We start from the raw sequence: 72,089 nt of genomic DNA on the forward strand, positions 1-72,089 counted from the left end.
ATTGAAGTCAAAGGTGGTATATGAAGATATTCACATTGAAGACTATGACAAGAGAAGACACCACATGAAGCCTATGGAGCTCGAAGACTTAGATCTTTCGTAGTTCTTTTTCTTTTGTGTTGAGTCATAGGAACCACCGTACTGTTAAGTGGGGTCCAAGAGAACCAGTCAGAATGACTGAAGTGATGCCTAACCAAAACCTATGTCTTCGAGTGAAGACTATGAGAGCAAATCTTGTCTAGAGTCGGATAAGTCAGCTTTGCTTGTAGCCCAACTAAAGTTGCCATGTGAGTTTGAAATCTGACCGTTGGAACACGTGTCAGTTCCTTAGTGACCCAGGGTCATTTCGGACAAATCAGGTCGGGTTGCCAAGTGGCTATAAATTGCCCACCCCCACAACCATAAACGGTTGGCTGCTCAGATTAAGAGTACGGCTTTTGTCGTTTGAGAGCAACCCACCTCGAAGCCTTTGAGAGAGAATTCCTTGCGAGGATAAAGCCCTAACCACCCAGAGCCAAAGAGAATTGGGCATCACTTAAGTCTTCTTGTCTGTGTGATCCGAAGACTTATTACACTTGAGGACTATGCATCCTCCAGCCGGTTAGGCGTCGCGTTCTGAGCATCCAAGAGACATTGTGGATTGCCGGTGAACAAAGTCTGTGAAGGTTTGGGAGTCTACCTTGAAGACTTACCAGAGTGATTGGGCGAGGTCTGTGTAACCTTAGCTCAAGGGGAATACGGTGAGGACTGGGTGTCCTGAGCTGTGTGTTCAGGACTGGGTGTCCGGGACTGTGTGTCCTAAGGTTTAAATACCTAGCCGCCCCAACCAGACGTACAGTTGTCACAGCAACTGGAACTGGTCCAACAAATCATTGTCTTCAACGAGTCACTGGTTTCATCTTCCCTTCCCTTTACTTACTGTTGCTCCTTGTGAAGTCATTGTATGTTTACACTATCTTTTGTCTTCACTGAGTGACTGCATGTTCTGTATGGCTTCATAATATCTTCCTACCTGATCCTTACCACATTGCTGCTATTAAGTCATTGTGCTTTCACTTTATTGAATACTTGACTATGGCTTGCCTAGTGTAGTCTACCTTCCGCTGCATGGTAATAGGTTTATTTCTATCGTTTGTCTTCATAACTTCCACATTTTGAAGACTTTCATAAAAATCGCCTATTCACCCCCCCCTCTAGTCGATATAACGCACTTTCAGATAGTAATAGCAACGGGAAAATAAATAAGCGAAGAACAATATGTGGAAAGCTCGTAGGCAATGGATCGGTGATAGAGAATTATGCCGGATGCGATTCATCATGTAACAGTCATAACCTAGGGTGACACAGAACTAGCTCCAGTTCATTGATATAATGTAGGCATGTATTCCGAACATAGTCATACGTGCTTATGGAAAAAAAACTTGCATGACATCTTTTGTCCTAGCCTCCCGTGGCAGCGGGGTCCTTACGGAAACTAAGGGATATTAAGGTCTCCTTTTAATAGAGACCGGAACAAAGCATTAACACATAGTGAATACATGAACTCCTCAAACTACGGTCATCACCGGTAAGTATCCCGATTATTGTCACTTCGGGGTTAACGGATCGTAACACATAATAGGTGACTATAGACTTGCAAGATAGGATCAAGAACACTCATATATTGATTAAAACATAATAGGTTCAGATCTGAAATCATGGCACTCAGGCCCTAGTGACAAGCATTAAGCATAGCAAAGTCATAGCAACATCAATCTCAGAACATAGTGGACACTAGGGATCAAAGCCTAACAAAACTAACTCGATTACATGATAGATCCCACCCAACCCATCACCATCCAGCAAGCCTATGATGGAATTACTCACGCACGGTGGTGAGCATCATGAAATTGGTGATGGAGGATGGTTGATGATGACGATGGTGACGGATTCCCCTCTCCAGAGCCCCGAACAGACTCCAGATCAGCCATCCCGAGAGGTTTTAGGGCTTGGCGGCGGCTTCGTATCGTAAAACATGATGATTTCTTCTCTTTGATTTTTCCTCCACGAAACTCAATATATGGAGGTGGAGTTGGAGTCGAAGAGGCAACAGGGGGCCCATGAGGTAGGGGGGCGCGCCCTAGGGGGCAGGCGCGCCCCCCACCCTCGTGGCAAGGTGGTGGCCCCCCTGGTCTTCATCTTTGGCAGGTATTTTTCTTATTTTCTGAAAAGTGTCTCCGTGAAGTTTCAGGTCATTCCGAGAACGTTTGCTCCTGCACATAAATAACACCATGGTAATTCTGCTGAAAACAGCTTCAGCCCGGGTTAGTTCCATTCAAATCATGCAAGTTAGAGTCCAAAACAAGGGCAAAAGTGTTTGGAAAAGTAGATACGTTGGAGACGTATCAAGAGGCACGGTTGTGCTTCAGCGAGAGTCACGTCCGTGCCTTTCGAAAACGGAAAAGAAACTTATTTTCTGTTTTTTTTCCGCGAGAGTCACGGTTTTGCTTTCGCGAGAGGCACGGTTGTGCTTTCGTGAGAGTCATGGCCGTGCCTCTCGGAAAGTGATGAGGACATGACTACCTTGGATATGACCAAAAATATTGCATACATGCATATTTGTCAGGTGATTTCTAGTGCAAACTATTCAATAATCTATTTATGTTATACAGAACAAAAATACTTCACACACTTTTGTGTTTTGTCTAATTGCAGGTGTATGAGACATTTGTACAATCCACATATGAAGATAAGGGAAAAGGATAAGTTTAGGTTCTATTCAAAAAGTCCTCTCATGTCACTTTTGAGCCAAGAGAAGATAGAGTCCAAGTCTCTCACGTTCTGGATTCAGATTCGGACTGCAAAGACATACCTGACTCTAAACATCAACAAATTTTTCATACGGACTCCGAATTGGGTGATTCTTTTTTTGTTGGTAAGTAGATTTCGTGCTCTTTCCAACCCAATTGGAATCACCGTCAAATTCGTCCGGAGCATTGAGATATCGACGAAATAATCTGACGCTGCAGCAGAATCCGAGTCAAACAACAAGTCCAAACCACCTCCACTTGGGCCCATGAGCCTTGTACGAACTAGTGTTAGTTTTAGGTTGCCTTGGGACGTCCTTCCACCTCCTTGGCCGCCACACCTTGCTCCTATATAAGTAGATCCATCTATTAGCTTTTTCCTTGGGATTTGTTTAATTAAAAGTTAGCCATTGCAACTTCGTGTACTTCGTTTGTGTCCAACGACTAGACAAAGACCGCTTACGGATCCCCACCATTATCAATGCTTCATATATATTCGCAATATTTAGATTGCTTTATCATATTTTGCTCGTTCTTCGATTGCTTGCAGGAATAGACCTTCGTGGTCAGGCTGACCGTGCTTCCGGCATCGTTAGTAACCTCAGGAGATTGGTTTAGCGATTGCTAAGGCGCAACGTCGTGCACGTTTGTAGTCGGATCGTCAAAGTCGACTCCACCAAGTCGATAGTTATCATCTCATCGAAAGATCAGGACACCCCCGCCTCTATCAAGTGGTATCAGTTTTCAGATTGCTCGGTGAGAATTTCCAGTTTTTCCTAGATTAGATTTATGTTCTTACCTATTATCCAAGAAAAAGCCACAAAAAGTTAGATCTATTCATCCTTTGTCCAAGACAGTCTGAGCCTTTGCAATTTTATTTTCATTGCTTGCATAGTTGAATTATAGGTTGCATCGTCGTGTCGAGTTGCTGGTCTTAGTGTCTAGTTCGTTTAGAGTTTCAAGTTCTGTTCACATTAGTCATGTCGCCGCTGCATCGTTATCCCTTCCGTTGTCCACCACACCATCCATCAATTTCCAGCACGTGCTACCCATAGTTCATTGTCACAATCATAGTTGAGGTCTTTCACATCTTCACTTGATCCAATCTGCATCTTATCTAGTTTGTCTTGGAAAGAGGGAGAGAAAAAAAGACAGAGAAAGAAAAGAGAGAAAAAAAGAGAGAAAAAAGAAAAAAAGTCAGAAAAAAAAGAGAGAAAGAAAAGAAAAAAAGTGTGAGGAAAAAAAGAGAGAAGAAAAAAAATTGGATCTGTCTAGACTCAATCTCGTAGTTAAATTTGGATTGGAATCTGTTTTGTGCACTGTTTAGTAAAACATGCATAACTTTCTCATACTAAGTCCGTTTTGGCTCCGCGAGTACTCAAATGAAAGCTAGCGACGAACCGCATCTAAGTAGTTGCAGAAGCATATTCGGTATTTGGCACCTCAAAATCGGCTTCTAAATAGGTCTTTTTGCCCTCCGAAGTTCACAAACACAGCTTATTTTAGTTTTTCATGCTAGTTTTAGAATTTTTTGACTCCTCATATCAACTCGGAATTGAGTGATTCCTTTTGCGTTTGAAATCTTGAGTCAATACAATTCTTGAAAAAGAATCAAAAAATTGGCACAAACTTTTACAGAGGAAAGTTGGAGAGAAAGTTATTGATATATCCTGCTTGGCAGTTGTTTTTCATCATTATCTTTACTGCCGTTGTGATTTTCACTTATATCTTGCAGTCCAGAGCTATTTAGTATTTTTCATTGATGCTAGTTGTGCTACATCGTGACCTCATTAGTGTTCTAGGCTCACGTCTCTAGTCTAGTCTAGCCTAGGACCAGCACAGTACCGTCGTTGAGCGTTTATTCAACATTGCATCTCTGAATTGATTATTGCTAATCTTTTGCTACCACATACAGCCAACCCAGCTCCACATATTTCTACACCATGTATATGTACATTCCCCTGGCAATCGCTTTACACAATCTTCAGAGTTATTTGACACTGCTGGTTGCCTGCCATCACCTACCGCATGGTAAGAACTTGTAAGATATTGATATTTGCTTTACTGTGAGCACTTTACAACCACATCCTAGTAGTTCATAGGAACATTATTCTCGAATTTGTTTCTTGTTTCTACTAATCATGACAGATTCCGGAGATAGAAGTTCTTGAACGATGGACACATCTTCACCATCGCGAGAGTTGGGACAACACACACAAGCATATGATCAGGTTATCTCTTTACCATCATTTGAGGGTAGATTTAATCCTGCTATTTATCTAGCTTGGGAGCTTGAAGAAGAACAAGTTTTTACTCACCATGATTTTTCTGAACTTCAGAGAGTACGAGCTATCACTAGAGCATTTACTGGTTTTGCTTCTGTTTGGTGGAGTGTGCATTGTAAGCAAAAAAACATTGATAACCAACCCACAACTTGGAAAGATTTGAAATATGTAATGAGACAACAATTTTTCCCTCCTTACTATTGTCGTGAATTACTTCGCAAATTTGAACAATTTAAACAAGGCAACAACACTGTTCATGCTTACTACCAAGAGTTTAAATCTTATATGCATCATTGTGACATAGAAGAATCTGAGGATGATACAATGAAAAGATTTTTTGGTGGTTTGAACCATGATATTCAGGCAAGATTTTAGTATATTCCTTGTTGCATTACTGGTATGTATGTTCATGCTTGTACCTTTGAGAGACAGATACAGGAGGATGCATTGGGTGACTACAACAACAACTATTCCAGTTCATGCTCACCACCGCCGGTTGGTTCCTCCACCGTTGCACGTACTAGAGCAGCCCCACCTCGAATTGTGAGCGCGACATCATCTCAAGAGTATGGTACATTATCAACATTCGTACCTACATCAGCTACGTCTTTGCGACAAGGTAACAATAAAGGTATTGATGATATAACTTCACATGAGAATGATGCATGCCTAGTTAACTTGAATGCATCTTGTGTTGAGTTACCTGTTGATTTGAGCACACCACCTATTTTAGAGAATCTTGTTACTGTCATGAATGCGTCATGCGATCAAATTACTGAAATACCAACAATTTTGAGTGCACCCATTGAATTAACCGTTGATGCAAAAGAACCGGTGTTTAATCATTTTGATATGACCTCTAATCTTGGTGATGATTCTATGTCCAATGACTTATTGCATGTTTGCTTATTTAAGCATGTTGTAGCTTGTAAATTTGATGCAAGTAAGGTTTATTCACCAATGTTGGGATGGTTTAATGATGAACATTGTCAATCTTTTGAAATGAATAACAGCTTCACTTATATGTGCAAACTGAGTTGCAATATTTTCATGCCTTCTACTTCTTGTGATAATTTTTTGGCTTTAGATTTTATGAACTATGAAAGTTACTCATGTATACATGTGTCATATGTGCAAAAATCAAGGAAGTAAAAATGGATGGCATATACATATACAACATGTACACCTTGTCTCTTTTGTTAGCCACATTTCAGATTAAGCAATGCCGAGGACGGCTTTGTTTTCAAGAAGGAGGGGATGATAGACATGACTACCTTGGATATGACCAAAAATATTGCATACATGCATATTTGTCAGGTGATTACTAGTGCAAACTATTCAATAATCTATTTATGTTATCCAGAACAAAAATACTTCACACACTTTTGTGCTTTGTCTAATTGCAGGTGTATGGGACATTTGTAAAATCCACATATGAAGATAAGGGAAAAAGGATAAGTTTAGGTTCTGTTCAAAAAGTCCTCTCACGTCACTTTTGGGCTAAGAGAAGATAGAGTCCAAGTCTCTCACGTTCTGGATTCAGATTCGGACTACACAGACATACCTGACTCAAAATGTCAACAACTTTTTCATACGGACTCCGAATTGGGTGATTCTTTTTTTGTTGGAAAGTAGATTCCGTGGTCTTTCCAACCCAATTTGAATCACCTTCAAATTCGTCTTGAGCATTGAGATATCAACGAAACAATCTAACGTTGCAGCAGAATCCGAGTCAAACAACAAGTCCAAAGGTGTTGCACCACCTCCACTTGGGCCCATGAGCCTTGTACGACCTAGTGTTAGTTTTAGGTTGCCTTGGGACGTCCTTTCACCTCCTTGGCCGCCACCCCTTGCTCCTGTATAAGTAGATCCATCTAGTAGCTTTTTCCTCGGGATTTGTTTAGTTAAAAGTTAGCCATTGCAACTTCGTGTACTTTGTTTGTGTCCAATGACCAGACAAAGACCGCTTACGGATCCCCATCATTATCAATGCTTCATATATATATTCGCAATATTCAGATTGCTTTATCATATTCTTGTTCGTTCTTCGATTGATTGCAGGAATAGACCTTCGTGGTCAGGCTGACCGTGCTTCCGGCATCGTCAGTAACCTCAGAAGATTGGTTTAGCAATTGCTAAGGCGCAATGTCGTGCACGTTTGTAGTCGGATCGTTAAAGTTGACTCCATCAAATCGATAGTTATCATCTCATCGAAAGATCGGGACACCCCCGCTTCTATCAGAAAGGGAAAAACAAAACGCGTTTTCTATTTTTTTTCTTTTGCGAGAGTCATGGTTTTGCTTCCGCGAGAGCCACGATTGTGCTTTCACGAGAGTCACGGCTGTGCCTCTCAGAAAGCAAAAAAAATATGCGTTTTCTGTTTTTTTTTTCTTTCGCGAGAGTCACGGTTTTGCTTTCGCAAGAGGAACGGTTGTGCTTTCGCGAGAGTCACGGCCGTGCCTTTCAGAAACGAAAAAAACACGTTTTCTGTTTTTTTTCTTCCACGAGAGTCACGGTTTTGCTTCCATGAGAGGCACGGGTGTGATTTCGTGAGAGGCACGGGCGTGCCTCTTTCGAAAAGGGAAAAAACCGTGCTCCCGGTTCGGTTTTTTTTCGTCCGATTTTTTTCGTGAAAAAAGTTCGTCTAGACCTATCAACATGGGATCTAATTTTGAAGATTACGACGCAAGGAATTAAGTGATGAAAACGGTTCGAGATTTGGACGCATGGTTTAAAAGATAAAACATTTTGAATAAACGAATCTACAGAAAAAGGGAAAATTCCCAGGTTGCGACAAGTGGCGCGCTGCATGTGTGCCACTTGTCGTGACCTGAGAAAGTGGAGTGTTCTTTGCAACGAGTACTCCTTAATTAGTGATTTCATTTTTTTTCGCCGCATCCGTAATAGCAACCCATCCTGATTTCAAGCTCTTTCTATTTTGTTTCTTGGGCCTTTTTCAAGGCCCTGTCTCAATGCCTGTCTTTGCCTTTTTATTTTTATTTTTATTACATTTCCCTTCTTTTTTGTGATTTCCATTTAACCTTATATGTCTTTGAATTTTTTTTAAAAATCCTGCTTTTTACTTTATTATTTTTGTCCTTGTCACAATTTGTTTTCTTTGTACTTTTATAATACTTAAATTTTCATTCATTTTATTTCGAATATGCAAGTTCGCATGCTTCTAACAACATGATTGCAACAAAAAATATGTTTTTATTTTAACATCATGTGGCCATAAATAATAAGTTAAGATTGTAAAAGAAGATTCGTTTTTTTTCTTTTGAAAACTTGCCACCCAGTCACACACTCGTCTTTGACATGCAACTGCATGTGATGGAAATTGCATGTAATTTTTTGGGGCACAAGGCGCACAAAACTAGGGGTGCGGAGAAATTTTCTTTTTCGGTGGGCACAATACACATGTTGAGATTGGAAAATAGGGCCTTTTGAGTTTATTTCCAAAGTTGTCACCAATGGCATGTGGTGAGCAACTGCAAGAGGTAAAACACGCTGCCCAACATGGTGTTGTTTACTATTACTATAGTTATTACTATTGTCTTCGGGGGAAAACAATGAAAATTTGAGAATGAAGGAAAAAAATCAAAACAAGAGTTGAACCTTAAGCTCTTTTAAGTAGGTGAGATTAGGGCTGGGGCAAGCCTCATCACACCTCTTGGATGGAACTTGTAGGAGAAGCTAAAGGATACACGAGACAGGGAGGAATGTCATGGACTCAAGGGGAGGTGGAAGAGTGCCTCGGCGAGGAGGTATTTGTTGTACATTGGGCATGCCTGCAGCAGTGATACGGGGCGACCCAACATGGGGTTCATCTACTTGAAAGAGGTTGACGGTTGTAGAAGGCAACAATGGCTACACGTGTCTGCCCACTTATAGGCTGGGGCTGTCGAGTGAGAAGGAAAGATGTTTCTGTAGCGAATGGGATGCTCTAGTAGGAGAGATTGCTATTAGATGGGCTCACCTAACAGCGGCACGTCCAGTACAAAACATGCCCAAACACGATGTACTTGTGAGGCATCCACTTACAGGTGGGCCCACAAGCAGTGGCGGCCAGCAATCGAGGCCAGTGATGTCGACAGATCAAACTTATATATGTATGTAAACATATACACTTAAAACTTAATTAGGATTAGTTTGCTAAACACATTTTATGTTGTCACTTGACATCATAAAATACATATACATTCGCCACTGCCCACAAACACCACCTATAACCCAACGCAACGAGGCTTCTAGAACCTATAGGAGTGTGGTTGATCCACGGCTAAATTCAACACAACCTTTTATCACATATGTTTAACCTAACAAGAAGACGTTCACCTCAAATTATTCTAAATAGACTAGACCTCTATCGAAGGCTCCGAAAATCTATACGTGGCACAAAATTATGTATGGGCAGACTACATACGGTTGATGAGGAGGATGAGGAGGATGCGGGCGACTCGCGGGGTTCCCGTGGCGACCGTCGCCGGCCGCCGACGGGAGTCGCCGGATCTGATTGAGGCGCGCGTGAGGGGTCGATTCTGGGCGCTAGCGGACTCGGAAGATGAGGAGGACGACGACGATCCGGCGCCGGACTACTCGCCAACACCATCCGACATGATCTGCAAGGCGTTCAATATTGGATACTCGGAGGAAGATGTCGCTGCGTTGGTAGATGAAGTTGTGCCCGGAGAGGATCCGGCGCGGCTAGGTCTGCGTTCTACCGATCGAGTGGAGGTGGTTCGCCGGATTGTGCACCGGAGGACGACGGCGACGGCGATCAGACCATGGAAAGGGCCTTTGCCTAAGGTACGCATTCAACCAATTACGTTGTCTGATTATTTCCCCCAAGATGATTGGAACTTAGTCATTCGGAAGAAGAAGAAGAACGGAGGGAGGCCGGATCCAGTACCCCCGCCGCCGGCGACCGGGGTGGCCGACGGGATCAGGGCGGCCAGATCCCTTCGTTTGAATTCCCTATTTGGCTCTGAGTGGGCCGGTATGGTGTGGGCCGGTTCCCGGACCATGCATGGGCATGAGGCCCATCATGGGGGTGTAGATGCCGACCTGGATCGTGCGGGCTCCAATGGGTATGTGGCCCAGGAGAGATGCGTCTGTTCTGTTCGGCCTGTGGAGACTGCATGCACGAACGTCGATCGATGTGTGTCCTTCGTTCGCTTGCCGCAGTCTAGGGTTCGCAAAACAGGCATGAAGGGTTTCCCGTCTTGCGGGGATCGACGAGCGAGGCGCATCCAGCCCTGGCCGACCATGGCAGGTCGAGGGGAGGCTCCTCCGCCGGCAAAGTTCCTCGTCAGGCGCTGCAGGTTGGGGCGGGGCGGCTCCACCGCCGGCTTCGACCGCAAGACGGGGAGGTCAGACTCAGAACGGCCAAACACCACCGGCGGGAGGTGGCGGCTCGGCTGGTGCAGCGGGACAAGGTTTATCCCCCGGGGGTGTGCCGCCGCCGAGGCCATCCCACCCGCAGCCGGCTCTTGGGAAGGGTGGCGTCAGGCCGACGGTACCGGTCTTGGCGCCCGCAGCTAATTCTGCCGGTCGGGGGGTCGGGAGAGCAACGGCGGCGCCGCCCCTTGCTACCCAGGCTGCGGGTCGAGGCGGACCAAGACCCCCCGTGCCAGTTACTGCTGGAGATGGGCCGGCTGGCCGCGGCGCCGGACAAAGGCAGGTTGGAGGCATGCCGGCAACCACCACGGGAAAACCACCACCGCATTATGTTGCTAGGCCGGTGCAGAACAGGTCCTCTCAGCCTCAGTCAAACAATAAACAGCCTAATGTTCCTCCCCGAGGCCAGTGGGGGGACGACGGATACGATGCATACGGTGAGGGACAGCACTGCGGATCCTCGTCGACGGGAGGAGGGCATGGTTACGCTTGGCAGAGTGACGGGTCGGCCGAGAGACCATTTCTTGGGCCGGCCGGCGGTTTTGTTGAGGGGGCTTCTGGCCCGGATCATCGTCAGAGAGGAGGTTTTCATGGTAATCGAGGTGGTCGGAACTGGGGTCGTGGGAGATTTCGCCGCCCACAACCACCTAGGGTCACTGTTCATACTGATGCTACGGAGGACACTCAGCAGTCCTCAGAGTTACCTCCACAGGCGATGGAGGTGGTGAAGGAGTTGGACAATGTTGACGTTTCTGAGGCTGGGACGGTGGATGAGGCTACCGACAGGTCTGATGCAGAGAGGGCGTCCAAGTATGCCCGTAAGAAGGAGAGGATGATTTGCTATCGATGTGGTGACAAGGGCCACTTCATTGCTGAGTGTGTGGCCCAGCTGTGTCAGTCATGTGGCAAGCTTGCACATGAGTCGGGAGAGTGCCCGATTTTACGTGACTTACCTCCGACTCTGAACATCTATGGAGTCTATTGTGCTGAGTTCATGTTTTTTGAGTCCCCGGAGGCGAGAGAGGTCCCGGAGGATAACCAGAGTTCGACTACTGGGATTGTGAGAGCGACTCAGGGCGAGGTGACTGAGGCACAGATTGTGAGGAGGTTGCAGGAGTTAGCTCCCGGTGATTTTGTTTGGGAGTTGGTGCCCATTGAGGACAGAGTTTTTAAGGTTGATTTCCCATTTGTCGAGGACCTGCAGAAATTGTTAAGTTTTGGCTTGTGTAAAGTTCCCGGTACTAAGTGTATTCTGGAGTTTAACGAGTGGAAACAGGTTGAGCCTAAAGGAAAACCGCTTACACAGGTATGGCTGAGGTTTTTGGGGGCTCCATCTAAGCCTCTGCAGGACGCTCGTGTTGTGGCTAGTTTGGGCATCCTGGTTGGAAAAACAGAAAAAGTCGACATGGCTTTCACTCGTGCCAATGGGATTGCCCGGATTCTTGTGAGCATTCTGGATATTGAGTATGTGCCTGATAAGGTCAACTGGACTTATAAGGGCGAGGTGTTCCCGCTAGATATTGAGTTTGAGGACACCGACTTATTTGATGATGCGGTTAACGGCAATGATGTTGACATGCATGACCGTGAGGGTGGTGCGGGGACTAAGGGGGCACCGTCTGATGAGACCATGCGAGAGGGATCCAACGGTTCTCACGCTCAGTCGGCCAGAAATGGATTGGAGGCTGAGCCCACGGTCTTACCGGCGGTACCCATGGCTACTTTGCGTTTCGGATCTTTCGAGCCAGATTCGGCACCTCCCAGGCTTTGGAGTGACAGGGTGGAGCTGGATGATGATCTTGAGCACACGCCTCCTTCACTGGAGTTTGAGAGGGAGATTGGTGTGTCTGTTGCTCGACCGAGTTCTTTGGGAGGAGATGCGGTGTGGAGGCACGGGGATGGCCCTATTGGATTGCGGACTCCCGCGGGCGCGACTTCGGTGTTGGCGAGCGTGGGGCCGAGGGGTTGTGGGGGAGGGGGTTTGGGACCTGGAGTCCACTCTCCCCCAGTCCCGAGGACGATGCAGGTATCTTCGGTGGCGTCGGCCCCGAGGGGGTCGGCTCCAGCGGCCGGAGGGACCTCGAGGCAGGCGGCCTCGACTACTTTTGCGACAGTGGTGGCAAGCACTGTGGCTGCTGCTGCGGGAGGGGGGACGCCAGGGCAGGAGGCCCGGTCTCCACCCTCTACTCCGGTGGTCAGGAGGACCACCTCACCGATAGCTTCTCCGTCGGAGCCGCGGGTTGGGGCGGGAGGAGACAGCGGGCAGGAGGCCCCTGTCTTACACTCCTCCCCTTTGCCTGGTGTGGGGAACTCATCCAAGGGGACCGGGAGCCCGCAGACGCCTGCGCTAGTCACCTCGGCACCACCTGTCAGAGTTTTGGTGCCAGGTTATACTAGGGAGGAGGTGATCGCATTTGGTGGGATCCCGGATCCTATCTCCGAGGGGAGACGGATGAGTGCTCGCATCCTCGACATCCCGGAGGTTGATGATATGCAGCAGCGGTGCGCTATGAGGGCGGCCAAGCTTCAGGAGGCTGCTTTTTCTTCGGGTATGTCCGTTGACTTGTCTAATTCCTTATTGCATTTTTCTAATGAGGACATTATGAATAATGCAAACCAATTAGGAGTTTCACTAGGTGCTACGGATAGTGAGATTACCAAATCGGTGAATGATATATTAGACCTGGAAGCGGAACGGGCTTTAGAGGTTATTCGTAATCTTGCAACAGTTAAACCAATGAATGATGATGAAATAAATGCGTTAGGAGTTAGAGTGCTGGATAGCCTGTGTGAGGATCTCGCACCCACTAACCATGAGGCTGACGAAGAGGATGTGCCCCTACAGCATGACGCTAGCAATAGTTCAGAACCCGGTCATGAGGAACGGGGAAACGAGCTTAGTAAACCTAAGCGTAAGTGGAAACGGAAGATTTATCCCGATTCCGCAGTTCGTAGGAGTGCCAGGATTCGAAATACAAAAAAATTCCATGATGAACTATGAGAGGAATTTTTTGGAATAGCAGAGGTCTTAAGGACTTGGCTAAAAGAAGATTCCTGGCTGAGACATCTCTTGAGCAGAAGCTAGATTTTGTTGCTCTATCAGAGACGGGTAGAGATAACTTTGCACCACAGTTTCTCTCCTCACTAGTTGGTGGTATTGATTTCGATTGGCATTGCTTACCTCCGCGAGGAAGATCGGGGGGTATCTAACTAGGTGTGAGATGCGATTCACTTCAAGTCCGTAGTGTGGTGATGGGTGACTTTGCGGTAAAGTTTCGAGTTAGGTCTAAGATGGATGGCTTTAACTGGGCTTTGGTGGCGGTATATGGGGCCGCGCAGCCTGAGTTTAAAGCGGAGTTTCTAGCAGACCTCGTTCGAATTTGTGGGTCTGAACAACTACCGATTTTAGTTGGAGGTGATTTCAGTATCATCCGGAGGCGAGAGGAGAAGAACAATGACAACTTTGACGGCAGATGGTCTTTCATGTTCAACACCATTATTGAAAGCTTGGACCTGAGAGAGATAGAACTCTCGGGTCGAAAGTTTACATGGGCCAACGCGATGCCAAATCCAACATACGAAAAACTTGATCGGGTTCTTGCAAGCGTGGAATGGGAACAAAAATTCCCGTTGGTCACAGTGCAAGCCCTTTCGAGGGGAATATCTGATCATACCCCACTGTTCGTGGACTCAGGGGAGCCGAACCACGTGGGTAATAAGAACACCTTCTCATTTGAGACGTCATGGTTCGAACGTGAGGGGTTCTTAGATTTGATCGCTAGGGAATGGGTTAAAGAAGTTCGCGGTAAAACACCCATTGAGCGTTGGCAGAATAAGATTAGGAATTTGAGAAGCTTCTTGAGGGGTTGGGCTAAGCACCTTAGCGGTGTGTATAAGATTGAAAAGGATAGACTCCTTTCTCTTGTACATGACTTGGACATTAAAGCTGAGTCTAATGTTTTAGTCCATGCAGAGCTTCAGGTTAAAAATGAGGCGGAAAAGCGGTTAAAAGAACTACTACGCGAAGAAGAACTGAAGTGGGCTTTACGTGCTAAGGTACGTAGAGTGGTCCAGGGGGACGCGAATACTCAGTTCTTTCATTTAATTGCTAATGGCAAGCACAGAAAGAAGCGTATCTTTCAGCTCGAGCAGGACGAGGGTACGATTTTAGGTCAGGATAACCTAAAAATATACATCACCGAGTATTATAAGCAGTTATTTGGTCCACCGGAGGCTAATACGGTGTCCCTTGATGAGTCCAGAACTGAGGATGTACCTCAGCTTTCGGCTGCTGACAATGAGATACTGCTTGCCCCGTTCTCGGAGAAGGAGGTTTTTGAGGCAATTGCACAAATGAAAAATAATAAGGCTCCCGGTCCGGATGGTTTCCCGGCCGAGTTTTATAAGAAGTGCTGGCACATTATTAAGGGGGATTTACTACCTATGTTTCATGATCTATTCTCTAGACAGCTTCAATTATTCCACCTGAATTTTGGGACTATCACACTACTACCTAAGAAGACGGATGCGGTCAGAATTGAGCAATTCAGGCCGATCTGTCTCCTAAATGTTAGTTTCAAAATCTTCACCAAGGTCGGGACCAACATGCTCACACAGATTGCGCATTCTGTGGTGCACCAATCCCAAACCGCGTTCATGCCAGACAGAAACATCCTAGAAGGGGTGGTAGTCCTGCATGAAACGCTCCATGAAATCCACTCCAAAAAATTGGATGGAGTGATTTTTAAAGTGGATTTCGAGAAAGCGTATGATAAGGTTAAGTGGCCATTTCTCCAACAATCTTTGCGTATGAAAGGGTTTGATGAAGCCTGGCGCAGACAGGTGCAATCATATACGCAAAAAGGTAGTGTGGGAATTAAAGTTAATGATGATATAGGTCATTACTTCCAGACACATAAAGGCCTACGACAAGGAGACCCGATGTCCCCTATCTTGTTTAATATTGTGGTAGATATGTTGGCAGTTCTGATAGGACGGGCTAAGGATAATGGTCAAGTAGGTGGATTGGTGCCTCATCTTGTTGATGGAGGTATCTCTATCCTACAATACGCTGATGATACGATCATCTTTATGGAGCATGACCTGGTTAAGGCTAGAAATATGAAGCTGGTTTTATGTCTATTTGAACAATTGACCGGATTGAAGATAAACTTTCATAAGAGCGAGCTGTTCTGTTTTGGCAGGGCCAAAGATGAACAGGATGCTTATAGGCAATTGTTTGGATGTGAGTTGGGACAGTTACCTTTCTCATACTTAGGGATTCCTATCCACCATCGTAGGCTAACAAACAGAGAATGGAAGTGCATTGAGGACCGATTTGAGAAGAAACTGAGCTGCTGGAAGGGCAAGCTCTTATCATATGGAGGCCGGTTAATCCTTATTAATTCGGTACTCACAAGTTTGCCGATGTTTCTTCTTTCGTTCTTTGAGGTACCAGTTGGTGTTAGGAAGAGACTGGACTTTTATAGATCGCGGTTCTTCTGGCAGGGTGATGAGCTTAAAAGAAAATATAGGCTTGCTAAGTGGGACATTATTTGTAGACCGAAGGACCAAGGGGGTCTAGGTATTGAGAATCTCGAAATTAAGAATAAATGTCTCCTTAGCAAGTGGCTATGGAAGCTTTCGTCGGAGACGGATGCTGTGTGGGCACAGATCCTTCGCGGCAAGTACCTCCAGTCAAAAACTTTGTCACAGGTCTCTGTAAGGCCGACTGACTCGCCTTTCTGGAAGGGTCTCATGAAGGTCAAACAGGCTTTCGTTAATAGGACAAAGTTTGTTGTCTGAAACGGCACAAGTACACGTTTCTGGGAGGACACTTGGCTCGGCGACACACCCCTGGCCATCCAATACCCCTCTTTGTATCGTATTGTTCAACGAAAGGAGGTGGTTATTGCTTCGATTTTTCAATCTACCTCCCTTAATATTCAGTTCAGACGAGTGCTAGCGGGCAATCGTTGGGAACAATGGCTCCATCTAGTTAGGAGACTAATGGATATCCAGTTTTCTCAACAACCCGATGAAATGCGCTGGAAGTTGACTAAGTCTGGAGGCTTCACGGTTAAATCAATGTATATTGATGTTATTAATTCGAGCTCCATTTCTACGTCCAAACATGTTTGGGATGTAAAAGTTCCTTTAAAAATAAAAGTGTTTATGTGGTTTGTTCATAAACAAGTAATTTTAACTAAGGATAACTTGATGAAGTGCAATTGGACAGGACCTACTAGGTGTAGTTTCTGTGATCGGGATGAGACTATTCAACACCTCTTTTTTGATTGCCCGCTGGCAAAGATACTATGGCAGACGGTCCATATTGCTTTCAACATCAAACCACCGTATTCTGTTAATGCTTTATTTGGGACATGGCTTAATAGGATTGAGCCTAACTTAGTGAGACATATTCGGGTGGGGGTTTGTGCTTTGCTGTGGACTATCTGGAACTGCAGAAATGATTTGATCTTTAACAGAATATCATGTATACATTTTTTGCAGGTTTTATTCCGGACTACGGCTCTGATCCGTTCGTGGTCGCTACTCACCCAGACGGAGGCCAGGGAGCATTTGGTTACTGGGTCTATCCGTTGGGAGATGGTAGCTCGGGATATTTTCAACCGGTTTGGATGGCGGTCATGTAATAGGATAGGCATCTAGTATTCCTACCTACTCTGCCCAGCCGGTTGTGGCATATTGATGTGGCTAGTTGATGTATCTAGCTTATCCGAGCTCTGTGTGAGCTTGTTTTGCTGCTTTTTTACTTTTGAGGACCTTTGGAACCATGTTGATACTTCTTTATTTTGTTAATAAGAGGGCCGTATGCATCATGCTGATGCAGAGGCCGGGGTTTCCCCCTTTTCAAAAAAAAAGACGAATAGGTATTCAATGAGGTAGGTTTAGCATGCGGTATTTTTTAGGTTGTCACTACTCACTTATAAATGATGAAGAAGAAGGATACTAGGATAGTGCATGAATGTATCTTTGTGTCAATCTGTAACAGGAAAATTGACTAACATTTAGTTAAAAAAAGTAGTTGCAACAAACTCGACAAATCCTTTGAAATGTTGTTAATATGCATGTTCCCGCATTGCATCTCACATGTCAATCCAACGGCTTACCTCCTTGAACGCTTTAGGTGCAATGACATTAGTTGTGGCAAAAAAAGCATAAACATTACCGTTTAAGGATGTCGTAGAACACATGATGCTATCCATTGTGAAAATTGTCTGCTCTTTAATTCCTAAACTCCTATTCGTTGCCTCCAACTCCGCCCCTCCCCCTCCCACCAAGCACGCTGAGAAAACCAACCAAACCATTGTATAATCAACTGTTCATGTGATATATATAAAAAACTAATAGTATCAAGTGCTACCTCTGTACATTAATATAAGACGTTTTAGCAGTTGTAGTTCAATTTGAACTGCAAAAACTTCTTACATTAGTTACTTCTTTTGGAAAGGAGGATAAATCCCCGGCCTCTGCATTTGAACGATGCATGCAGCCATTTTATTAATTAATCACAAATATCATACAAAGTAATACATCAGCCAGCCTGAAGCCACCATCTAGGCAACACCTATTGCTAGTCCTATACCCTTGATGAGGGTGTGCCGACTATCTGGGCCAAATACCAAACGAACATCGCACTAAAACCTAACATCTATAACCAGATGCCCAGAAAATTGGGGGAGAATTTCACTTCCCCGTTCTCTGCACCAACTAGGGATGCATACGGCCTTTTAAGTATACAAAAATGTCTTACATTACTTCAAACGTCTTACATTACTTCAAACGTCTTACATTACTTTAGAGATGGGAGTAGCCAAAGTAGTCTCTAGGTAATGTGTAATTGGTACTGACTTTGCATGGTTTAAGACATTTTTTAGCTTTGTATATTAGGAGAGCTGGTGTGTAATTAAAGCCTAATACTTATGAATTTGGTCAAACTAGTAAGCGTGCACATGCAACGCACGTCTCAAACGTAAATCTGAGATTCACATAGTATAAAATAAAAATAAATGTTGCAAAAATATATATAAATCAAAGGGAAGATAATATATATAATTTTTGGTTAAGTGTACTACCAAAAATTCTAATATCTACATAGCAAAATATATTTCAGTACTAATTTAGATCAAAATTATATAAACTTTTTGTTATGTGTACTACCAAAAGTATAAAGCTATCTATATAATGGATAATAGGAAATTAATACAAGATGATATGTGACTACAGCGACTTCTATATGTGCAAAAATAGAAGACGGAAGGAAAAATATTCTAGTGTATTTGTCAAGCTTAACCTTATCAAGCTTTCAGGTATGTCAACTTCTAAATTACAAAAACATGATGAAACCTCAAATAAGAAAAGTAATGTAGACTATTCAACCTCCCCTGCATGCATCGTTATTATCTTACAAAAAACAGAAGGAAAACTAATTATACCTCCAAATGTTTACACTACATAGGAAAGGACTTGATCTCCGAGCATTGTTACTTTCACCAAGTATGTGAAACTTCTTCCAACAAACTTTGGAAGAGTTAAACCAAATAACCTTGCTTGTCAAATATGGAATTTATAGATTAGCGGTTATCACAATTTTATTTTCAAAAATTCAAAAAAAAAATTCTTCTACAATGTATCAAAAATTTTAGGAGAAGGGTCACAATGTTTACTAAGCCCAATGTTTTCCAACTACTTTTTTAATCAGCGTATCCCTCATTGAGTTCCTTTTGCTACCTCCTATAAAAAAATCTTGAAAGCATATATTGCACAACGTGGAATAATAACTAAACATACCTAGAGTCAAACCTAACAATTTAGGTGCATACATACTTCCATTTTCTTCGCCATTATCTTTTGGCGCATCTTGTGTTTGCATGAACAATCAACTTCAGTTAAAAGGTTCTTAATGAAATGCTGCAACATATTTCTTGATATTGGGATAGCTATGTAAAGCAGGAGCATAAAACAAGAAGTAAGTTCTCAATGAAATGCACATGAATAAATATAAGAACTTACATTGTCATGAAAAAAATCCGACTGAATCCAATTTATATGATTTCTCTATAACAGTATATACGGCAGTTGTATTACAATATATCCTTTGAAGGATCTATCTGTTAGAACTCAGGCTGGGCATTCGGTTAGGCCGAACCATCGGTGCTTCGGGTCATCTTAAAATTCGGTTTCCTAAATTTACTGACAATTCGGTCCTACCAAAAATCAATGACTGAGACTTCGGTGGACCGATAATTCGGTTCGTCCCTCGGTTACAACCGAAGAGCACTGAGATATTTGTTATGGATCAAGAAATCAGGATTCAATTGCTCAAAAAAGAAAATGAAATCGGGAGTCAATAGAAACAACAAACAACCAGCAAACATTGTGTTGGGAATCCTCGGTACAATTACTGGATTGGTATGCAATTATTTTAAATTGACACATGAGCACATGAAGTCTGTGTGTAAAGTTTTCTGTAAGAATGGACTATATATTCTGATTTCCAACCCCTCGTGCTAGGCTCCACCCACCTTAATTCCAGGCTAAGCGACATCATCCGTAAACAGAATCAGACCAAAATAAGGAAATTCTAATCAAGATGATGGCGTTACCTCTTGATAAGGTCCAGTTTAATGCATCTGGCGGTAGAAATAACCCTGGGAAAGAGAGACATGCATCTTCACTTCTTCAGTATCCCTCTGATCATAAGTTGTAAGCCATGAGTGCTGCACAGTTCTTATATACGTGTCATATCAAATTATACACTTACAGTACAAGCATTGGCAACCTAAGATAATCTCAAACCTAGAATTTTAGATTGCTTGAAGTCCCAAGATTCTTATTTAATTTGTAATGTACGTGCACCCACTGAACATACACTTTACGAGGGCAGACAAACTTATGCATGTAGTCAAATTCGTCCATCTTGGTCTAAATATTAACCTCATTATAACTATGTAGGTCTAAACAAATACACTCTTACAATCAGTCTCATTTCCTCCTTAATCTATATATTGGAATGATTTTCATGCCCCAGATCACATGTATTTGGAATTATGAAATGATTAATTAATAAGCGCCTGGAATAGCAATTTCTTCCTCTTCCAAAAAATGTTTCTAGTACGCATGAGAGGAGGATTGGTTGGTAGATGAAATTGCAGATCAAAAAACCCTGACGGACCACCAAGTGCCAAAGGTACAATATTAGTCATGCAGAGCCCAGAATACCACCAAATCAAATTAAATATTCACCTGATTGATTTGTGATAGACCTTTGATGCCCTCGACGGTGTACGTAGGGAGAACTGGAGGAGGTCCTCGAAGGCCCAGCAAGACAATGGCACCTCCAGCGCCACGTTCGAGGCCGGCGTCGCCCTGGGGACGATGGCGGTTGGCGGCTTGTACTTGGAGGGCGTCGGTGGTGGGTGGTTGTCGGCGTGGGTGATGCCGGCGGAAATGAAGCCGACACTGCCGGAGAGCATGCTCTGGATGTGGATGGAGTCTTCGCACTCGGATACAAGAGCGCCCTGTCCTCCAGGCAGAAGACGATGGTAGCGACAACACTACATATAATATGCCCGTGATTTAGTTTCCTAATAGGATGGATGCACCTCTGATTAGTTTCATATATAATAGGACGCGCGTGATTTGTTTCCTAATAGAATGCGCGGTGATTATATTCTCCTAATTAACCGGGCGTGTTATTTCATCTGTGATGATGTATGGTTATTCAATGTAAATTGCTAAATGCACACATAAAATAAGTTAGATTAAGGCCGGTCATTAGATTGAGTTTAGTGGGCCTAATCATGCGGTGGTAATGGGCCTGTGTTTGTTTACGTGATATGTTTAATGAAGATTATGTTTGCTTTTTTATAAGTAGTAGAGATTCGTCTAGTATTACCGTAGACCTAATTTTTTGATGAAGAATAGTAGAGTTAAATGGACAGTTCAGCCTTTTCAACTCTACAGAATTTCTACGTAAAAACAACTCCACAGAATTTCTATTGGGCACAAAATATATACGTAGAATTTTTCTTTTTGTTTCCAGTGGCGGTTTAATCCGAGACATTGAATTCTCCATCGGACCGTCGACGGACGGCGCAGTTGATCAGCCCTGCCCCTAGTATCCCCAGCCACCCAAACCCCATCATCAAACCGGCGCCAAGAAAACCAGACACCATCCGGCGACGCCATGAAGCACCTCCTCCTCCCCTCCCAGCTCCCTCTCCTCCTCCACGGCCGCGCCTCCAAGCCCCTACTCCTCCACGCCCGCCAGCGCCACCGCCACGCCCCAAGCGCGGCACCCGACGGCAACTCCGGCGACACCTCCACGGCCGCGTCCGAGCCGCCTCCCACGAACACCCAGCCCAGCCCGCCACCCTCCGCGCCTCCGTCCGCCAACTCCGGCACCACCAGCGTCAAGACCCGCCTCCGGTCGAGGAACCAGGCCCGCCGCGTCCAGGAGCCGTACCTGCCCCCGGTGGAGGTGAAGATGATGAGGGGCAAGGGCAAGGCGAACGCTTCCGCGGCGCCGAGGAGGGAGAAGGAGAAGCGGAAGAAGACGTGGGACGAGATGAGCCTCGGCGAGAAGGCCTACGAGCTGTACGTCGGGGAGAAGGGCGCCCTCTTCTGGCTCAACAAGTTCGCCTACGCCTCCATCTTCATCATGGCCGGCGCCTGGATCCTGTTCCGCTTCGTCGGGCCCGCCACCGGGCTCTACCAGCTCGACGCGCCGCCGCTGGCGCCCACGGACGTCCTGCGCGGCTCCTAGCGAGAGCGAGTGCCTAGGTTTCTTGATAGATAGCTCGGCGGGTAAGATAAGGGATGGGTGACCGGAAAAGAAGATCGATGGATAATTGCTGCTTACAATGGCTTCGATGGTATGCTTGTATGTGATTATTATGAAATTATCGTAGATGGATGCATGTGTATTGTATTTCCTGGGTAATTTTTGGAGCTAAAGTTTTCACCCTGAATTACTGAACAATTTACACACCACGGAACTCTGTTTCGTTAATGGGGTTTTTGTTGTCATGTAAAATTCGATGTTAATCGGCTCAGAAAACTGAACTGATGCAACAATTTGAAGTTGAAGATCATGATGTCAACAACTGTATTACCAAGCAAACAAAATTCCTAAGAAACTCCTCACCATAACACACATGTACACATTCTGAACTTCTCCATGACACAACAACACGGTGATCTCCCTACTGAGAAATGACTGATCAATTCATCGATCAGTTCGTCAACTCAGATGGACCACGAGTTGATCTACACAAAACAGTCAGCTAGCAGTTAACAGGTTAGGATTCAGCAATCGATGAACCGATCAGGTCGACAAGGACTGCGCGACGGAGGACGTGGAGAGGAGCCCGGAGAGGAGGCCGACGATGAGGGCGCTGTTGTACGTGGTGGCCTCGTTCTGCATCACGTTCTGCCGCTCGTCCACGAACGAGTCGTTCTTGAAGGGGCCCCCGACGAGCGCGCCCGCGGCCACGTTCGGGTTGGGGTCCGGCGACTCGAGCCACTCCTGGCCACCGCAGCCCGTGTTGACGTCCGCCGGGATGGACGCGCCGCGGTGGTGCACCCGCTGCGGGTAGCTGTCGCCGTACCCGACCAGGTAGCTCAGCTTCATCGGGTTGTCCCCCAGCACGTAGTCCGCCTACCATTGCCAAACATACATCGGTCGCATTCTCAGGCTCTGACAATCTGACTGAAGAAATACTCTGGAAAGTGCACTGACATAGCCATTTCTCTGAACGATTTCTGGGAAGAGCACTGACCTGGGACTGGGCGAACTTGCGCAGGTCGGCCGGCGAGAAGCTCTGCCCGCCGCAGGTGAGCTCCGTCTTGCCCGAGGTGAGCATGTAGTCGCCGTAAACGGCGGCGAGGAAGGCGGAGGCCACGGGGTGCTGGAGCGAGTTCCAGTCGGCCACATACAGCAACCCACCTTCCGTTCTGAACGCGGCGGTTTCGGAGTCCGGCAGAAGGATGCACATGACGGCGTCGGCGGTCTGCTTGTACGACTCCAGGCCTTCGTTGTCGTCGGCGACATCGGCCCCCTGCGACGCGAAGAAGCTCACCCTCGACAGGAGGACCTGGGTGCCCGGGCGCTTGTCGTCCCAGCTGAAGTAGCGGGGGTTGCCGAGGTCGGCGAAGTCCTCGCCGTTCTTGCCGGTGGCGTAGGCGAGGTAGCTGCCGTTGCCGGTGGCGTGGAAGAGCCAGCCGCTCGCCCACAGCAGCTCGTCCTGGTACGTGGTGGAGTTGTAGTACTTGGCGAGCTCCGGGAAGGTGCGCGTGTAGGCGGCCCTGTGCCGGTCCGCGAACGCGAAGAGCTGCTCCGCGTGGCCCAGGAGGGACGACGAGTAGGGCGCGTCGATGGGCTTGTAGACCAGCGACGCCGCGGCCATCGCCGCCGCCGTCTCGGCCGCCACGTCGCTGCCGGGGGAGTTCGCGGTGATCTTGGTCAGCGGCCGCTTCTCCGACATGGTCTCCGGCCTCTCCCAGCACTTGTGGTCCGCTTCAGGGTCGCCTACCTGGTCGATGAGCACAACAAGTCAACAACACATGTGTATATCCCTCTTCACAATCGGTTCTTCTGAAATTCGCATATGCATTTTGCAAGTTTTTGTCATCCACGTCAGTCCTGAACTATTTTGCACGACGGTCCAGTTCGAATTGTTCGCATTTTTGTCAGATTAATTAATATAAGCTTTTGAGGAGGAATATATTTGTAGTCTTTAAGCTGATCATATAGCATCAATTGGTCCTATGGTCTAGTGGTTAGGACATTGGACTCTGAATCCAGTAACCCGAGTTCAAGTCTCGGTAGGACCTTGTTTTTTTTTTTTGCTTGGCTTTCTTACTCTTTTCCGTCTTTTTTTTTTGTTTGCCTTTTGTATCTTACTATTTTCTGTCTAAAAATTAAGAACTTCGAAATGATATGGTTAGAGAAACAACTACTTTTTCCTGTTTAAATATCAAGAACTTCAAAATCATATGGTCGAGAAACAACAAACAAAAGAGTTCGCTGAATCTGATTATCCAAGAAGATGCGCAGTAACCTGAAATCCATCTCTTCTAAATTTTCTTTTCCGTCTAAAAATTAATAACTTTAAAATGATATGGTCAGAGAAACAACTACTTTTTCTGTCTAAAAAGTAAGAACTTAAAAATGATGTGGTCAGAGAAACAACAAAAAAAGAGTTCGATGAATTTGATTATTCAAGAAGGTGTGCGGTAACCTGAATTCCATCTCTTCTAAGTTCTGGTGGAGGGCAGCCGATGGCGAGCTGAAAGTCCACCGGATGGCCTTGGATTAAATGTGTAGAAGGAAGTGAGGTGGGGAATGTGTTTTAGAGATTTCAAGATATTTAATCAAGCCCTCCTCACTAAACAAGTTTGACGTATTCTGATGGTTCCTAGTTCACTTTGTGCAAGATTTCTTAAGGCTCACTATTTCCACTGGATGGCCTTGGGTTAAATGTGTAGAAAGAAGCGAGGCGGGGAATGGGTTTTAGAGATTTCAAGATATTTAATCAAGCCCTCCTCTCTAAACAAGTTTGACGTATTCTGATGGTTCCTAGTTCACTTTGTGCAAGAGTTCTTAAGGCCCACTATTTCCACTGGATGGCCTTGGATTAAATGTGTAGAAGGAAGCAAGGCGGGGAATGGGTTTTAGAGATTTCAAGATATTTAATCAAGCCCTCCTCTCTAAACAAGTTTGACGTATTCTGATGGTTCCTAGTCATTTTGTGCAAGAGTTCTCAAGGCTCGCTATTTTGAGGACATGGACGCGAGGCCGACGTCCCAAACAAGATGAAGATACATGTGTGGTGAATGATTTGGGATGGTTTAGCTGTAGGAATTGAACTACACATGCGCATGATTAAACCGAGGATATTTTGTGCAGAGAAGATGCAATTATGCATCAATTCTGGCGTTGTCCTCATTTTGTTCATTTTTGGAAACTGCTATGTGATGAGGTTGTGGCGCCAGAGCATCCACAATGTGCAGTTTTGTTGTGGGCATCGATAAGTCCTCTGTCCTACTACAGGTGATGCGACAACTTTTACTAAGTCCAAACGATTGTCAACTACCAGATCCGCTGGTCCGCTATATTCACGCCCACAAGCACAAATCTTCGACGCGGAATATAATCCTAAAGCTTTTGAAATGCTTCTAATAACCAACGAATGGCAAGTGATCTTCTTTGTTTAGATCCTATTTCAATCGGAACTTTCCGCATCGATCTTTTTTTATTACGTCTTGTTTTTACTCCTATATTGGGAGTTACTCTACGTATTGCTTGACGTAAAACATTGGACAATTTATTTGTGAAAATGTATGTCTATTTAAATCGCACATAAAAAAATCTGGTCAAAATTTCATTGTAAATATGAATTCCTTTGTTATAAGAGCAGCTAAACCTTATTTGGCCACTACAGGAGCAACTGGTAATGGTCATTATGGAGAAATCCTTTACAAGGGAGATAGGTTAGTTTCTATAGTTGTCTCTAAGCTTGAGGTTGCCTCTATACATTGCATGGAGGTGCCTCTAACAAAAAATCCTTAGCATCGCCTCCAAGCTAAGAGACTGCCTACAAGCTTTTGTTTCAACTAAAGTATTCATCTGTCCCTATATGTCATCCCTGTTTTTGTGTGACCGATGTAGAGGATGAACTAAAATGCCATACATTGCAGCGTTTTGGCTAATCTTAGAGGCAGCAATGTCGACCCAGTATTTTTGTCAGATTAATTAATAAGCTTTTGAGACGGAACATATTTGTAGGATTTAAGCTGAATATATAACATCAAATGGTTCTATGGTCTAGTGGTTAGGACATTGGACTCTGAATCCAGTAACCCGAGTTCAAGTCTCGGTAGGACCTTATTTTTTTTGTTTGGCTTTTGTATCTTACTCTTTTCCGTCTAAGAATTAAGAACTTCGAAATGATATGGTCAGAGAAACAACTACTTTTTTCTGTTTAAATATCAAGAACTTCAAAATCATATAGTCAGAGAAACAAAAAAAAAGAGTTCGTTGAGTCTGATTATCCAAGAAGAAGTGCCGTAACACGAAATCCATCTCTTCTAAATTTTCTTTTCCGTCTAAGAACTAAGAACTTCAAAATGATATGGTCAGAGAAACAATTACTTTTTCTTTCTCGAAATCAAGAACTTCAAAATGATGTGGTCAGAGAAACAACAAAAAAAGAGTTCGCTGAATCTGATTATCCAAGAAGATGTGCGGTAACTTGAATTCCATCTCTTCTAAATTTTGGTGGATGGCAGCCGATGGCGAGTAGAAAGTACAATGGATGACCTTGGATTAATTGCGTAGAAGGAAGCGAGGTGGGGAATGGGTCTAAGAGATTTCAAGATATTTAGGCCCTGATCGGATCCTCTCCACTCCCGAACTGCAGCTCCCGGAGCGGAGGGAGCGCCAACATAATTGCAGGGAACGGCTCGAACCCAGCTCCTCACGCGGAGTGGAGTTATGAGGCTGGAGAGCTTCCGAACATGCAGTTAAGCCAGCCCTGTACTCTAAACAAGCTTGACGTATTCTGATGGTTCCTAGTTCACTTTGTGCAAGAGTTCTTAAGGCTCACTATTCTGAGGACATGGACACGAGGCCAACGTCCCAAACAAGATGAAGATACATGCGTGGTGAATGATTTGGAATGGTTTTAGCTGGAGGAATTGAACTACATAGGCGCATGATTAAAACGTAGATATTTTGTGTCGTGTGTGGCAGAGAAGATGCCATTACGTATCAATTCTAGCACTGTACATATTCTGTTGATTTTTAAAAACTGCTACATGATGAGTTTGTGGCGCTAGAGCATCCACAATGTGCAGTTTTGCCGCCTCTAAGCCTTTGAAGGTTGCCTCCATACATTGCATGGAGGTGCCTCTAACAAAAAAAATTCTTAGCATCGCCTCCAAGCTTTCGTTTCAATTAAAGTATTCATTTGTCCCTATATGTCATCCCTTTTGTGGAGCCTCCCAACTGAAAAGTGAATCACATAACAACTTGATTTTTTTTGTGGGACTGTTGTAGAGGCTCCACTAAAATGCCATACATTGCAGCGTTTTGGCTAACCTTAGAGGCAGCAAATGTCGACCCTAGGTTAGAGGCAATGCTGTCTCCAACAACCGTGGGAAGGACATGGAGACAGTTGAGTGCATGCGTGCATGGATACTAGAATGGCTGGGAAGAGTGAGTGCGGAAGAGAAGAAGATGGTAATACGGGCCTGGTATGAACTCTGGCTAGCTAAGAACAATTTAATGGACAGAAACACACTCCATCCCAAAATAACTGTCTTAACCTTAGTGCAACTTTGTATTAAAGTTAATATAAAGTTAAGACACTTATTTTGAGACGGAGGGAGTATGTTGAAGAGCCGTTATGCATCAAGGACAGAGTGGTTCGGCTAGCTGGGGAGTGAAGGCTCAGGGATGTGGCGGCCGTGCAGCCGCCGATGCTGTGTGAGCTGGAATGCTGGAGAAGACCAGAGGATGGGTGTCTCAAGATCAACTTCGACGGCGCCCTAGCTAAACATCAAGGTTCTAGTGGGGGAGGTGTTGTCCTTTGGGACAACCATGGCAACTTCATAGCTGGAGCTTGCCATTTTCTTCACTCGTCGTCGACTCAGAAACGGTGGGAGCTGTTCGCATATCGCAGGTCCATCCACTCGGTGCAAGAACTCAACATCCAAAAGGTGATTCTCAAGACGAATTCACAAAGCGGTGGTTTGAAATATTAGAAGCGAGGAAAATGATCTTTCAGCTAATGGGCAACTTGTTGAAGAGATTAAGGTTTTGCTCACAAAGTTTCAGGAGTTTAGGATTGATTGGGTGCAACGTTCGGTGAATTAAGTCACACAGTCCTACCTAGGGAAGGTTGCCATAATGCGTTATGTAAAATCTGACTCCATGTGGCTCCGGGGTGTGTGAGATTGAAGATCACTACTGAGGGGGCTATGAACTTTGAATAAATAAGTACAATTTTCCACTGAGTAAGAACATCAAGCGGTCCTATGGTCTAGTGGTTAGGACATTGGACTCTGAATCCAGTAACCCGAGTTCAAGTCTCGGTAGGACCTTATTTTTGGTGCCTTTTTTACATATTTTTTCTTTCTTTCAAGAAATGTGTCTTGGTTTTTTGCGTCTATAAAAATCAAGAACTTCAAAACGATATGGTCAAGAAACAAAAAATAATATTTTTTTGCATGATCACCTGGATGTAGAGGACGTCGTCGGCGGGGTGCGCATTGACGAGGTAGTCCATGATCCAGCGCAGCGCGTCGAGGGCGGAGTCCCGCTGCTTGGCGGCCTCCATGGCGCCGCCGTACTCGAGGACGGACCACGACAGCATGGTGGCCGTGAACGCCAGCGGGAAGCCGAACTTGATGTGGTCGCCGGCGTCGTACATCCCCCGGGAGAGGTCCAGCCCGGCCGCCTGCCCGTCGTCCACCGCGGAGTCCCCCCTCCACGGGATCTCGTTCTTCACCAGCTTCCCGGCTTCACCGCCGATCGAACAAAACCAAGAACAGCGCAAATTCCAATTCAGATGCCACGCAGATTGCGAAGGATAATGCGTGCGTGTCATGCGTGCGTACATTTCTGGACCTGGAAGAACTGGAGGGCCACGGCGAGCGCCTCGGCGTACTTGTGGTCGACGGAGCCGGGGACGGGGCGGTCGCCGCCGCCGCCGCCGTTCCGGTTGCGGACGAACACGATGGCCGCCGTGATGCCGAGCGCGACGAGCAGCAGCACCAGGACGCAGCAGCAGCCCCGCACGCAGCTCGCCATTGCTGAATGGCCGCGCCCGACGGCTCCTAGTTCCTCCCGCGGATCAGCGGCCCGATCGACCCCGCGAAATTACCGATCGATCTCCGGGACGGCCGATCGGTCGCATCGACGAAACAGAAGGGATTAAGACCACCGGGGGAACTGCACGCGTCGCCAACTGATTAGGCGCGACGTCGGTCGAGGAACCGACCGACACAACGCGCGCGGGCGGGCGGGCAGACGTGCCGGCGGCGATGGGAAGAAGGAGAGACTCGCGTGGGCGCGTGGGTGGGGAGTTAGAGGCTGGCCATTACCGTCTCCCCATGATCGGTTGCTGACAAGTGACACGTATGATCGATCCCTTCTTGTGGTTGCAGTTACCGGGATGCCACGTAGATGCTGGCAGGGTTCAAAACTTCAGCCAAGTTTGACTGCTCTAAACAAAACAAGTTTCTGCTGGGTATTGAAATATTCGTTACCCCGAGATTTGGTTAAAATTCAGTGAATTTCGAAACATCGAGTCCCGCTTCGAAAAAAAAATCAAGCTCGAACGAGTTTCTAAACTATCAAAAATTTGGATATTTTGGTGAGGCCTAGAATTTACATTGTACCAAAATTTAAAACCAAGGATGCAGGGACTACTAGGGAGGCTCAACTTTGCAAAGTCGCTCGGATACGCGATGTATTCCCTCCGTTCACAAATATAAGATGTCCTAACATTTTCCTAAATCGGATGTATATTGACGCGTCTAACTATCTTTGTTCACTCATTTCAGTCTGTATATATTTGTCAAAAGAAATATCCAAAATATATTATAATTTGGAAGGAGTGCATCTGGTTAATGTATAGTCTTAAAAAAAAAAGAAATCAACAAGAGGAGCTCCCATCCCTTTACTTTTTTTACTTGAATGAAACCATATGTACGACGAAGTTCAATAATAATGAAAATAAAACATACAAATCACTATGGCACAATAACAACCTTCACCATGTGAACAACGGTCAACTGGAACTACTAGGAAGCAGATCTAGATGAGAGCTCTGACCTCCTCATTTGTTGTGCTTCTGTTCTTTTGTGCAATGGCTCCAGGAATTGGTGACCAGGATTCCATGTCAAGAGGCAAGGCAAGGCTAATAAGAGCAAGGTCAAAAGGAAGTAACAGTATGTCGCGGTCTCGTGCCTCCACATAGACGAAATGGGTGGAACACCACACGATTTAACCATGTGCATGGCAATTGAGGGGGCGCAAACACACAACCTAGATGTGGGAAAAGGTATGGAACCTAATCCTTCCTTAGTTCCTTGTTGAATCAAATCCTACTCTCTTCAATATTGCTTTGGTTCTGAGAGTTTATCTGTGTTGTGCTATATAGGGGATTGGTTCTAATATTGTTTTAGTTGGAGACATGGAGCAAGCTCGTGTGATATGTACTTTGCTAAACAATTAGAGCTACATAAAATGCTAAAAATAAATCGGTTTACAATTATAATGATTTGCGAGAATAACCCAAAGAAGTATTGTCAGGTGATGATAGCCCTAGCTTATATTTGGAGGCAAACTTAGTCACTTCAGGTAAAAAAACAAAAAGATGTGTGAGAGCCTTGAATTGCCCTTGTTAAACCCAAAACTAATTTTGTGAGGATAGAAGCAAAGAGGTTTAATTTGGAATGTCTTGGGCATATGTGATATGAAAACAAAGGTTGATCAGAGAAGTTGTCTTTAATAAACATTTAGAATTTGTTGGGCTTTACGAAACAAGGAAAGAACAATTCGACAATTATGAGCTTAAAAGTCTAAGTGGTATTAATCAATATTTTATTTACTGAAAATGGATACCATCTAGGGGTTTTGTTAGGGTTGTGTTAGTAGGTATCAGGAACTACTCTTTGCATATTCTGTGTAATATGGATGGGAAGTGTTGTTTGAAATTAAAATTGAGTTACAAGAACGATGAATTTACTCAAAATCTAGTGAAACTATAGGGGGGAGGAAATCCTAATTAACTAACCTCATATCTTCCAGGCTTTTGGTGGACCAAAAATGGTAGCAGGTTATTTTCAACATCACTAGAAAGTATGGGATAAAAAAGAAAAGAAAAACACTCTACATGATAGAGTATGTACTTAAAAATGTCTATGTTGAGAGATGTAAATTGAGTTAGAAGGATCTAAGTGGCAGAAAAATTGCATGGAGTAACATCCAAGTCGATCAAACTTTGAGAATTTTGACACCTAGAGGTTTACTTGTTCTGATCTAGAGGATTAATTCCCCTTAACCATAATCATATCACTGCTTGGCGTAGTCTTGTCTGATCACGTGGCTTTGCTTTTGAAGATAGGGAAGATGTTCCAACATCCAACTTTTTAAAGTTTGAGAATAGCTGGTACATGAGGGAGGATTTGAGAGACATTGCTTTCGAAGTGTGGTCCACATCCACTGAAGGAACACAAACTAGCGTTGATAATTGACAAACCAAAATAAGGAATGCAAGACAAATTTTAAGGGGATGGAAAGGAATTATGCAAGAATATTGAAATATGGCAGTTTTAAAGGAACATGTGAGCTATATAACATAATTGAATATTGTTTGAATGATTTGGAAATAAAAATATCCTTAGAGTTGCACTTTTAAATACATGAAAATCAAGAAAGAGATGACATGGTTGCAAAGGTCGAAGAGGAAGCGGTAAACGATGATGACAAGAATACTAGATATTACCATTATAAAGCAAATGGGAGAAGGAGAAAATTTAGGATAGTTTATCTTGAGCAAGAAGGTGAAAATTGAGGGGTAGAGAACTCGACGAGTACAAACTTTTATAGAATGTCTTTTTGGACGCTATGCTCAAACTTCATTGCCTTTGCATGTTGAAGGAATAACCGAGTTAACCAATGTTGTGTCTTTGATTCAACTCTTCACCATGGAATAGCTAAGAAAAGTGGTGCTCGATATGGATCATAACAAAAATCCCTAGACCTGATGTATTTAATGATAAGTTATATTATTTTCCCTATGATCTTATCCAGTTTGGTCTTAAATGAGGATAGATGATATTCATATTGAACTTTGGAGTCATTACTTTGGTGCCTAAAGGTAAAGATGTTGTTTGAATTCAAAGAATTAGGCCCATCTGGTTACTTTTTCTGATATTTAAAATTATTATAAAAGTGTTGATGACTATACCATATTTAGTGGCCAGACAACTTTTATTGAAGAAGGAACATGATGAAAGGGGTGTGGTGCTACATGGGACTTTGAACACTATAAAAAAATTCTACTACAAGTTTAAAGTTGATTTGGAAGGGCCTATGATTGAATAAAATGACCATTCATATATAATATTATAGAATTGGAAAATGCCCCTAAGTGCTTTATGTGAATGGATATTGAAATGTGATAGTGGATAAGAGTAGACGTTTAAAGTCAATGGATAAATTAGCCTTGTTTCACCACATTTAATTGAGACGAAGGATGCTTTTGTCACCAATTATTTTTCATCTTGCTGCTAATGGCCTTGCATCTTAATAAAAGGAGCTCACCTATTTTAGGTGAAAATGTTTTTTTTGCGGGTGCAACATTTGTATTACTCAACTCACCAAGTCCTTACAATCGTCAGCAGCTAGCTCAACACCCTCGACAGGGCCAGAACATAACCAAGTCATAGTTCTCCCTTTAATACGAGAAAACTTAGCTAGACTATCGCTATCCCTATTTTGAGATCGAGTTACATGAGTAATGCAAGAATCGCAAAGACTCAAAACAAACCTAATTTCTTTGACAAGAGAAGAAAAAACCGATCTATCTATTCCCTTGGATTGAATGCGCTTTGTTGCAAGATGGAATCCATCTCAACTATAATTGGGAGTTCACTTCTTTGAATGGCAAATGAAAGGCCTTCCATGCATGCAGACGATCTAGCTTCAAGTGCATCTCTACAAGAAAAAACTTATCTGCAAGATGAAAAAATGATTGCACCCATATCATGTATGAGCATGATACGTCCATTTTGCATCATGTTTTTATGTTGATATTTATTGCATTATGGGTTGTTTTTATAGTTTAAGATACAATTCTTATGCCTTTTCTCTCTTATTTTACAAGGTTTACATGAAGAGGGAGAATGTCGGCAACTGGAATTGTGGAACGGAAAGGAGCAAATCTGAGATACCTATTTTGCACAACTCCAAATGTCTTGAAACTTTACGGAGAATTGTTTTGGAATATATAAAAAATATTGGGTGAAGAAACAACAGAAGGGGACCCACCAGGTGGCCACAAGCTTGAGGGCGCCCCTGAGCTTGTGGCCCCCCTAGCCAACCCCCGGTTCCCATCTTCTACTATATGGAGGGTTTTGACCTAGAAAAATCATAAGGAAGCTTTCGAGACAAAGCGTCGCCGTCTCGAGGCGGGACCTGGGCAAAAGCAATCTAGGACTCTGGTGGAGCTATTCTGCTGGGGAAACTTGCCTCTGGGAGGGGGAAATTGAAGCCATCGTCATCACCAACGATTCTCTCATCGAGGGAGGGTCAATATTCATCAACGTCTTCACCTGCACCATCTCCTCTCAAACCCTAGTTCATCTCTTGTACTCAATCTTTGTCTCAGAACCTCAAATTGGTACCAGTGAGTTGCTAGTAGTGTTTATTACTCCTTGTAGTTGATGCTAGTTGGTTTAGTTGGTGGAAGATTATATGTTCAAATCCTTAATGATATTTATTACCCCTCTGATCTGGAACATGCTTTGTGAGTAGTTACGTTTGTTCCTGAGGACATGGGAGAAGTCTTGTTATAAGTAATCATGTGAATTTGGTATTTGTTCGATATTTTGATGATATGCATGTTGTCTTTCCTATAGTGGTGTTATGTGAATGTCGACTAAATGACACTTCACCATAATTTGGGACTAGGGGAAGGCATTGGGAAGTAATAAGTAGATGATGGGTTGCTAGAGTGACAGAAGCTTAAACGCTAGTTTATGCGTTGCTTCGTAAGGGGCTGATTTGGATCCACATGTTTCATGCTATGGTTAGATTTATCTTAATTATTCTTTCGTAGTTGCAGATGCTTGCGAGAGGGGTTAATCATAAGTGGGAGGCTTGTCCAAGTAAGGACAACACCCAAGCATCGGTCCACCCACATATCAAATTATCAAAGTAATGAACGTGAATAATATGAGCATGATAAAAGTTAACTTGACAATAATTCTCATTTGTCCTCGGGAGCGCTTTGCTTCATACAAGAATTTTTCCAGGCTTATTCTTTGCTACAAAAGGATTGGGCCACCTTGTTGTACCTTTTCTACACTTGTTACTTGTTACCCGTTACGAATTATGTTACTACCAAACTATCTGTTAGCGATAATTTCAGTGCCTACAGAAAATACCTTGCTGCTACCTCTTGAGCACTGCGTTGGTTTTCCCTTGAAGAGGAAAGGGTGATGCAGCAAAGTAGCATAAGTATTTCCCTTAGTTTTTGAGAACCAAGGTATCAATCCAGTAGGAGGACACATGCAAGTCCCTCGTACCTACACAAACAAATAAGAACCTCGCAACCAACGCGATAAAGGGGTTGTCAGTCCCTTCACGGTCACTTACGAGAGTGAGATCTAATAGAGATGATAAGATAATATTTTTGGTATTTTTATGGTAAAGATTAAAAGTAAAGATTGCAAAATAAAAGGTAATAGAAATAGCTTGTTGACGGGAGATTAATATAATGGAGAATAGACCCGGGGGCCATAGGTTTCACTAGTGGCTTCTCTCAAGATAGCATAAGTATTACGGTGGGTGAAAAATTACTGTCGAGCAATTGATAGAAAAGCGAATAATTATGAGAATATCTAGGCATGATCATGTATATAGGCATCACATCCGTGACAAGTAGACCGACTCCTGCCTGCATCTACTACTATTACTCCACACATCGACCGCTATCCAGCATGCATCTAGAGTATTAAGTTCATAAGAATAGAGTAACGCATTAGGTAAGATGACATGACGTAGTGGGATAAACTCAAGCAATATGATATAAACCCCATCTTTTTATCGTTGATGGCAACAATACAATACGTGTCATTTCCCTTTCTGTCACTGGGATCGAGCACCGCAAGATTGAACCCAAAGCTAAGAACTTCTCCCATTTCAAGAAAGATCAATCTAGTAGGCCAAACCAAACTGATAATTCAAAGAGACTTGCAAAGATAACCAATCATACATTAAAAAATTCAGAGAAGAATTAAATATTGTTCATAGATAGACTTGATAATAAACCCACAATTCATCGGATCTCGACAAACACACCGCAAAAAGAGTTACATCGAATAGATCTCCAAGAAGATCGAGGAGAACTTTGTATTGAGATCCAAAGAGAGAGAAGAAGCCATCTAGCTAATAACTATGGACCCGAAGGTCTGAAGTAAACTACTCACACATCATCGAAGGGGCCATGGAGTTGATGTAGAGGCCCTCTGTGATCGATGCCCCCTCCGGCGGAGCTCTGGAAAAGGCCCCAAGATGGGATCTCTTGGGTACAGAAGGTTATGGCGGTGGAAATAGGGTTTCGTGGTGCTCCTGGATGTTTTCAGGGTATATGAGTATATATAGGAGGAAGAAGTAGGTCGGTTGAGCCACGAGGGGCCCACAAGGGGGGAGGGCGTGCCCCCTGCCTCGTGGCCTCCTCGGTTGTTTCTTGACATCCAGTCCAAGTCCTCTGGGTCACGTTTTTCCAAAAATCACGCTCCCAAAGGTTTCATTCCGTTTGGACTCCGTTTGATATTCCTTTTCTGCGAAACACTGAAATAGGCACAAAAAACAGCAATTTGCACTGGGCCTTGGGTTAATAGGTTAGTCCCAAAAATAATATAAAAGTGTATAATGAAGCCCATTAAACATCCAAAACAGAATATATAATAGCATGGAACAATAAAAAATTATAGATACATTGGAGACGTATCACTTGCTGAAAACTACTTTGTCATTTCCTTCTGCTCCTCGTTGGGTTCGACACTCTTACTTATTGAAAGGACTACGATTGATCCCCTATACTTGTGGGTTGATACGTCTCCATCGTATCTACTTTTTCAAATACTTTTGCCTTTGTTTTGGACTCTAACTTGTATTATTTGAATGGAACTAACCCGGACTGACGCTGTTTTCAGCAGAATTGCCATGGTGTTATTTTTGTGCAGAAATAAAAGTTCTCAGAATGACCTGAAAATCAACGGAGATTATTTTTGGAATATATAAAAAATACTAGCGAAAATATCCATGTCAGGGGGCCCACACCCTGTCCACGAGGGTGGGGGCGCGCCCCCTGCCTCGTGGGCCCCCTGACGCTCCACCGACCTCAACTCCAACTCCATATATTCGTGTTCGGGGAGAAAAAATCAGAGAGAAGGATTCATCGCGTTTTATGATACGGAGTGATACCTCTCCGTCGTATCTATAATTTTTGATTGTTCCATGCCAATATTCTACAACTTTCATATACTTTTGGCAACTTTTTATACTATTTTTGGGACTAACATATTGATCCAGTGCCTAGTGCCAGTTCCTGTTTGTTGCATGTCTTTTGTTTTGCAGAATATCCATATCAAACGGAGTCCAAACGGGATAAAAACTGATGGAGTTTTTTTTGGAATATATATGATTTTTGGGAAGAAAAATCCACGCGAGACGATGCCCGAGGAGGCCACGAGGCAGGTGGCGCGCCCCTGACCCTTGTGGCCACCCCGTAAGGCGGTTGATGGCCTTCTTTCGCCGCAAGAAAGCTAATATCCAGATAGATATCGTGTTAAAATTTCAGCCCAATCGGAGTTACGGATCTCCGAGAATATAAGAAACGGTGAAGGGTAGAATCTCACAACGCAGAAACACACACAGAGAGAGAGAGAGACAGAGAGACAGATCCAATCTCGGAGGGGCTCTCTCCCCTCCCACGCCATGGAGGCCAAGGACCAGAGGGGAAACCTTTCTCCCATCTAGGGAGGAGGTCAATAAAGAAGAAGACGAAGGGGCCCCCTCTCCCCTTCTCTTCCAGTGGCGCCGGACGCTGCCGTGGCCATCATCATCACCGCAATCTTCACCAACAACTTCACCGCCATCATCACCAACTCTTCCCCCCTCTATGTAGCAGTGTAACCTCTCTCTTACCCGCTATAATCTCTACTTAAACATGGTGCTCAATGCTATATATTATTTCCCAATGATGTATGGCTATCCTATGATGTTTGAGTAGATCCGTTTTGTCCTATGGGCTATTTGATGATCAAGATTGGTTTGAGTTGCATGTTTTATTATTGGTGTTTCCTATGGTGCTCTCCGTGTCGCGCAAGCGTGAGGGATCCCCGATACGTTCATGATTCACTTATAGTGGGTTGTGTGAGTGACTGAAACACAAACCCGAGTAAGGGGGTTGTTGCGTATGGGATAAAGAGGACTTGATACTTTAATGCTATGGTTGGGTTTTCCTTAATGATCTTTAGTAGTTGCGGATGCTAGCTAGAGTTCCAATCATAAGTGCATATGATCCAAGTAGAGAAAGTATGTTAGCTTATGCCTCTCCCTCAAATAAAGTTGCAATAATGATTACCGGTCTAGTTATCGATTGCCTAGGGACAAATAACTTTCTCATAACAAAAAGCTCTTTACTAAAACTAACTTAGTTGTGTCTTTATCTAAACAGCCCCTAGCTTTTATTTACGTGCTCTTTATTATCTTGCAAACCTATCCAAAAACACCTACAAAGTACTTCTAGTTTCATACTTGTTCTAGGTAAAGCGAACGTCAAGCGTGCGTAGAGTTGTATCGGTGGTCGATAGAACTTGAGGGAATATTTGTTCTACCTTTAGATCCTTGTTGGGTTCGACACTCTTACTTATCGAAAACTGTTGCGATCCGCTATACTTGTGGGTTATCACGGAGCCGCCACCAAGCCCTAAACTCTCTCGGGAGGGCTAATCTGGAGTCCGTTCTGGGCTCCGGAGAGGGGAATCCGTCGCCATCGTCATCATCAACCTTCCTTCATCACCAATTTCATGACGCTCATTTCTACCTCTTGAGCACTGCGTTGGATTTCCTCGAAGAGGAGAGGATGATGAAGCAAAGTAGCGTAAGTATTTCCCTCCGTTTTTGAGAACCAATGTATCAATCCAGTAGGAGGCTACGTGTGAGTCCCTCGTACCTACACAAAAACAATAGCTCAACGCAACCAACGCGCTTAGGGGTTGTCAATCCCTTCACGGTCACTTACGAAAGTGAGATCTGGTAGAGATGATAAATAATATTTTTGGTATTTTTGGTATAGAGATGCAAAGTAAAAAGTAAAAGCAAAGCAATAATAAAGTGATGGAGATTGATATGATGACTAAGAGACCCGGGGGCCATAGGTTTCACTAGTGGCTTCTCTCAAGAGCATAAGTATTCTACGGTGGGTGAACAAATTACTGTTGAGCAATTGACAAAATTGAGCATAGTTATGAGAATATCTAGGTATGATCATGTATATAGGCATCACGTCCGAGACAAGTAGACCGACTCCTGCCTGCATCTACTACTATTACTCCACTCATCGACCGCTATCTAGCATGCATCTAGAGTATTAAGTTAAAAACAGAGTAATGCCTTAAGCAAGATGACATGATGTAGAGGGATAATTTCATGCAATATGATAAAAAAACCATCTTGTTATCCTCGATGGCAACGGTACAATACGTGCCTTGCTGCCCCTTCTGTCACTGGGAAAGGACACCGCAAGATCGAACCCAAAGCTAAGCACTTCTCCCATGGCAAGAAAAACCAATCTAGTAGGCCAAACCAAACTGATAATTCGAAGAGACTTGCAAAGATAACCAGTCATACATAAAAGAATTCAGAGAAGATTCAAATATTATTCATAGATAGACTTGATCATAAACCCACAATTCATCGGTCTCAACAAACACACAGCAAAAAGAAGATTACATCGAATAGATCTCCACAAGAGAGGGAGAGAACATTGTATTGAAATCCAAAAAGAGAGAAGAAGCCATCTAGCTATTAACTATGGACCCGTAGGTCTGAAATAAACTACTCACACTTCATCAGAGGGGCTTGGATGATGATGTAGAAGCCCTCCATGATCGATGCCCCCTCTGGCGGAGCTCCGGAACAGGCCCCAAGATGGGATCTCGTGGATACAGAAAGTTGCGGCGGTGGAATTGAAGGAAATATGCCCTAGAGGCAATAATAAAGTTATTATTTATTTCCTCATATCATGATAAATGTTTATTATTCATGTTAGAATTGTATTAACCGGAAACATAATACATGTGTGAATACATAGACAAACAGAGTGTCACTAGTATGCCTCTACTTGACTAGCTCGTTGATCAAAGATGGTTAAGTTTCCTAACCATAGACATGAGTTGTCATTTGATTAACAGGATCACATCATTAGGAGAATGATGTGATTGACTTGACCCATTCCATTAGCTTAGCACTTGATCATTTAGTTTGTTGCTATTGCTTTCTTCATGACTTATACATGTTCCTATGACTATGAGATTATGCAACTCCCGTTTACCGGAGGAACACTTTGTGTGCCACCAAACATCATAACGTAACTGGGTGATTATAAAGGTGATCTAAAGGTGTCTCCAAAGGTACTTGTTGGGTTGGCGTATTTCGAGATTAGGATTTGTCACTCCGATTGTCGGAGAGGTATCTCTGGGCCCACTCGGTAATGCACATCACTATAAGCCTTGCAAGCATTGCAACTAATGAGTTAGTTGCGGGATGATGTATTACGGAATGAGTAAAGAGACTTGCCGGTAACGAGATTGAACTAGGTATTGAGATACCGATGATCGAATCTCGGGCAAGTAACATACCGATGACAAAGGGAACAACGTATGTTGTTATGTGGTCTGACCGATAAAGATCTTCGTAGAATATGTAGGAGCCAATATGGGCATACTAGTCCCACTATTGGTTATTGACCAGAGAGGTGTCTCCGTCATGCCTACATAGTTCTCGAACCCGTAAGGTCCGCACGCTTAACGTTCGTTGATGATATAGTACTATGAGTTATGTATGTTGGTGACCGAATGTTGTTCGGAGTCCCGAATGAGATCACGGACATGACGAGGAGCTCCGTAATGGTTTGGAAGTAAAGATTCATATATTGGATGATATGGCTTGGCCAAGGGGTCAGACCCATGGGGCTATAAGTCGGTGCAAAAGGAGTTTTGCGGAGGCCAGGGGGCCAAACGCCGGAGACCCTGGCGTCTGGCCCTGGGCCAGACGCCAAGGATTGTGGCGTTTGGTCCTGGAGTCCGAGTGGGACTCTTGCCTTTCGTGCAGAACCGACTTTGAGGAGGCTTTTGCTCCAAGTTTCGACCCCAGGGATCAACATATAAATAGAGGGGTAGGGCTTGCACCTAAAACACATCAAGAAACACCAAGTCGTGTGCCGATAACCCCGTCCCCTCTAGTTTATCCTCCGTCATAGTTTTCGTAGTGCTTAGGCGTAGCCCTATGGAGATTGTTCTTCACCAACACCGTCACCACGCTGTCGTGCTGCTGGAACTCATCTACTACTTCGCCCCTCTTGCTGGATCAAGAAGGCGAGGACGTCACTGAGCCGAATGTGTGCAGAACTTGGAGGTGCCGTGCTTTCGGTACTTGGATCTGTCGGATCGTGAAAACGTACGACTACATCAACCGCGTTGATATAACGCTTCCGCAAACGGTCTACAAGGGTATGTAGACAACACTGTCCCCTCTCATTGCTATGCATCACCATGATCCTGCGTGTGCGTAGGAATTTTTTTAAAATTACTACGTTCCCCAACAGTGGCATCCGAGCTTGGTTTTATGCGCAGATGTCATATGCACGAGTAGAACACAAGTGATTTGTGGGCGATATAAGTCATACTGCTTACCAGCATGTCATACTTTGGTTCGGCGGTATTGTTAGATGAAGCGGCCCGGACCGACATTACGCGTACGCTTACGCGAGACTGGTTCTACCGACGTGCTTTGCACACAGGTGGCTGGCGGGTGTTAGTTTCTGCAACTTTAGTTGAACCGAGTGTGGCTACGCCCGGTCCTTGCGAAGGTTAAAACAACACCAACTTGACGAACTATCGTTGTGGTTTTGATGCGTAGGTAAGAACGGTTCTTTCTAAGCCCAGTAGAAGCCACGTAAAACTTGCAACAACAAAGTAGAGGACGTCTAACTTGTTTTTGCAGGGCATGTTGTGATGTGATATGGTTAAGACATGATGCTAAATTTTATTGTATGGGATGATCATGTTTTGTAACCGAGTTATCAGCAACTGGTAGGAGCCATATGGTTGTCGCTTTATTGTATGCAATGCAATCGCCCTGTAATGCTTTACTTTATCACTAAGCGGTAGCGATAGTCATAGCAGCATAAGATTGGCGAGACGACAATGATGCTACGATGGAGATCAAGGTGTCGCACCGGTGACGATGGTAATCATGACGGTGCTTCGGAGATGGAGATCACAAGCACAAGAAGATGATGGCCATATCATATCACTTATATTGATTTCACGTGATGTTTATCTTTTATGTATCTTATCTTGCTTTGATTGACGGTAGCATTATAAGATGATCTCTCACTAAATTATCAAGGTATAAGTGTTCTCCCTGAGTATGCACCATTGCGGAAGTTCTTCGTGCTGAGACACCACGTGATGATGGGGTGTCATAGGCTCTATGTTCAAATACAATGGGTGCAAAACAGTTGCACACGCGGAATACTCAGGTTAAACTTGACGAGCCTAACATATAACAGATATGGCCTGGAACACGGAGACCGAAAGGTCGAGCGTGAATCATATAGTAGATATGATCAACATAGTGATGTTCACCATTGAAACTACTCCATCTCACGTGATGATCAGACATGGTTTAGTTGATTTGGATCACGTGATCACTTAGAGGATTAGAGGGATGTCTATCTAAGTGGGAGTTCTTAAGTAATATGATTAATTGAACTTAAATTTATCATGATCTTAGTCCTGGTAGTATTAGCATATCTATGTTGTAGATCAATAGCTCGCGTTTAGCTCCCCTGTTTTATTTTTGATATGTTCCTAGAGTAAACTAAGTTGAAAGATGTTAGTAGCAATGATGCGGATTGGATCCATGATCTGAGGTTTATCCTCATTGCTGCATAGAAGAATTATATCCTTGATGCACCGCTAGGTGACAAACCTATTGCAGGAGCAGATGCAGATGTTACAAACGTTTGGCTAGCTCAATATGATGACTACTTGATAGTTTAGTGCACCATGCTTAAACGGCTTAGAATCGGGACTTCGAAGACGTTTTGAAAGTCATGGACCATATGAGATGTTCCAGGAGTTGAAGTTAATATTTCAAGCAAATACCCGAGTTGAGAGATATGAAGCCTCCAACAAGTTCTATAGCTAAAAGATGGAGGAGAATAGCTCAAGCAGTGAGCATGTGCTCAGATTGTCTGGGTACTACAATCGCTTGAATCAAGTGGGAGTTAATCTTCCAGATAAAATAGTGATTGACAGAATTCTCTAGTCACCATCACCAAGTTAGTAGAACTTTGTGATGAACTATAATATGCAAGGGATAACGGAAACGATTCCCAAGCTCTTCGTGATGCTGAAATCAACGAAGGTAGAAATCAACAAAAACATCAAGTGTTGATGGTAAACAAAACCACTAGTTTCAAGTAAAGGGACAAAGGGAAGAAAGGGGAACTTCAAGAAAAATGGCAAGCAAGTTGCTGCTCAAGTGAAAAAAACCAAGTCTAAACCTAAGCCTGAAACTGAATGCTTCTACTGCAAAGGAACTGGTCACTGGAAGCGGAACTACCCAAGCAATTAGCAGATAAGAAGGATGGCAAAGTGAACATAGATATATTTGATATACATGTTATTGATGTGTACTTTACTAGTGTTTATAGCAACCCCTCAGTATTTGATACTAGTTCAGTTGCTAAGAATAGTAACTCGAAACGAGAGTTGCAAAATGAACAGAGACTAGTTAAGGGTGAAGTGGCGATGTGTATTAGAAATGGTTCCAAGATTGATATGATCATCATCGCACACTCCCTATACTTTCGGGATTAGTGTTAAACCTAAAATAAATGTTATTCAGTGTTTGTGTTGAGCATGAATATGACTGGATCATGTTTATTGCAATACGGTTATTCATGTAAGTTAGAGAATAATTGTTGTTCTGTTTACATGAATAAAACCTTCTATGGTCATACACCCAACAAAAATGGTTTGTTGGATCTCGATCGTGGTGATACACATTTTCATAATATTGAAGCCAAAAGATGCAAAGTTAATAATGATAGTGCAACTTATTTATGGCACTGTCGTTTAGGTCATATTGGTGTAAAGCGCATGAAGAAAATCCATGCTGATGGGCTTTTAGAATCACTTGATTATGAATCAGTTGATGCTTGCGAACCATGCCTCATGGGCAAGATGACTAAGACTTCGTTCTCCGGAACAATAGAGCGAGCAACAAATTTGTTGGAAATCATACATACTGATGTATGTGGTCCGATGAATATTGAGGCTCACGGCAGGTATCATTATTTTCTAATCTTTACAAATGATTTGAGCAGATATGAGTATATCTACTTGATGAAACACAAGTCTGAAACATTTGAAAAGTTCAAAGAATTTTAGAGTGAAGTGGAGAATCATCGTAACAAAAATAAAAGTTTCTACGATATGATCGCAGAAGTAAAATATTTGAGTTACGAGTTTGGCCTTCAGTTAAAACAATGTGAAATAGTTTCTCTACTCATGCCACCTGGAACACCACGGCGTAATGGTGTGTCCGAACATCATAACCGTACTTTATTTGATATAGTGCAATCTATGATGTCTCTTATCGATTTACCACTATTGATTTGGGGTTATGCATTAGAGACAGTTGCATTCACGTTAAATAGGGCACCATCTAAATCCATTGAGACGACACCGTATGAACTATGGTTTGGCAAGAAACCTAAGTTGTCGTTTCTTAAAGTTTGAGGTTGCAATGCTTATGTGAAAAAGTTTCAACCTGATAAGCTCAAACCCAAATCGGAGAAATGCGTCTTCATAGGATACCCAAAAGAAAAATGTTGGGTACACCTTCTATCACAGATCCGAAGGCAAGATATTCATTGATGAGAATGGATCCTTTCTAGAGAAGGAGTTTCTATCGAAAGAAGTGAGTGGGAGGAAAGAAGAACTTGATGAGGTAACTGTACCTGCTCCCTTATTGGAAAGTAGTTCATCACAGAAATCTGTTCATGTGATTACTACACCAATTAGTGAGGAAGCTAATGATGATGATCATGTAACTTCAGATCAAGTTACTACCGAACCTCGTAGGTAAACCAGAGTGAGATCCACACCAGAGTGGTACGGTAATCCTGTTCTGGAGGTCATGTTACTTGACCATGACGAACCTACAAACTATGAGGAAGCGATGATGAGCCCAGATTCCACGAAATGGCTTGAGGCCATGAAATCTGAGATGAGATCCATGTATGAGAACAAAGTATGGACTTTGATTGACTTGCCCAATGATTGGCGAGCCATTGAGATTAAATGGATCTTCAAGAGGAAGACGGACGCTTATAGTAGTGTTACTATCTACAAAGCTAGAATTGTCGCAAAAAGGTTTACGACAAATTCAAGGTGTTGACTACGATGAGAGTTTCTCACTCGTATCTATGCTTAAGTCTGTCTGAATCATGTTAGCAATTGCCACATTTTATGAAATCTGGAAAATGGATAAACAAAATTACATTCCTTAATGGATTTATTAAAGAAGAGTTGTATATGATGCAACAAGAAAGTTTTGTCAATCCTAAAGGTGCTAACAAAATATGCAAGCTCCAGCGATCCATCTATGGACTGGTGCAAGCATCTCGGAGTTGTAATATATGCTTTGATAAGTTGATCAAAGCATATAGTTTTATACAGACTTGCGGTGAAGCCTGTATTTACAAGATAGTGAGTGGGAGCACTACAACATTTCTGATAAGTATATGTGAATGACATATTGTTGATTGGAGATAATGTAGAATTATTCTGCAAAGCATAAAGGAGTGTTGGAAAGGAGTTTTTCAAAGAAAGACCTCAGTGAAGCTGCTTACATATTGAGCATCAAGATCTATAGAGATAGACCAAGACGCTTGATAAGTTTTTCAATGAGTACATACCTTGACGAGATTTTGAAGTAGTTCAAAATGGAACAATCAAAGAAAGAGTTCTTGCCTGTGTTACAAGGTGTGAAACTGAGTAAGACTCAAAGCCCGACCACGGCAGAAGATAGAAAGAGAATGAAAGTCATTCCCTATGCCTTGGCCATAGGTTCTATAAAATATGACATCTGTGTACCAGACCTATTGTATACCCTGCCCTGAGTTTGGCAAGGGAGTACAATAGTGATCTAGGAGTAGATCACTGGACATTGGTCAAAACTATCCTTAGTGGAATAAGGATATGTTTCTCGATTATGGAGGTGACAAAAGGTTCGTCGTAAAGGGTTACATGGATGCAAGTTTTGACATTGATCCAGATGACTCAAAGTCTCAATCTGGATACATATTGAAAGTGGGAGCAATAAGCTAGAGTAGCTCCGTGCAGAGCATTGTTGACATAGAAATTTGCAAAATACTTACAAATTTGAATGTGGCAGACCCGTTGACTAAACTTCTCTCACAAGCAAAACATGATCACACCTTAGTACTCTTTGGGTGTTAATCACATATCGATGTGAACTAGATTATTTACTCTAGTAAACCCTTTGGGTGTTGGTCACATGACGATGTGAACTATGGGTGTTAATCACATGGTGATGTGAACTATTGACGTTAAATCACATGGCGATGTGAACTAGATTATTGACTCTAGTGCAAGTGGGAGACCGAAGGAAATATGCCCTAAAGGCAATAATAAAGTTATTATTTATTTCCTCATATCATGATAAATGTTTATTATTCATGCTAGAATTGTATTAACCGGAAACATAATACATGTGTGAATACATAGACAAACAGAGTGTCACTAGTATGACTCTACTTGACTAGCTCGTTGATCAAAGATGGTTAAGTTTCCTAACCATAAAAATGAGTTGTCATTTGATTAACGGGATCACATCATTAGGAGAATGATGTGATTGACTTGACCCATTCCGTTAGCTTAGCACTTGATTGTTTAGTTTGTTGCTATTGCTTTCTTCATGACTTATACATGTTCCTATGACTATGAGATTATGCAACTCCCATTTACCGGAGGAACACTTTGTGTGCCACCAAACATCACAACGTAACTGGGTGATTATAAAGGTGCTCTACAGGTGTCTCCAAAGGTACTTGTTGGGTTGGCATATTTTGAGATTAGGATTTGTCACTCCGATTATTGGAGAGGTATCTGTGGGCCCACTCGGTAATGCACATCACTATAAGCCTTGCAAGCATTGCAACTAATGAGTTAGTTGTGGGATGATGTATTACGGAACGAGTAAAGAGACTTGCCAGTAATGAGATTGAACTAGGTATTGAGATACCGACGATCGAATCTCGAGCAAGTAACATACCGATGACAAAGGGAACAACGTATGTTGTTATGCGGTCTGACCGATAAAGATCTTCGTAGAATATGTAGGAGCCAATATGGGAATCCAGGTCCCGCTATTGGTTATTGACCAGAGAGGTGTCTCGGTCATGTCTACATAGTTCTCGAACCCGTAGGGTCCGCACGCTTAATGTTCGTTGACGATATAGTACTATGAGTTATGTATGTTGGTGAACAAATGTTGTTCGGAGTCCCGGATGAGATCACGGACATGACGAGGAGCTCCGTAATGGTCCGGAGGTAAATATTCATATATTGGATGATATGGTTTGGTCAAGGGGTCAAGCCCATGGGCCTATAAGTTGGTGCAAAAGGACTTTTGCGGAGGCCAGGGGGGCAAACACCGGAGACCCTGGTGTCTGGCCCTGGGCCAGACGCCGAGGCCCATGGTGTCTGGGCCAGACGCCAAGGATTGTGGCGTTTATTCCTAGAGTCCGAGTGGGACTCTTGCCTTTCGGGAAAAACCGACTTTGAGGAGGCTTTTGCTCCAAGTTTCGACCCCAGGGCTCAACATATAAATAGAGGGGCAGGGCTAGCACCAAAAATACATCAAGAAACACCAAGCCGTGTGCCGGCAACCCCGTCCCCTCTAGTTTATCCTCCATCATAGTTTTCGTAGTGCTTAGGCGAAGCCCTATGGAGATTGTTCTTCACCAACACCGTCACCACACCGTCGTGCTGCTGGAACTCATCAACTACTTTGCCCCTCTTGCTGGATCGAGAAGGCGAGGACGTCACCGAGCCGAAGGTGTGCAGAACTCGGAGGTGTCGTGCTTTCGGTACTTGGATCGGTCGAATCGTGAAAACGTACGACTACATCAACCGTGTTGATATAATGCTTCCGCAAACGGTCTACAAGGGTATGTAGACAACACTCTCCCCTCTCGTTGCTATGCATCACCATGATCCTGTGTGTGCGTAGGAATTTTTTTGAAATTACTACGTTCCCTAACAGGAATTAGGTTTTTGGCTCCGTCCCTGATCGTTTGGGGGTACGTAGGTATATATAGGAGGAAGAAGTACGTTGGTGGAGCTTCGAGGGGCCCACGAGGCAGGGGGCGCGCCCTAGGGGGGCGCTCCCTCCACCCTCGTGGCCGCCTCATGGCTTTCTTGACGGAGGGTCCAAGTCTCCTGGATCTTATCTGATGAGAAAATCACGTTTTCTAAGGTTTCATTCCGTTTGGACTCTGTTTGATATTCTGTTTCTCCGAAACACTAAAATAGGCAAAAAAACACTAGGCTGGGCCTCCGGTTAATAGGCTAGTCCCAAAAATAATATAAAAGTGGATAATAAAGCCCAATAATGTCCAAAACAGTAGATAATATAGCATGGAGCAATCAAAAATTATAGATACGTTGGAGACGTATCACTCACTGTCGTGCGTGAGTAATTCCATCGTAGGCTTGTTGGATGGTGATGGGTTGGATGGGATTTATCATGTAATCGAGTTAGTTTTGTTAGGGTTTGATCCCTAGTATCCACCATGTTCTATTGGTGTTGCTATGACTTTGCTATGCTTAATGCTTGTCACTATAGCCCGAGTGCCATGATTTCAGATCTGAACCTATTATGTTTTCATGAATATATGTGAGTTCTTGATCCTATCTTGCAAGTCTATAGTCACCTATTATGTGTTATGATCCGTTAACCCCGAAGTGACAATAATCGGGATACTTACCGGTGATGACCATAGTTTGAGGAGTTCATGTATTCACTAAGTGTTAATGCTTTGGTCCGGTACTCTATTAAAAGGAGGCCTTAATATCCCTTAGTTTCCAATAGGACCCCGCTACAATGGGAGGGTAGGACAAAAGATGTTATGCAAGTTCTTTTCCACAAGCACGCATGACTATATTCGGAATACATGCCTACATTACATTGATGAACTAGAGCTAGTTCTGTGTCACCCTATGTTATAACTGTTGCATGATTGATCGCATCCGACATAATTCTCCATCACCGGTCCATTGCCTATGAGCTTTTCATATATTGTTCTTCGCTCATTTACTTTTTCATTGCTATTGTCACAATCACTATAAAACCCAAAAATATTACTTTTGCTACCGTTACTTTTTGCCACCGTTACCACTACTATCATATTACTTTGCTACTAAACACTTTGCTGCAGATATTAAGTTATCCAGGTGTGGTTGAATTGACAACTCAGCTGCAAATACTTGAGAATATTCTTTGGCTCCCCTTGTGTCGAATCAATAAATTTGGGTTGAATACTCTACCCTCGAAAACTGTTGCGATCCCCTATACTTGTGGGTTATCAAGACTATTTTCTAGCGTCGTTGCCGGGGAGTATAGCTCTATTCTTTGAGTCACTTGGGATTTATATCTGTTTATCACTATGAAGAACTTGAAAGATCCAAGAACCAAGATTTGTCCCTCAACTACGAGGGGAGGTAAGGAACTGCCATCTAGCTCTGCACTTAATTCACCTTCTGTTTTGAGTAAACTTGCGACACCTACACCTGCTATTCATTCTGATATGTCGCATGTTATTGATGATGCCACTTCTGCTATGCATGATACTTATGATGAAACTACTTCTATGCTTTATACTACTGTGCCACTTGGTGAATTTCTTGATGAACAACTTGCTAGGGCTAGAGAGAATGAAATTATTGAAACTGATAACCTTGATGAAAGTGATGATGAAGATTCTCCCCCTAGATATGAATTGTCTGTTGTGCCTGAGGGTTATGTTATGGATGAAGAAACTGCTAGAGACTTTCTTGCCTGCAATGATAGAAGTGATCTTAAGAAATTATTAGCCAAGCTTAAAGAAAAATCTCTGAATGCTAGAATAAAATATGGTCCTGCTTATGCTACTCCATATATCTTTATTACTGATAAGGATTATGATTTCTCAGTTGATCCTGATATAATTACTTTGGTTGAATCTGATCCTTTCTATGGCTATGAATCTGAAACTCTTGTGGCGCATCTTACTAAATTAAATGATATAGCTACCCTGTTCACTAATGATGAGAATAATCACAACTATTATATCCTTAAATTATTTCTGTTCTCATTAAAGGGTGATGCTAAGATATGGTTTAATTCTCTTGATCTTGGTTGTGTGCGTAGTCCCCAGGATATGATTTACTACTTCTCTGCTAAATATTTCCCCTCTCATAAGAAACAAGCTGCTTTGAGGGAAATATATAATTTTGTGCAAATCAAAGAAGAGATTCTCCCACAAGCTTGAGGGAGGCTTCTCCAATTACTTAATGCTTTGCCTGATCATCCTCTCAAGAAAAATGAAATACTTGATATCTTTTATAATGGACTAACCGATGCTTCCAGAGATTACCTGGATAGTTGTGTTGGTTGTGTTTTCAGGGAAAGAACAATTGATCAAGCTGAAATTCTATTGAATAATATGTTGACCAATGAAAATAATTGGACACTTCCTGAACCAACTCCTAAGCCAACTCTGAATAAAAGGGGTATTCTATTTCTCAGTCCTGAAGATATTCAAGAGGCAAAGAAATCTATGAAAGAAAAAGGTATAAAAGTTGAAGATGTTAAAAATTTACCTCCAGTTGAAGAAATACATGGTTTTAATTCATTACCTATTGAAGAAACACACGATCTTGATAACCCGACACAGGTAGTAAAGGTAAATTATCTCTATAGATATGATAAAGCTGAAATCCCTCATGCTAAGTTTGCTAGCCAATGTTTGGATGAATTTGATAACTTTATGGTTAATCAAGAAGATTTTAATGGTTATGTTGGTAGACAATTGAAACATAATGCTTATATGATTGAACACTTGAGTGATTATATGGCTAGTGTTAAAGGTGAACTTAAACTTATTAGTAAACATGCTTCTATGGTTACCACTCAAGTAGAATAAGTACTTAAAGCTCAGAATGATTTGCTCAATGAATTGAATAGTAAGAATAATGATAATGTTGTTAGAGTTATGACTATAGGTGGTAAAATGACTCGGGAACCTTTGTATCCTGAGGGCCATCCTAAGAGAATTGAGCAAGATTCTCAGAGAATTAATATTGATGCACCTAGTCCTTCTAAGAGGAAGAAAAAGAAAAATGATAGGACTTTGCATGCTTCTAGTGAACATGTTGTAGACACACCTGAGAATCTCGATGATATTTCTATCTCTGATGCTGAAACACAATCTGGTAATGAACATGAACCTAGTGATAATGTTAATGATGATGTTCATGTTGATGCTCAACCTAGCAATAATAATGATGTAGAAATTGAACCTGTTGTTGATCTTGATAACCCAATCAAAGAATCAATGTTATGATAAGAGAGACTTTGTTGCTAGGAAGCACGGTAAAGAAAGAGAACCATGGGTTCAGAAACCCATGCATTTTCCTCCTAAACCATCCAAGAAAAAGGATGATGAGGATTTTGAGCGCTTTGCTGAAATGATTAGACCTATCTTTTTGCGTATGCGTTTGACTGATATGCTTAAAATGAATCCTTACGCTAAATATATGAAAGATATTGTTACAAATAAGAGAAAGATACCGGAAGCTGAAATTTTCACCATGCTTGCTAATTATACTTTTAAGGGTGGAATACCAAAGAAACTTGGAGATCCAGGAGTACCAACTATACCATGCTCCATTAAAAGAAACTATGTTAAAACTGCTTTATGTGATCTTGGAGCCGGTGTTAGTGTTATGACTCTCTCTTTATATCGTAGACTTGATTTGAATAAGTTGACACCTACTAAAATATCTTTGCAAATGGCTGACAAATCAACTGCTATACCTATCGGTATTTGTGAGGATGTGCCTGTTGTGGTTGCAAACGTTACTATTTTAACGGACTTTGTTATTCTTGATATTCCCGAGGACGATAGTATGTCTATTATTCTTGGAAGACCCTTTTTGAATACTGCAGGAGCGGTTATTGATTGCAACAAAGGCAATGCCACTTTTCATGTTAATGGTAATGAGCATACGGTACACTTTCTGAGGAAACAACCTCAAGTCCAGAGCATCAATTCTATTGGAAAAATTTCAACAATTACTATTGGAGGTTTTGAATTTCCTCTTCCTACTATCAAGAAGAAATATGATATTCTTGTTGTTGGGGATGTGCATATCCCCGTTGAGGTAAGCTAGTGTTATTCGAAAATTCTCCGGTTTCATGTTATTCGAAATGAGTTTGTTAACAAGACATGATCAACCTTGTTAGTGGATTCCTTTTGATGAGCATGAGATGGGTGAATTTAGAAAACACAACTTTCTGTACCCTCCTTTTACTTTCTGTTATTTATACCAAATAAAGCAAAAATAGCATTTCTGTCCATTTTCTGAATTATCCGTGCAATAAAAAATACCCCAAAAATAAAAGTTCTCCAAATGCCCTGAAAATTAAATATGATTTTTTCTAGAATATTTGAGAATATCTGGCTCTAAAAACACAGCAGGGGGAGCAGCCACATGCCCACGAGGGTGGAGGGCGCGCCCCCTGCCTCGTGGACCCCACGTGGGGTCCCCTCCACTTATTCCAGCCACCACACACTCCTTCTTCCTCCCAAAAAAAATCACCAACCAGCTCAAGCACGAGTTTTAGCTCATCTTGCTGCCATTTTCGATCTCCTAGCTCAAAGCTCCATTCCAAAACTGCTTTGGGCGATTGTTCTTTGGTATGTGACTTCTCCAATGGTCCAATTAGTTTATGTTCTAGTGCTTTATTCATTGCAAAATTTTGCTGCTTAGGTGACCATGTTCTTGAGCTTGCATGTCAAATTTATATGGTCAAAAGTAGTTTTAATGCATGATATATCCTCTAGGCACTTGTAGGAGTAGTTGCTATCAATTTTGTTGAGTTTGGTTCACTTTTATTTTGAAGTTGCTAAATTTTTTAGAAATTTTCAGAAAAAGATGAAGAGATTTTTGAGAGCCTCATCGAGCCGAAGCTCGAAGTATAAGCAAAGTGAGAAGGATAAGAGGCCCAAATATAATCTCCCTCGCACCATGGAAGTTCGGCCGTGTGAATGGCCTTGTGATGATTTCTTGAGAGCAGCCGGGATTTATGATGATTTTTATGAGTTGGCTGAGAATGCAGGCCTCACCGACTTCCTCCACGACCAACACGAACATTATCTCTTACTCACTAATATTTTTGTGCAAAATTTTCATTTCCATGCTAGGAGGTCACCACCTTCGGTGGATTTCTATTTATATGATGAGTATAGGGAGATGTCCCTTTTTGATTTCTGCCGGGTCTGTAAGATACCCTTTACAGGCAGCATAGAAGAACCACATTGTAGTGATGTGGAAGGGTTTATTGATATGATTGTTGTAGGGGAAACTAGGAAGGTTTCCGATGCAAGAATCACTAGCATACATTTTCCTATTCTATGTTACTTTGCAATATGTACTAGTAGATGCTTGATTGGTCGCGGAAGCTGTGGCAACCTTAGTGCTCCTGATATTGTTATTTTGTGCCATGCCTTGTTCCGTGATGACACATTTAGTATGGGCGCTATTGTTGCAAAGCGGTTAAACCTGAACCGTACTAAGGGCCCCGTCCTTGGAAGCATCTTCGCCTCGCGCCTCGCTGCATGTTTTAACATACCTATTAGACATTATGAGAAAGAAGAAAAGTTGCTCCCTCCTGTTTTTCTAGACTATAAGAGTATGGTAGCACATGATTTTATCGTTAAGAATAAGGAAAAGATGCTTAAATACAAGCTGATTTTTGATAAAAATCACCCTGAGACTATCACTTTGCCTGCTCCTTCCTTGTTTGACTTATCTGCAGGCAAGTACCTTGTTCCACCGGAGGCCATTCACGCCTACCGAAACCCCACATTAGCTACAGAGCCAGAGCCGGAACCACAATTTGATCCTTCACGACAGTCTGTTTACCAGTGGGATCCGGAGGAGATTGCCAACCAGTGGCAACCCGAGGCTCCTTCTCAGTACGACCCCAATTACAACTTCGGATATCCACTGGGCCATCCATGGGCATAGACCAACTTAGGCCAAAAGCCTAAGCTTGGGGAGAACGTATTTCTCACCGACGTTACATTCCTGTTCACACACTCATACTAGTTGTCGGTGCTCATACTTTTTCATTGTAATATCCATGCTAGTTTATTTCCCTTTTTATGCTTTCTTCTTGTGTATTTGATAAACCTTAAGAAAAAATAAAAAAATTAGTTGTAGCTTTTAGTTAGTTTACTTTCCATGTTTGTAGTAGTAGTAATTAAAAAGAAAACCCAAAAAGATTTCTCGTTCTTCTTTTGCTTGTTGGGAGCTTTCCCGTGTAAATAGTTTTGTTTCTTTTCTTTTCTTTGGGGGTCAAGAGGAGAAGACCATAATGAAAATGTTGAGTGGCTCTTATATGCATTATTGTTGATCTAACAAAGAGCCCATATTACCTTGTCTTTTCTCTTGAATTGAATGCTTGCAGATTCCAGCTTAGTCCAATGCACATGCACTATTATTATTATCCACACTATTCGGTCGTGCAAGTGAAAGGCAATAATGATGATTATACGATGAACTTATTGAGATGAGAAAAGCTGGTATGAACTCGACCTCTCTTGTTTTTGTAAATATGATTAATTCGTCGTTCATGATTCAGCCTATTATGAAAGAAACATATTTGCAATGACAATTAGAGATTATAGTTACTTATGCCATGCTTAATTAGCTAGGAGCTTATAATGGTTTACCTTGCGTGCCAACATGCTATTAAAATGGTTGTGACGTGGTATGATAGGGTGGTATCCTCCTTTGAACGATTCGAGTGGCTTGACTTGGCACATGTTCACGCATGTAGTTGAAACAAAATCAACATAGCCTCTACGATATTTATGTTCATGGTGCATTATATCCTACTCATGCTTACATTCGGTGTTGATTAATTTTAATGCATGTTCATGACTGTTGTCGCTCTCTAGCTGGTCGCTTCCCGGTCTTTTTCTAGCCTTCACTTGTACTAAGCGGGAATACTGCTTGTGCATATAACTCCATAAACCCCAAAGTTGTTCCATATGAGTCCACCATACCTGCCTATATACGGTATCTACTTGTCGTTCCAAGTAAATTTGTATATGCCAAACTCTAAACCTTCAAATAAATATTCTGTTTTGTATGCTCGCATAGCTGGTACATCTTGAGCTTGCGTTGGTTTTCCCCGAAGAGGAAGGGATGATGCAGCAGAGTAGCGTAAGTATTTCCCTCAGTTTTTGAGAACCAAGGTATCGATCCAGTAGGAGGCCACGCTCAAGTCCCTCGTACCTGCACAAAGCGATAGCTACTCGCAACCAACACGATTAGGGGTTGTCAATCCCTTCACGGTCACTTACGAGAGTGAGATCTGATAGATATAATATTTTTGGTATTTTTGGTATAAAGATGCAAAGTAAAAAGTAAAAGCAAAGTAAAAAAGCAAAGCAAGATTAAAGTGATCGAGATTGATATGATGAGAATAGACCCGGGGGCCATAGGTTTCACTAGTGGCTTCTCTCAAGAGTATAAGTATTCTACGGTGGGTGAACAAATTACTGTTGAGCAATTGACATAATTGAGCATAGTTATGAGAATATCTAGGCACGATCATGTATATAGGCATCATGTCCGTGACAAGTAGATCGAAACGATTCTGCATCTACTACTATTACTCCACTCATCGACCGCTATCCAGCATGCATCTAGAGTATTAAGTTAAAAACAGATTAACGCCTTAAGCAAGATGACATGATGTAGAGAGATAAATTCATGCAATATGAAATAAACCCCATCTTGTTATCCTCGATGGCAACGATACAATACGTGCCTTGCTGCCCCTTCTGTCACTGGGTAAGGACACCGCAAGATCGAACCCAAAGCTAAGCACTTCTCCCATGGCAAGAACTACCAATCTAGTTGGCCAAACCAAACGGATAATTCGAAGAGACTTGCAAAGATAACCAATCATACATAAAAGAATTCAGAGAAGATTCAAATATTATTCATAGATAGACTTGATCATAAACCCACAATTCATCGGTCTCAACAAACACACCGCAAAAAGAAGATTACATCGAATAGATCTCCACAAGATTGAGGGAGAACTTTGTATTGAGATTCAAAGAGAGAGAAGAAGCCATCTAGCTACTAACTATGGACCCGAAGGTCTGAGGTAAACTACTCACACTTCATCGGAGAGGCTATGATGATGTAGAAGCCCTCCGTGATGACGGCCCTCTTTCGGCGGAGCTCCGGAACAGGCCCCAAGATGGGATCTCATGGATACAGAAAGTTGCGGCGGTGGAATTAGGTTTTTGACTCCTCTTCTGATCGTTTGGGGGTACGCGTGTATATATAGGAGGAAGAAGTACGCCGGAGGAGCAACAGGGGCCCACGAGGCAGGGGGCGCGCCCCCACCCTCGTGACCGCCTCTTTTGTTCCTTGGAGCACGGTCCAAGTCTCCTGGATCACGTTCGGTGAGAAAATCACGTTCCCGAAGATTTTATTCCGTTTGGACTCCGTTTGATATTATGTTTATCCGAAACACTAAAATAGGCAAAAAAACAGCTCTGGGCTGGGCCTCCGGTTAATAGGTTAGTCCCAAAAATAATATAGAAGTGGAAAATAAAGCCCAATATAGTCCAAAACAGTAGATAATATAGCATGGAGCAATAACAAATTATAGATATGTTGGAGACGTATCAGGCATCCCCAAGCTTAATTCCTGCTCGTCCTCGAGTAGGTAAATGATAAAAAGAGAATTTTTGATGTGGAGTGCTACTTGGCATAATTTCAATGCAAATCTTTTTAATTGTGGTATGAATATTCAGATTAGAAAGATTCAAGACAAAAGTTTATATTGACATAAAAAATAATAATACTTCAAGCATACTAACAAAGCAATTATGTCTTCTCAAAATAACATGGCCAAAGAAAGTTATCCCTAAAAAATCATATAGTCTGGCTATGCTCCATCTTCACCACACAAAGTATTTAAATCATGCACAACCCCGATGACAAGCCAAGCAATTGTTTCATACTCTAACTTTTTCAAAACTTTTTCAATCTTCACGCAATACATGAGCGTGAGCCATGGATATAGCACTTTAGGTGGAATAGAATGGTGGTTGTGGAGAAGACAAAAAGGAGGGGAAGATAGTCTCACATCAACTAGGCATATCAACGGGCTATGGAGATGCCCATCAATAGATATCAATGTGAGTGAGTAGGGATTGCCATGCAACGGATGCACTAGAGCTATAAGTATATGAAAGCTCAAAAAGAAACTAAGTGGGTGTGCATCCAACTTGCTTGCTCATGAAGACCTAGGGCAATTTGAGGAATCCCATCATTGGAATATACAAGCCAAGTTCTATTTAAAGTGCGTTATATCGACTAGAGGGGGGGTGAATAGGCGATTTTTATGAAATTCTTCACTGAGGAATTTGCCGGTGAGGAAATTCCTTAGCGAAGAACTACTAGCAGCGGAATAAGTACTCAAAAGTAAACATAACAGAATACAAGCATAGTCATCATGATGAAATGAAGACAGGCACAGAGTACAGGAAGCGTAATCACAGGATAACACAGGATGAAGACAAACAGACTAGAGAAATTGAGCTGAGGAAATTGAGAAAGTCTTCAGTCAAAGTCTTCAAACACAGATATGAACAAACACACAACACAGTTATGAGGAAATGAAAGAGTTGAGGGAATAGAACCAGTAAGCTTGGTGAAGACAATGATTTGGTAGACCAGTTCCAACTACTGTCTCAGTTGTACGTCTAGTTGGAGCGGCTGAGTATTTAAACTCGAGGACACACAGTCCCGGACACCCAGTCCTGAACTCGTAGCTCAAGACACCTAGTCCTCACCGTATTCTCCTTGAACTAAGGTCACACAGACCTTGTCCAATCACTTGTGGTAAGTCTTCAGGCGACTTCCAAACCTTCACAAACTCGGTCACTCGGCGATCCACAATTCCTCTTGGATGCTCTAGACCATGACGCCTAACCGTCTGGAAGAAGCACAGTCTTCAAAGGTAACAAGCGTCGGATCCACGCAGGATCAATCTCTTCAGTGATGCTCAATCACTTGGGGTTTGTAGGTGTTTGGGTTTTGGGTTTTTCCTCACTTGATGATTTTCGCTCAAAGTCCTCGGAGGATGGGTTGCTCTCAAATGACAAGTGTCAGTTTCTCTTAGACCAGCCAACCAGCTAGTGGTTGTAGGGGGCGGCTATTTATAGCCTAGGGAGCAGCCCGACATGATAAGACATAAATGCCCTTCAATGATATGACCGTTAGGTGGATAGATATTTTGGGATAGCTGGCGCATAGCACAGCAACGGTCGGAATTTTGAGTAGCAAAATCCTCAGGGCTATCATGTTCCTCACTGTGTAGGCAATCCGCACTGGCGAATTCCTAACTCCTCAGTCAGGACAAATTCCTCAGAGACCAGAAGAACTTCGTCTCTGTCACTGAAGAAATTGACTGAACTGTATGAGATTTCCAATGGCTTCACTCGAAGGGATTGGTAGGTGTAGGATTTTGAGTTGAGCATCACATGGAAATTTTTCCTTAGTATTTCCTCGACCCCCTTTAACAGTACGGTGTTTCCTATGACTCAAGAAAGAGAAAAACAAAACTATGAAAACGGAAGTCTTCAAGCTTCATATTCGTCGCATGAACATCAAGTCTTCACGGACACACCAATTTCTTCATTTTCAAAGTCTTCATGAAAGTCTTCAAAAATACCAAAATCTTCAGTCGAAGATATTCATTTTTAGGGGTCGACTTTTCCTATAAATATCAAACTCCTCATAGACTTATAGACCTGTGTACACTCACAAACGCATTAGTCCCTTAATCTATAAGTCTTCAATACATCAAAATCACTAAGGGGCACTAGATGCACTTACAATCTCCCCCTTTTTGGTGATTGATGACAATGTAGGTTAAGTTTTCAACGGGGATAAACATATGAAGTGTAACTACTGATATTGAGGAATTTGATTGCAAGATATAGAAGAACTCCCCCTGAAGATGTGCATAGTGAGGAATTTGCTTTTGAAGCAATGCACACTTGAAGAGTTGAATCATGGAGATCTCCCCCCATATCTTGTAATTCATACACGCATTTAACATATAATATGAAGAATTTGAAATGCATGATGAAATATGTTGCCTGATGAAATTCAGCATGCGTGAAATAATATTAACGAGGAATAAGCATGCAGAATAGTGCATCAAAAGTATCAGAGCACAGTGCATCAAAAGTATCAGAGCACCATCGGGTTTAAGATTACAACTCAATCCAATAAAGTTTCAGAAGAACGAGAGTTGTAACTTAGCAAAAAAACGCCCATATAGTAGACCCGCTTGAAGACTAACTCATATTTCTCCCCCTTTGTCATCGAATGACCAAAAGGATTGAAAATGAGGACTAACGCCCCTGAAGATAATCATGTTGAAGAAGGAGCGCCAGCATTGTTGGGGTCGTTTGTTGATGTAGGGCCTGCCGCAGTGTCGTCCAAATCTTCATGTTCATCAGTGTCGCGTGATGAAGAATATGAGCTGGCCACCAGAGAAGGAACCTGGACCTTCTTGAATTTCTTCGATGGAGGTGCAGACCAGTCAAAATCTTCTTTGAGACCCATGTGCTTCAGATCTTCTTCACCATACAGATGTGACAGGATTGCCCAGGTGCGACCGAAGACTTGATGGAGGTAGTAGTGGATTTTCTTCACACATTGTGTGTGGCAGTCATGTTGTGAAGAAGTGAACCAAACTGACGCTTAACCCATTTGTGATTTCGATCCACCTTCTGGTGAAGACTAAGCAGAAGTTCACGGTCAGTCATCACGCGCGGAGCAGTGGCTTGAGGAGTGGACTTGGGTGCATTGGCAGAGTCATGTGTGGCAGAGTCATCATTGGTGGAATACGATGCAGCTTTGTGAAACTGACCATCCAATGGACGAATGCCTTCATCTATTACAGCTAGTGCCTTGCCCTTTCCATCAACTGACGAATATGTCTGCTTGAGGACTTCAATTGGGGGCAAGTAGCTGAGGTGATTCTGGAAATCAGCTTTGTAGTTGAGTGAAGACCTTGTCCCGAGGAATCTGATAATCCAAGGTGCATAAGGCTTCAGCTCAAACGGAGATAGTGCAACATTGGCCATAGTCCTCATGAAGAAATCGTGATAATTGACAGGAATGCCATGAACGATGTTGAATACCAGATTCTTCATGATGCCAACAATTTCCTCATCAGATGAGTCATGGCCATTGATAGGACTGATTGTCCTCGTAAGAATACGATAGACAGTTCTGGGCATGTACAGCAATTCCTTCACAAGGAATTTGGTTCTTGGTGCCTGACCTGGCTTCAAAGGTTTCATCAGCACCTGCATGTAATGATGTGTGAGCTCAGGTTCATTGTAGATGTAGCGAGCTTCTTCAAGGGGAGGACTGAGTGGTAGAGCACGAAGCAATTCAGAGGCTGGTGCAGTGTAGTGAGTGTTTTCAGACATCCAGTCCAGCACCCATGAATTCACATCTTCAGCATCTCCGGTGATGTGCAGCGTTGCATAGAATTGAAGAATCAGTTCTTCATTCCAATCGCAGATGTCAGAGCAAAAGTTTAGCAGTCCAGCATTGTGAAGAACACTGAGGACTGGTGCGAAGCATGGCAGAGATTCCATATCCACGTGAGGAATATGCTCATGGTAGAAGATCTTCTCCTTGTTGAACAGCACTGAGGAATAGAAATTGGCTTGACTAGCAGTCCAGAAACGCCTCTTCCTAATGCGAGCAGAGTCATATGGGTTGTAATCTTCGAAGAATACGTGCTCACCGAAGAAATCATCAGCCTTGAACTTTTGCTTGCGTGAGAATGGATCCTTTGGCTTCGACAGAGGAGTGTTAGTGAGTTGCATCACGACCTCAGGAATCTCAATCGCAGGTTCTTCAGGCTGAGGAATTTCTGGTTCCTCCTCAGTGGCAGTCCGCATCATTAGTTGTTCAGCAGCAGCAGTTTCTTCAGTGCTAGTGGCTGGAATTTCCTCATGGACAGATGCATTGGGATGAGTTTCTTCAGAGCCCATGTGTACAGTTTGTGTGGGGGACTGAGGAATTTGCTGTAGAGGGGTGAACATTGGTGAGTTTGGATGCTGACTTCCCCAGAATTCATCACTGATTACGGGTGTGGAGCAGCCAATGTCCACATCTTCAACGCCAGCCTCTTCAGCTGTGAACTGAGGCATAGGCGAGGAGATGATAGGTGTTGAAGGGATCACATCCACTTCAATTTCTTCATCCAATGGTTCAGACGAAGCAGCAGAAGGAGTTTCTTCATCAGATCCGCTGGGTATCACATATTCTTCATTAAAAGGAACAAGGTCCTTTGATGTCCTGGTTGAGATGGGAACAGCATCAATCGGATTTGCAAATGAGCTTGTCATAGGCTTCATTTTCTTCAGAGCTGAAGAATCTGAAGCAGCTGATGCTTTCCTTTTCTTCACTGCAGCACGCTCTGCAGCCTTGGTCTTCTTCACATCTAATGCAGATGGAGGCATTGGAGTTGAAGTTGGGGTAGGAGCAGCTGAGGAATCTGGTTGATTTTCTTCAGGCACAACTGATGCAGTTGCCCTGAGTTCTTCAGTTTCTTCAGGCACACCACTAGTGGGTGCCCTGGCAATTTCTTCAGCAGCTGGAATGTAGTCATCAGCCCTGGAACTCACATTATCTTCAGTAGCCTGATTGTCATCAGCGGTGCTGGCATTTTCTTCAGTAGGCTGAGCAGATGCTTCAGCCTGAGGAATTTCCTGTTGTGTTGGGGCTGCAACATTGAAAGTGAAATTATCCACAAGTTTCAGAAAGCGAACCTTGGCTCCAAGCCAATCAGCGCGATATGTGTCAAAGTCATCACTGAGTTTCTTAATCTCAGTCTGAATAGTGACAAGTTCTTCAGTTGTCATAGAGACAACGTTTTTCTTCAGATAGCGCTCTTTCTTGTACTGCGCTTTCTTGATCTACCTGGCCTTCTCAAATTTCCACTTTTCTTCTTGAATGAAGTGGGTCAGCATGTGACTCTGGCCAAGAGTCAGCTTGAAGTCAGGCAATGGAATGTTGGGGTCCTTGTGCCAATCATCAATGTAGTCGAGGATCAGCTTGGGATCCAAAAGCAGTGGCACCTCTGATTCTTTGGCTCTAGCGGCCCTGACTTGCCTGTCTCTGATGATTTCTGCAAGTTCATCATCATCAGCTTCGTCTTCATCAGACGGCACTTGGAAAGCGACTTGCTTCTTTTGAGGACTTGGGCGAGGACCTCGTCCAGCAGTGGCCTTTTTCTTCAGCAGTGAGGGGCCAGCTGAGGAACTTGGTGCAGCTGAGGAACTAGCTAAGACACCTGAGGCAATGGAGATGTCGGCAGTCCTTTGGCACGAGGCGAGATGCACAGGTGGTGAGGATTTAGTCGGAACAGCTGAGGGCTTTGGCGGAGGAGCTGAGGACTTTGGAGGAACAGGAGTAGCATGAGGAATTTGCCATGAGGGCTTTGATGATTCTGGCTGTGAGGGCATTGCTAAGGAACTTGGCCTGCGTGCAGGCTTCTTAGACACAACCTTCTTTGGCTTGACAGCAGAGTCCTCAGTAGAGGCAGCAGCAGCAGCAGAGTCTTCATTGAATTTCCTCACTGCTTCTCTGGCTTGCTTAGCCAGCTTGGCTTGGCGCTTGGCCCATTCATCAAGATAGTCCTTACCGCGCTTGAGGCTGGTGGAATCTGCTATTTGGCCAGGTGCCAATGGAGCTCTTGGGCATGGAGGATTGAGCGTGAATTTCTTCATGTACTTAGGAGTGACGTATCTGTACTCCCTCCATTTTCTTGCTCATCTCCTCTCTATCCTTTGTTTGCGCACTTTGCGCTCATTCTTGGTTTCCTCAGTAGGTGTGCAGTACCCAGCATATATGTCATCAGGGATCTCAAACGCTGTATTTACCTCAGGCCTCTTTCCTCCCTTCTGTGGCTTCTTACCATCAGCCATTTTCTTCAGTTGAGGAATTTAAACAATCAAATTCTCTTAAGAAGTATGCAATTTTTCTTCAAGGAACGCTGCAAATGAGTTAAGTTGATGAGAACCTAGTGATTCAGCAGCTGACATGTGTACCTGTGAACAGAGTATAGTTGCAAGGAATTTGGAGAGGTCATATGCGTTCTCAGAAGGTTTTTCAAAAAGAACAAGTTTGAGGAATTTGACCAGTTGAGTTTTGAAGATTTTCACTAAGGGTTCTTTGTCTTAGGTTCCAGAGTTGTATAGATCGAAGATCCACACAGTTGAGGAATCTTGAAGAAAAATGATGCTTAGAGAAACGAATCAAGAACAGATGACTTGTGGGGAGTTCAGTGTGTGAAGATATGAAGAAAAACACTTTTGAAGATTTTGTAGATAATCATTCGAATCAACAAGGGCAGTAAAAGTAACTTTTAATTACCCTGGACGAAGAACACGACGAACTGGAGTGAGGAGATGTGAAGTTCGTCTGTGCAGATCTTCCACACCCTAACTTGGCGGAGGAAGACGGCTACGGCAGGGGCGGAGTGAAGATTTCCGCGGTCGGCGCGAGTACGTCGGCGACAAGGTCGAGGCAGTGAAGCTTTTCCTCACCTGCAGAGATGAAGTAGCGGCGGCGCTAGGGTTTGAGAAGCTCGAGCTGGAGAGAGAGGTCGAGCGGAGTAAAAGAAGTGAGAAAGGGAAGGAGGGGTATTTATAGCCATGGTGAAAATCTGCTCGCCCGAAGAAATTGGACGAATGTGCCCCTGACCCTTCTCATTCGCATGACATGTGTCACCCACGTAGTGAGAGGTGTAGGTCGTGTTAGATCGTGGGTAAGTGGATAAGTGTATCGTGGGATGCGGAACAGTTTGAGCGGCAAAGCTGAAAATTTCGATAAGATAGGTTTTAAAGTTCCGTTCGCAATTTCTTCAGCTGACAAGGACACAGTGAAGATTTTGAACTAGTTTCAAATAGAACACACATGAAGAATTTGTGAACAGATTGGGTTGAGTATAGCATAGAGAGGAAGGGTCCGATCACATTCACTTAGCAGAAAACCAACTTGAAGAAATAGCAATAAGTGAATGTTGTAGAGGACATAAACTTATATATATATATAGCGAGTGAAGAAAAACGACGGGACAAGTGAAGACAATGCAAAGTTGAAGAATATGAATAATTGAGGAATTTCAACTTTTGGTGGTGGCATGACCCATCGTATAAGAATGATGATTTCAGACACCGCGTACAATTATCGTAGGGTTCTGAGAATCAAATTCTTTGTTAATTTCTTCACACTAAGAGTGTTATTCTTCATTGATTGAAGAAAAACGTTTCTTCATGTGTTGCACATCTAAGTCATCAATTTTGCATGTGTGTTAGGATGAGTGTCCTTTTCAAAGAACATTCGAAGATTCTATGATATTTAGCTCACACCGCAACTTGCTAAATCTCTTCTCATCCAAGGGCTTTGTGAAGATATCGGCTAGCTGTTCTTCAGTCTTCACATGCTCAATATAAATGTCGCCCTTCAACACATGATCACGAAGAAAATGATGACGAATCTGAATGTGCTTTGTCTTCAAGTGCTGAACTGGGTTGTGAGCAATCTTGATGGCACTCTCATTGTCACAGCAGAGAGGCACATTCTTCATGTTGACGCCGTAGTCCTTGAGAGTTTGCTTCATCCATAGCAATTGGGCACAACAAGAACCAGCGGCAATGTACTCAGCTTTAGCAGTAGATAGTGATACGCAGTTCTGTTTCTTCGAGGACCAACAGACCAAAGATCGTTCGAGGAAATGACATGTACCAGATGTTGACTTGCGATCCACACGATCACCAGCATAGTCAGAGTCAGAATATCCAACAAGATCAAAAGCCGAGCCCTTGGGGTACCATAATCCAAGTGTTGGTGTGTGAGCTAGATATCGAAGAATATGCTTCACAGCCTTATGGTGTGATTCCTTCGGTGTAGCTTGAAATCAGGCACACATGCAAACACTAAGCATTATATCTGGCCTAGATGCACATAAGTACAATAAGGAACCTATCATGGAGCGGTATACCTTATGATCGAAGTCAATACCATTTTCATCAGTGCACAGACGGCCATTTGTGGGCATAGGAATTTTGACGCCTTTGCAATCTTGCATGTCGAATTTCCTCAGTACATCCTTGAGCTATTTCTCCTCAGAGATGAATATGCCATTGTGTTTTTGACAAATTTGAAGACCTAAGAAGAATTTCAACTCTCCCATCCTAGACATTTGATATTCTTCACTCATCATATAGGCAAATTCATCACTATAACATTGGTCAGTACAGCCAAAGATAATATCATCAACATATATTTGGCACACAAACAATTCACCATCATAAGATTTAATGAAAAGAGTAGGGTCGAGTGAACCGGGTTTGAAGCCTTTCTTCATGAGGAGTTCCTTCAAGGTATCATACCAAGCCCATGGGGCCTGCTTGAGGCCATAGAGGGCCTTGTTGAGTCTGAAGACTTTTTCAGGATTCTTTGGATCTTCAAAACCTGGGGGTTGAGCAACATATACTTCTTCCTCAAGCTTACCATTAAGGAATGCACTTTTCACATCCATTTGATATAAAGTGATATCATGATGGTTAGCGTAAGCAAGTAATATGCGAATAGCCTCAAGTCTAGCAACAGGTGCAAAAGTTTTATTGAAATCAATTCCTTCAACCTGTGTGTAGCCTTGAGCTACAAGCCGTGCCTTATTCCTCACCACAAGGCCATTTTCATCTTGCTTGTTGCGGTAGATCCACTTTGTGCCGATGATATTGTGCTTGCGAGGATCTGGACGTTTGACCAGTTCCCAGACATTATTGAGCTCGAACTGATGTAATTCTTCTTGCATGGCCTGAATCCACTCAGGCTCCAGAAATGCTTCATCTACCTTAGTGGGCTCTGTAATAGAGACAAAAGCATACTGCCCACAAAAGTTAGACAAATGTGAAGCTTTTGAGCGTGTGAGAGGACCTGGCGCTTTGATGTCATTGATGATCTTTTCAACTTGCACTTCTTTTGCAATGCGAGGATGAGCTGGTTGTCGTTGAAGAGTTTGATCAGCGTTTTCTTCAACACCATTTTCTTCAGCATTTTCTGCAGGTGCATTAGCTCGGCGTTCTTCATGTTCTGGAATGAATTCTTCAGCAGATTCTTCAGTAGGAATGACATCCTCAGTAGCCTTGAACTTGATAGTTTCCTCAGGTGCTAGTTCATCTATCACAGTAGGTAGGTGCTCTCTTTGCGAGCCATTAGTTTCATCGAACCGCACATCTACAGTTTCAACAACTTTGTGAAGAACGTTGTTGAAGACTCTGTAGGTGTGCGAGTCCTTTCCGTAACCAAGCATAAAACCTTCATGTGCTTTCGGTGCAAATTTTGAGTTGTGATGAGGATCTCTAATCCAACATTTAGCACCGAAGACTTTGAAATAACTTACATTGGGTTTCTTATCAGTGAGGAGTTCATAGGCAGTCTTTTTAAAGAATTTGTGAAGATATACTCTGTTGATGATGTGGCACGTAGTATCAATTGCCTCAGTCCAGAAACGACGAGGCGTTTTGTATTCATCAAGCATAGTGCAAGCCATCTCAGCAAGAGTCCTGTTCTTGTGCTCCACGACGCCATTCTGCTGAGGAGTGTAAGGAACAGATAACTCATGAGTAATACCAAGTTCATCAAGATAGTCATCGAGACCAGAATTCTTGAACTCAGTGCCATTGTCACTTCTGATGTGCTTGATCTTCACACCAAAGTTGGTTGAAGCCCTCGAGGAAAATCGTTTGAAGACTTCCTGCACTTCATGTTTGTAAGTAACAAGGTGTACCCATGTGTAACGAGAGTAATCATCAACAATAACAAAGCCATATTGAGATGCTTCATTTGAAATAGCAGAATAATGATTAGGACCAAAGAGATCCATGTGAAGCAATTCAAATGGGCGAGTAGTGGTCATGATAGTCTTCGTTGGATGCTTGGCCTTGGTCATCTTTCCAGCTTCACATGCTCCGCATAAGTGATCCTTGAGGAATTTGACATTCTCAATGCCAATGACATGCTTCTTCTTTGCAAGCGTGTGCAAATTCCTCATGCCTGCATGACCAAGTCGTCGATGCCAGAGCCAGCCTTCTGAAGCTTTTGCAAGTAAGCACACGGCTGTTGTGATCCTGTAGAGAAATCAACAATATACAGGTCTCCTCTCCTAAGCCTTCGAAGACTTTGGAATTGTCAGCTTCCATAACCACAACACAACGGTACTTGCCAAAGACAACAACCATATCAAGATCACAAAGCATTGAGACAGACATAAGGTTGTATCCTAAGGACTCAACAAGCATGACTTTGTCCATGTGTCGATCCTTTGTGATTGCAACCTTACCTAGACCCAATACCTGACCTTTGCCTTTGTCAGCAAAGATGATATGCTTTAGATGCGACAGAGATAATGGAGCATCCATCAATAGATTCTTGTCACCAGTCATGTGGTTTGTACATCCACTATCGAGGACCCACTCAGTGGCTTTGGGTTGATCATCCTGCAGATGAATTAGTGCAGCTTACAAACTCATATACTTCATCAATGAAGAATATGACATCAATTCATCAGATCAATTTCATCAAGCAAAAGAACAGATAAAGCAATATGAGGACGTGAGAAATGAAAGTTCATTTCTTCATGATTAGCCTGCGTCCTATCAGGCATGCTCAGGTCTCCAGCAAATTCTTCAGACGATTACATACGTCTGGAGACCTGACCCTGCAGAAGAGATTAGTTCTTTTTCTTCACCACCCACATCTGAAGGGGTGGCAAAGAGTTCATCATTCTGCGAGCTCCATACGAGAAGGATGGCATAGAAGCCAGTCCATTTCGTTTCACATAAGAGGGGTTACAATAAGCATAAGAGTAAGCAGAGAAATTCTTTGAGGACTTATGGACATAATGATTTGAAGAATAATGCGCATATCCATAATCCTCATATCTTCCCTGCGAAACAGACGAGTTAGCATGATGATGTTCATATGAGGACTTTGATACTTTTGAGGAATATGATCCATGTGAGGAGTTTGGTCCGTATGAGGACTTGGATCCATATGAAGAATTTGGTCCATATGAAGAATTTGATCTAGGGTTCCTATTCTTCACAGGTGGCATCATGATGACATTTACCTGAAGATTTTCAAGGCATCTTTTGGGAACCCAGATTTTCTTCATAGGGGGGCCGTTCCTGCAGTTAGTGCCAACATATCTAGCAAATACTTCACCATTCTGATTTTTGAACAGTTTGTAGTTGGAGTCAAATGACTCATCATCAGAATGAGGAGATTCACATGCATATCCAGATAGGTTAGATGGATCAACTGGAGGTCCCTTTGCAGCAACACATGTAGTTTTGGGGTACTGCTCAGGCTTCCAATATGTACCATCAGCATTGAGTTTCCTCTCAAAAGCAATACCCTCTTTCCTAGGGTTCCTGTTGAGGATCTGCTTTTTAAGCACATCACAAAGGGTCTGATGCCCTTTGAGGCTTTTGTACATGCCTGTCACGTACAATTCCTTCAACCCTGCATCATCAGTGATACTAGCAATGTCCTCAGATGAGGAATTAGTGATAGCAAAGGCATGTGAAGAATTTGAAACATTAGCAGCATTTGAACATTCGGGTGAAGAATTTGCAGATTCATGTTCAATGCACTTCAAGCATGGAGGAACAAATTCTTCCTGAGAAGCGCTGATTTGTTGAGCAAGTAATGAATCGTGCTCCTTCTGAAGATCTTCATAACTCACTCTTAGCTTTTCAAGATCTTGCTTTCTTTGAAGAAATTCATAAGAAAGCTTCTCATGATCCGATAAGAGAGTGTTATGATGACTTTGAAGTTTGTCAAGCTTGGACTGAAGTCTCTGAAGATTTTCAGTCAAAGTTTTAATGCGATCCATTTCTTCACCCAACATATCATCACTTTTATTTAGCATGTTTTGAACCTTTTCTAAAGCCCTTTGTTGTTTTATAGCAATCTTAGCAAGTTTAGAATAGCTGGGCTTAAGGTTTTCATCAGATTCATTCTTACTTGATTCAGAGGAGGTATATTTGAGTACCTTGGCACCCTTTGCCATGAAGCAATAGGTGGGAGCGTAGTCATCATCGCTTTCATCAGCCTTGTTGGTGAGGTCATTTTCTTCAGTGTTGAAGATAGACTTGCTGACGAATGCAGTAGCGAGAGCTAGGCTCTCCACTCCGGATTCGGCCTCCTCAGATGTCTCCTCTTCCTCATTTTCTCCAGATTCAGCCTCAGAGTCCATTTCCTTGCCAATGAATGCCCTAGCCTTCTTTGAGCTGCTCTTCTTGTGATATGAAGACTTTGAGGATTTTGATGATGAAGATTTTGTGGATTTCTTCTTTTTATTCGCATCATCAGAACTGTAATCCTTGTATTTCTTCTTCTTTGATTCCTTTTCCCACTAAGGACAATCTTGAATGAAATGTCCAGGTTTCTTGCACTTGTGATAAAGCCTCTTCTTGTAGTCACTGGGTGAGGAATCATTGCTCCTTGAGGATCTTCCAAGGCGACCACGTCTTGAGAACTTTTGAAACTTCTTCACGAGCAGAGCCAGATCATGGCTCAGTTCTTCAGGATCACCAAGGCTGCTACCAGAGTCTTCATCTTCGGACTCAGATACTGCCTTGGCCTTCAGTGCACGTGTTCTACCATAGCTTGAACCATAGAGATCTCTCTTTTCAGCAAGTTGGAACTCATGAGTATTTAGCCTCTCGAGAATATCAGCGGGATCAAGTGACTTGTAATTAGTACGTTCTTGTATCATCAATGCCAGAGTGTCAAATGAGGAATCAAGCGATCTCAGCAATTTCTTCACCACCTCATGGTCGGTGATGTCAGTGGCACCAAGTTCTTGAAGCTCATTTGAGATGTCAGTGAGGCGATCGAAGGTTTGTTGAACATTTTCATTGTCGAGTCTTTTGAAGCGGTTGAAGAGATTGCGAAGAACATCAACTCGAGAGTCACGCTGAGTTGAGACTCCTTCATTCACTTTGGACAACCTGTCCCAGATAAGCTTTGTTGTCTCCAAAGCACTCACTCTGCCATACCGTCCCTTGCTCAGATGGCCACATATGATATTCTTCGCTTGAGAGTCGAGTTGCTTGAATCTCTTCACATCAGCAGCATTCAGAGAAGGTGTGACTGAGGGAACACCATTTTCCACAACATACCAGAGATCGTTATCAATTGCTTCAAGATGCATTCGCATCTTATTCTTCCAGGGGTAGTCCGTCCCATCGAAGGTAGGACACCCAGCAGAGACCTTGATCATACCTGCGGTCGACATAACTAAAACTCCAGGCAGTTAAACCAAAATCACATAGAACAAGGGAGTACCTTGCTCTGATACCAATTAAAAGTGCGTTATATCGACTAGAGGGGGGTGAATAGGTGATTTTTATGAAATACTTCACTGAGGAATTTGCCGGTGAGGAAATTCCTTAGCGAAGAACTACTAGCAGCGGAATAAGTACTCAAAAGTAAACATAACAGAATACAAGCATAGTCATCATGATGAAATGAAGACAGGCATAGAGTACAGGAAGCATAATCACAGGATAACACAGGATGAAGACAAACAGACTAGAGAAATTGAGCTGAGGAAATTGAGAAAGTCTTTAGTCAAAGTCTTCAAACACAGATCTGAACAAACACACAACACAGTTATGAGGAAATGAAAGAGTTGAGGGAATAGAACCAGTAAGCTTGGTGAAGACAATCATTTGGTAGACCAGATCCAACCGCTGTCTCAGTTGTACGTATGGTTGGAGCGGGTGAGTATTTAAACTCGAGGACACACAGTCCCAGACACCCAGTCCTGAACTCGCAGCTCAGGACACCCAGTCCTCACCGTATTCTCCTTGAACTAAGGTCACATAGACCTCGTCCAATCACTCGTGGTAAGTTTTCAGGCGACTTCCAAACCTTCACAAACTCGGTCACTCGGCGATCCACAATTCCTGTTGGATGCTCTAGACCATGACGCCTAACCGTCTGGAAGAAGCACAGTCTTCAAAGGTAACAAGCGTCGGATCCACGCAGGATCAATCTCTTCAGTGATGCTCAATCACTTGGGGTTTGTAGGTGTTTGGGTTTTGGGTTTTTGGTTTTTCCTCACTTGATGATTTTCGCTCAAAGTCCTCAAAGGATGGGTTGGTATCAAATGACAAGTGTCAGTTTCTCTCGGAGCAGCCAACCAGCTAGTGGTTGTAGGGGGCGACTATTTATAGCCTAGGGAGTAGCCCGACATGATAAGACATAAATGCCCTTCAATGATATGACCATTAGGTGGATAGATATTTTGGGACAGCTGGCGCATAGCACAGCAACGGTCGGAATTTTGAGTAGCAAAATCCTTAGGGCTATCATGTTCCTCACTGTGTAGGCAATCCGCACTGGCGAATTCCTAACTCCTCAGTCAGGACAAATTCCTCAGAGACCAGAAGAACTTCGTCTCTGTCACTGAAGAAATTGACTGAACTGTATGAGATTTCCAATGGCTTCACTCGAAGGGATTGGTAGGTGTAGGATTTTGAGTTGAGCATCACATGGAAATTTTTCCTTAGTATTTCCTCGACCCCCTTTAACAGTACGGTGTTTCCTATGACTCAAGAAAGAGAAAAACAAAACTATGAAGACGAAAGTCTTCAAGCTTCATATTCCTCGCATGAACATCAAGTCTTCACGGACACACCAATTTCTTCACTTTCAAAGTCTTCATGAAAGTCTTCAGAAATACCAAAATCTCAGTCGAAGATATTCATTTTTAGGGGTCGACTTTTCCTGTAAATATCAAACTCCTCATAGACTTATAGACCTGTGTACACTCACAAACGCATTAGTCCCTTAACCTATAAGTCTTCAATACACCAAAATCACTAAGGGGCACTAGATGCACTTACATCTATAATGAAAAATTCCCACTAGTATATGAAAGTGATAACATGAGAGACTCTCTACTATGAAGATCATGGTGCTACTTTGAAGCACAAGGGTGGTAAAAGGATAGTAACATTGTCCCTTCTCTCTTTTTCTCTCATTT

General features: G+C 43.0%; 2 protein-coding genes and 3 non-coding genes across 5 annotated transcripts; 4 read left to right on the top strand and 1 right to left on the bottom strand.

Moving 5' to 3' along the window:
* The first annotated feature begins 21,621 nt into the window (after positions 1-21,621).
* On the top strand, positions 21,622-22,439 carry LOC119331606. Its single transcript, XM_037604768.1, has one exon. The coding sequence runs from the start codon at positions 21,684-21,686 to the stop codon at positions 22,260-22,262; it is 579 nt and encodes a 192-aa protein (XP_037460665.1). The 5' UTR covers positions 21,622-21,683; the 3' UTR covers positions 22,263-22,439.
* Positions 22,440-22,592: 153 nt separating this feature from the next.
* Positions 22,593-29,365, bottom strand: LOC119331605 (endoglucanase 18-like). The gene is made up of 4 exons (XM_037604767.1): positions 29,120-29,365; positions 28,738-29,021; positions 23,278-24,030; positions 22,593-23,156 (listed from the first exon to the last, which is right to left on the bottom strand). Exons 1-4 carry the CDS (start codon positions 29,310-29,312, stop codon positions 22,824-22,826), a joined length of 1,563 nt encoding a protein of 520 aa, XP_037460664.1. The 5' UTR covers positions 29,313-29,365; the 3' UTR covers positions 22,593-22,823.
* On the top strand, positions 24,260-24,331 carry TRNAQ-CUG. The gene has a single exon. It is a non-coding gene; the product is annotated as a tRNA-Gln (tRNA).
* Positions 26,314-26,385, top strand: TRNAQ-CUG. The gene has a single exon. It is a non-coding gene; the product is annotated as a tRNA-Gln (tRNA).
* On the top strand, positions 28,532-28,603 carry TRNAQ-CUG. Its single transcript has one exon. It is a non-coding gene; the product is annotated as a tRNA-Gln (tRNA).
* Positions 29,366-72,089: the final 42,724 nt, after the last annotated feature.

Source organism: Triticum dicoccoides, chromosome 7A, assembly GCF_002162155.2.
Source record: "Triticum dicoccoides isolate Atlit2015 ecotype Zavitan chromosome 7A, WEW_v2.0, whole genome shotgun sequence".
NCBI classification, from domain to species: Eukaryota; Viridiplantae; Streptophyta; class Magnoliopsida; order Poales; family Poaceae; genus Triticum; species Triticum dicoccoides.

Coding starts and splice junctions, on each gene's coding strand:
- LOC119331606 (XM_037604768.1), top strand. CDS start 21,684: ATGAAGCACCTCCTCCTCCCCTCCCAGCTCCCTCTCCTCCTCCACGGC.
- LOC119331605 (XM_037604767.1), bottom strand. CDS start 29,312: ATGGCGAGCTGCGTGCGGGGCTGCTGCTGCGTCCTGGTGCTGCTGCTC. Junction 24,031..28,737: donor ACGACGTCCTCTACATCCAG/GTGATCATGCAA, acceptor CTCATCGACCAG/GTAGGCGACCCTGAAGCGGA. Junction 23,157..23,277: donor GCAAGTTCGCCCAGTCCCAG/GTCAGTGCTCTT, acceptor TGGCAATGGTAG/GCGGACTACGTGCTGGGGGA.